Genomic DNA, 72,089 nt, shown 5'->3' with positions numbered 1-72,089 from the left:
TCATTAAAATAAAAATAAAAAGTAGCCTAGTGTGTAGAATCTGAATCATGAATTAACCATGACAACAAAAAAACTATTGCAACTACTTTTTCTTCATAAGCCATAAAGCTTTTCTCTTTCTTCCTCTTTTCTTATTTTCCCTTTCAAGTGCATATGCGCGGCTCATTCAGGAAAAATACACAGCTATAAATTTGCAGTTATCATATCAGGCTGAGCATGAAAAGGACGTCAGACTCACTGTACCTGTGGTAATTAGGCTATAGATTTTATTTACTATATTTTTGTTATTGTTCCCTCATGTCCGTGTTGTTCTTGCAGTAATAAATACATTTAAATTCTGTTTTTCTGTCACATTCAGTAACGCCTGTTGTGAAAATTACCTTGAACACACAACATAATGCACAAAACACTCATGGGTTGAAGGACAAATATAATGTATACAGTATATTGGAGACCAGACCTTCACCGAGGAGTCAGAAAGTTTCTTTTATACCACTTGAAGGACGAGAAACCACACGATTATACCATGCCTAAGGATGTGCTACACATGTATATACATGTAAATGCATACAAAATAACAGAATACATGAATAAATGATAAACTTATATGCGTCATGTCAGTTTTCTTTCACACACCCTGATGCCACAATAGATCCATAATCAGTATTGAGTAGGGGCCATGATGCATACAATTCTGTAGATTCACGACTAAAACTAAGACATAAATATGCATACACATTTTTTTTTGTCAGATTTATAAAGCTGCACGTACGCCTGATTCTGTTTTATAACTTTCAGTCATTGTGGAATTAGACGCACATGCATGAGCCTCATTTCCACTCCCACAGTTAGACATAAATGGATGTAGAAACGCCCTTAAACAGCCGTTTTGCATATCAATACCTGTGCCCGCTCCAGCACTCATTAGACCTGTCAATGAGTATATAGTAAAGATAGTGTAACTTCACCGACTGTGTTGCAGCAGAACAGCCGTCATTACGCAAGGCTGTAGCTTTTTATAGCGTCCTACCACTAATTCATCACATGTATCTGTAAACCATCAACGTGGCATTATCTCAATCATCGTTATTAAACGTCAGAAGGATGATCAATGATTCATTCACAGCGCTCATATTACTTTACATTGTCTCCACAATTCAAGATAAAATTAGACGATCATTAACAGGGAGATGACGGCTAAAATGTATATACAAAGAATGGTGAAATTAATCACTCATACAACATTTAAAATCAAGTTCATAAATGTGCCTTTTGATTGACATTTTACAGAACGATGTGTGGCCTGCAAAAACAATGACACAATCAGTGAAATTAGCAAACAAAAAACAATGTTTTACTACAGTTGCATCTTATCGTTTTAATTTTTTATTCTCCTCCTTATCGTATCACATGAATTATGTGCCAGGTGCGCACATTCTCACTGCACTTCTTTGCTAAATACTAGTTTATGTGTTGGGGATGACCAACACGTTCTCACTCTCAATTCGTCAAATATGGCAGCTTGGTCAGTCGCCCTATACGCTTCAAACTATTACGCTCTACCCTTCAACGTCAGTTTTGCGCGAGTCATTTTACACTTGTTATGTGCATACACTTTCTTTTTGATTTAAACTTCTGTGTTCACAGTAAACAACTTGGTAAGGTTTAGGCATGTAACTTTACATAACTTAACTTATGTATTTAACTCAAAATAAGTCAATGTTGACTTTTGGTTTCACACGGGACACCAACACCAGTCTCCTGGGTGAAAGTCCTGTGTTTTTTCAAAATAAACTACTGTGTTCGCAGGAAACAACTTGGTTAGGTTTAGGACATAAAAATACTTGGTTAGGTTTAGGAAAAGATTGTGGTTTGAGTTAAAATAAGTATGTTTGTTATGTAGCTAAGTAAGCTACGTACATAATGTACGCAAGGTAAGGTAAGTACCTTGTGTAACTTACTTACGTAACTTAAAAAAGGTCAACGTTGACTTTTAGTTTCACACGGGACATGAACCGCGGTCTACTGGGTGAAAGTCCTGTGTTTTTTGACCCATCCATTCACTCCAACCTCCACCTTTCACGGACTTTATTGCTCTTTCTCATCAGTCACCTCATTTCCGACTTTCCTCCACCCATAATTATGGCCACGACGAGAGTTAGTTTGAAACACTGGCGAAGCTGCCGTATTTGACGACTTGGGAATGGGAACAGGCTGGGATGGCGTGTGCGTGTTTTTTGTGCGTTGTATCGTTCATACATCTGGCCCCAGGTGTGTCTCCCGATCAAATATAGTAAAGTATGTTATGAGAATATTTAAGTGGACCAAAAGGGGGAAGGGTAGTACAGAGCTACAGTTTTAGTTGTGTGCAGTCATGACAAAAGTTAAGTTTTGCAAGAAGTACTTGGTATGCAAGTTCAAATTCCACATTAACATCAGGCCTATCTATTTTCTAAAAACTAGCTATCAGCAGCTTCGATTCAAAAGTATGAATATTAGTGTGTGTGCCCATTTGTGTCAAACTCTAATCACAACAGCATTATCAAATTGCTGCATTATGACCCCTATAATTAGGACATGAATGCCATATACTCGTATACATCGCAACTCCAAGGGTTGAAAGCTATCATCTAATCATAATTATATTACAATGTATGTGAATGAGTAATTTAATTTCGATGTAGCAATATTGCATATAATGTGTTTGTTTATGATGCAGTTTCATGTCAGCTGTTTCCTTCTTTGATTAATCACATTGTCACTGTTTGCACTCTCTCCATAGTGACTGAGTAGATGAGGTTTGCCCTTTGGTCTGACGGAGCATTCATAAAGAGAATAAGAAAGAATAGGGCAGAATTAAGTGAGAGAAGAAAGCTTCGGAGCAGAGGGATTAGGATTCAGAGTGTTTGTTGGAGGCAGAGAGCAGTCGTGGCATTGTTTACCTTCTGCTTTATGCTCGGGCTTATTGGCAGGGCTTCAGTCTTAACTAGGCATTGATTCTTATTTAGGAGTGTGGAGTCTCGAGTACGAGGGTTGTTAAAAGAAAAGTGGATTCAACATAGAGGCCTTCTGAAATGGCTGATGTGTGTGTATGGAGACATTGTAAGGTGAAGATGTTAATGCTTCTGGTATGTATGTATTTGAGTGCACGAGTGTATTTTAAATTCTATTTACCTGACCCTAAAACTCAGCCAAAGCTGTTATTATCTTTCTGTCCTTCTTTCTCAAAATTCAGCTTTTAAGGATGTAATCCTTGAGATTTCAGTCCTGTTGATTTAGCAACACCTGTGGTTACCGGTTGTAACAACAAGACAGTTTTACAGGTAACATAGTAGCCAGAGTAGTAACTTGTTGAACTGCAAGCAATGCTTTCACTTCCTTTATTTACATGCTTATGGAATTGCCAATACATATCTTGGATATTTTATATTCAGAAATTCAAAAAAATATCATCAATTGGCAAATCAGTTGTGCTATACATGTTCTGGGACAGTTTTAAATGGGAAAAAAATGGTTTTACACAATTTGAAATTGTTTCTGCTCATATATCCAGAGGTTTACTACACATCACAAATAGCTGTATATGAATAGATAGATCTTTATTCCTGGAAAACAAATATATATATAGTTGTGTTGATGGGACATTGTGTGCCTTACTTCTGTCAAATGCATGTATAATATCTGTGTATGTACATACAGTATGTATTAAAGCATAAGAAAAGTTAGAATTAGCCTTAAATTAATTTTTTTTAATTTGGGATAGATATGTTTTCAGCTTTTGAGTTTTTCCACCGTGCTTCAGGTGGTGAGTTAGCCGGAGTACTGAATCTGTCACATGTTGGGGAGCAAAACTGGCAGGGAGGAGCCAAACGCAGACAATGAAAGGCAAATTGGTGCAGATCAATGATTTAATAAACAAAAGGCTTAAAATCAGGCAAAACAAACTCCAAGAATGACAAAAGACGAACTGAAAGAGAACCAAGGAACTGAGGTGGTGTAGTTGGTGACGGACTAACTGAAGTGAGAACAGGTGAGGTGAGTGCAGGACTAATTAGGGACAGGTGAGGCTGATCAGGGCGGGGCAGACAATCAAAAAGGCGGGAAAACACACAAAGACAGGAAGTAAAAGCAAACATGACATAAGAGGAATGTGACTTTCAAAATAAAACAGGAAACAAACTGAAACCAAAACTCATGACATCAATATTGTTTTTAAGGCATAATCCCTTTTGGCACCATAATGTTGCATTAGTTAATATGTGGCTGCATAGATATACAGATCAATCAACTATTTACATGATTATGAGGTTATGTGGAGTGCATTATTTATATGATTCCTACAAGGATGAATGGACATGATGGAGGTACTGATATCACTGGAATATAAGTTGCACTGATTCCAACAGTGCATTATGTGTAAGACATCCGTGTGTTCTGACACTCGGAGGAAAAAATGAATTTCTGTTAAAAGAAATATGTTAAAAAATGTTTAATACTAAAAAGAGTAAACAATAACGTTCCTTTTTCAAATGCCCAACACCAGCTGTTCTTCTGCACACTTGAAAGGCAGGCTCCACTAGTAACAATGAAAATTTATTTATGAAGCGGAAGTTATAAAATTCCAATACAATAAATAACTACAACTGCCAAAACTCCAGACATATATAGTTTTAAAAATTACATTTTTATATATGGAAACATCAAGGATTATAACTGCAAAAGCTGTTACCTATTAAATTGTTACATATTTATAATAAGTCACTTACAAATGCTTGTTGACCTGTTAGGTCCTAAAAGCCCTAAAATGTAGAAATTACACTATCCATCTTTCCTTTTCTCTGTCTGGCTGTGCGGGGATGAAAGGGAGGTGGAGGGAGGAGGAGGAGGAGGAGGAGAGTGGAAAGAGAGGGAAGATATTAATTAAGCAGGGATTGTGCATTGACTCTGCCTTGTGCATAAGACAGAAGGTTAAGCAAATGCCAGGGCAGCGGTGTCACTTCAAACAATGACTATTAGCTTTGGAATCAGCCTTGTGTCTGCCGAGGAAACACAGTCCATTCAGACTCCTGATTGCCACCCGGCGGTGTGTGTGCGTGTGTGTGTGTGTGTGTGTGTGGTGGAGGTAGCGGGGCGTGGTGGTGGTGGTGAGGAGGGGGGGGGTCATTCCATTTCAATCTGTGGTTAAATTAGCCGAAGGCGGCAGAGGTTGAAAACACACAATTATTGGTGCGAGTCGGGCCGATGGGGACCAGCGAGGCAGGGGCAGCATTTAAAAAAAAAAAAAAAAAGAGATAGTGATAGATAGAGACGTTATTGAAAGGGGTGATGGTGGACAGTAGGTGGGGGGGATGCAGGTTGGAGAGTTTTGGAAAGAGAGCTTGTGGTCGCAGTACATAGGTAACTTCAGAAAATCACTTATTTCTAGTTTAGCTTTGATGTATCACACTGCCCATACACCCAGATGGAATGAGTAAACATACATTTAGAAGTGATGCAGATCAACACAAAGTCAATCAAGGAACGTAATAGCGTAAAATGGATGCAACTTCACTCTGTGCCGTCTTCATTTTGGCAAAACTGTTCTTATAGCAGTGAGAAATTGCCTGACGCAGTAGCATGAAAGCTAGTTTCATCCCTCTGATTTTATTTTAAAGAGACTATATAAGTGGAATTAGATATAACACATTGCCCCTGCTACAAATGAAACGTATTCATAAGCAATACAGTGTGAGGCTCAATTTAACACACTGCTACAGCCTTACATGGTCTGGTATAGGGCTGCACAATATCATGTTTCAACATTAACATTGTGCATGACGTGCGGTGTCGGCAAATTAACTGAAGCACGTCATGCTACAACTTTTTTGCTGCTTGATACAAAAGGAAAACTCCCATGGTTCTTATTTGCCATGACTAATCCAGTTTTTCACATTATTCCATACAGTCCCAACAGTTTCATAATGTATACATGTATATCGGGACGGACTGTGCTCAGTGTGAGAAGTCTGCGGCGATGTGGGCAGCCCACCCAACCCGTCTTTAAACACGTAGCCCGTCTCGTTTACCATGCTTTGTGGGTGTAACTATTTTCGCCGTGTCATCACCATTCATATATAACCAATGTGTTTATGATTCAATTGTTTACTAGAGCACAACATTGTTTACAAGAGTACAATGTAGCCTCTACATTTTGCACCACATTGATGCATTTAACTTTAAAATGTAACCTGCAAAATTTGGAATTTGTGAATATTCCTGTATTTTTTCATATTGCAATATATATCGCAAAAAACAAAAATTGCAATGTCAGTTTTTGTCAATATCGTGCAGCCCTAGTCTGGTATGATCACTAGCTATCGGTGGCTAATGATAGAGGCAGCTTTATAGACATCACAGTGTAACTGACATTACTAAATCAGCATTCACTAAAATCTGATTGGCTGCTGTACAGAAAAAGTTGCATCAGCTTGAAGTGTAAAAAAAATAAAACAACATCTACACAAAAACGTATAAAAGCTTAAAATAAACAGAAGTAACACTATAATTTACGGGTTTCATAGATTTGTACAAAAAAGGAACTGATATCTAATTGTAAATTGATAACTAAGTGATTTGGTACCTATCAATCAAGTCAAACCAATGAATTGCTGTTAGTTCTAAATGACACTTCTTTGTTAAGTAAAGCTTTATCAAGACATGTACAGTAATCTAACAGCTGGTCCACTTGCATCAAACCTGCCTGCTTGTCATAATGACTCAAGTTATCTTATATCCTGTTTAGACCAAGACATCAAACTTGTTCAAGTAACACGAGACCAACTATTTGTGTCGGAAATGATGGCATTAAAGCAGGACTCTTATTTCATTCTTCACACCTCACATGTACAACCAAGTGCAACACCATGAATGCCTCTTAGGAGAGACTGTGTGCTGTTATCCCCATTTCAACAATTCATCGCAACTCATCCTTTTCTTTGACAGCAGACGTATCGTCCTGCCTTCAAATGTGACCATCCAGACCATATAAACATATGAAAATATGACATACTGTAGCTTTTTTGAAGCATACTGAGAAAGTTATTTTTTTTAATGAAGGGGTTCAGGCAATATCAAGGAATGTTACAAATTAGTCCTAAATATTATTACCTTGTCGTGTCTGCATTTATTGAATAAATCTAATGAGGTATACAAAATACAAAAAAATGTTATGTAAATGCCTTTTCCTCTTTAGTTAAGTGGCATACAGTAAACAAAGAGAAGAACAGTTTCAGGCTATTGAAGCTTTGTAATGTGGAAACCTCATTATGAAAAGGTGATTGGGCCAAAGTGAGATTCCTACACCGATGTCAATCACCTCCAACCTAACATGCTGTCTACACACGTACTTACACACAACCTATAGAGCGGCAGAAGCCGGCACTAAGTTAGAATAAATCGCCACATCAACATGACAAAAAGAGGGTGGAAATAAACAAACCAGCAAAGCGGAGAGAGCCTAATGTTAGGGGCCTCTTTTGTATTGAGAGAAATTACAGGAGCGTTTGATTTGCGCCGAGGTGCCGTCCTGAACATATGGCGTTTTAATTCTTGCCGGTCTCATCTGGATAACTCGGGGCCCGGCGAATCTCGCACCACCATCAGGGAAATATGGGCACAGGCAGAATGCTTAACAGCAAAGGGCTCCAATTTCCCACCTTAATGGGCATTCTCATCCCATTTTCCCCCTCGCTTCTTCTCTCTCTTTTTTTTTTCTTTTCTTAAATCCAGGCCTTTGTTTGTTTTTCATTTTTTTTTCAGCCCTTTTTTGTCATTCTTTTCACTCCTCCCGTCCTCCCCGCTTCCCTTATTTGCATTGATTTCCCCACTTAGAGGAAGAGTGGACTCTGAGGGAAAATAGGCCTCCATCAAAACGCTCACACACACATTTCCCCACCGTCCACACACACACACACAACCATAAACCTCACACCCACACACACACACCTGACACATAGCAGAAGACTAGCAGTGTGCAGAATATGTTTGCGGCTGTTCATTTTTTTAATCGTCTGATGCCTTTTGTGTGGGCTGACAGCTCGAGACGAGTGACTAATAAGTCCAGGCCTGGCGCTGTCCTGCTGGGCTGAGCAGTCTCTTTATACACACTCACACACACACACATATATATACAAAAAGAAAGCCCAGACCCTGAGCTTGGCTTCCTATCCCGTGCACACAAACAGTCACTCACACAAACACACAGACACACACACACAGGCCCCTAATCATCCCGGTGTCTAGCACTCCGCTGGCGATCACCACTCCGCCACACTGCCATCATGGGCCAATTAAGTGGCCATATATCTGTCTAACAGTCTCCTCTGGCTGAATGGACAGTGGTGGAGTAGCAGTAGTAAGCCGCTACATGAGCCCACCCGCGGCTAGCAGTCAATTTGTAGCTTAAAGCCTAGTTGCCACAACACTCCAGCATTATTAGGACTAGTAGCACTATTGAGGATTCTTCTGTGTGTGTGCACGAGAGAGAGAAAAGGCAAGGGTTGTCCACACTTTTGTGTGTGTGTGTGCCCAAGCATGTATGTATGTTTCTGTTTGTTTGAAGGGTTGCCTTTATGCTAGTATGTTTGTGCGTGTACATTTACCCCAAATCATGCATGTTCCAGAATGACTATGAATGCATGCGTGTACACATTTGTGTGTTTGCTTACTTGAGTGTTTACTTTGCATGTGTGTGCGTATAGCCCCACTAAGTGTGCAATTTGTTCGTGTGTGTGTTTTGCCAGTGTCCATTTGTGCCTCCTTGTCCTTGTTGTTCGCTTGCGCGCACATGCACAAGGACCAAACCTCATAAGTCATAAAACAAACATCCACCGGGCTCCTTTTGGGAATGACCCAGTTGTTAAATCGGGCTGCCCTGCTGTCACCTCACAGAGGGGAACGCAGACACATTTTGGCCACAGCCCCATCCAGTCTGTCGAAACTCCGTCGCGAAACTCGGAGCGACCACATCTGGCACCATGTCGGAGGAGTCGGCAGAGGATCGGCGGCGTGCAAATCATGGCTAATGGTGTGTTCATGTGCACGTCATGATGTACTTTTCAAGTGGAACACAACTAGTACGTTCATGTACTAATCCAAATAACCCTGAACATGCAGCCAGTAGAACAAGAAGTAGATGCTACTTCCCAAAGACAAAAGCTATGTTGTAATCATCCATTTTGGTCATTGCAGCTACTTTACAGTTTAGCTAATGGCGTACTGGATTTAGAATATTCTAACTTGAACATCCAACATGGACTCAGATGGTTTTTCTTGATGGGAAGGTCTCATATGAAAAATACAACCCAAACTGAACACACAACTGAAAGAAATGCATGACTGTAGAATCACATCTAACGGTGTGTTCAGACTGAGCGTGGCGCAAATTTTAACCTTGTGAATTTGACCAACGGACCGCTTGTTCAGTTTATTCCAAAACGTCCTCTAAACTAAACTACAATTAAATCATTACAGAAATGCTAATATTAGTATTTTTGATACGGTTTAAGTTCAGAGAGTAGGACCCAAATGCAGGACACCAGACAGGCAGGTAAAATTAACACAAGGTGAGCTTTGATAACAAAAGCTGGAAGCTAAAAACAAAACTGACAGGACACAAAATCTGAGAGAGCTTGCTGAGGCAAAACAAAGTACAAGGAAAGACACCAAAAAACTAAACTGAGGACAAACCGGTATGACACGAGAAACGACACCACTAACGTACGCAGACGACCTGACACTGAAAGGAAAACACACCGACTAAATACACAAGGAACTAATTAACTAATGAAACTCAGGTGTGATCGAAAACAAGTGGAAAAAAAGACAGGCAGGAATTAAAACAAAAACATTACAAAAAAAGAGGAGAGTAAATTTCAAAATAAATCAGGAAACAAACCAAAACCCAGGACCGTGACAGTTTTCTGATCTTCAACCTCTAGGATTATGGTTTGGTTTAGAAACTAAATCACTATAAGGTTTGGGAAAGATTGTGGTTGAAAGAAACCAACGTTGACTTTTGGAAACAAGTAGCAGTCTCTGCAGGTTTCATCCAACCAATAGTCCAAAATCCAAAGATGTACAATTTGCAAAGACATACAAGCAAAGACGAGTAGCAATGGAGAAGGTGGAGGCCGCCAATGATTGTTTCATTTGCTTGATGAATGATGAAATTGTTTCCTGTTGCTTGACTGAAATTGTTTCCTGACATTGTTGACTCACTTTTGGTACAGCCTGCATTTAAAAATAAAGAATCTGTTGTGGTGTAATTTCTCCTGGACAAAGAAAATACAAATTCAATAATATGAATAAAGGGAGATGTTTACTTAGAAAGTAGAAAGAAGGCCATGAGTTGAGATAGAGAGGAGGGGAAACGGAGATAGTAAGACTAAATAATTCTGAGAGAAAAATGAGAAACCAAAAGAGAGTCCTGTGAAACAGCTGAAACAGAGAAAGAGAAACAAAAAATAAAAGAGAGAAAGAAATGAGGTGTGAAGCCCGGAGTGCTCTAGAAGTGATTATTCTAATTTAGCAGCTGATATAAATCTAAATGAAGTCACGTCAGTAGTCGGCGGACGGACACAACACAGTCACCCTGGGACTCTCCATCCGATTCTCTTTCCTCCTCTTCTTTCAATCAAACCCTCTCTATACCTCATCTCTGAGACACTGTTTGAGGCTTCTGAGTGGGTAACCTCAGCAACACCACACGCAGCGGGGACCAACAGAGGTATTACTGTGTTTAGTATTGCTTTTTGGGTTGGGCGAGTGAGTGGGATGGGGTGATGGGAGAACAGGAAGGAAGGAAGGAGGAGGTGCAGGAGGTCAGCGAGCCTATCTGGGCTCGCTGACAAACACCGTCGGACTCATATTCCAATCTGGGTCCCAACAGATCGGGACGCAACGCAGCAGGTTGTCTCGGTCCCAGTTCCCACAGATGACTAAATACAGCATAAACATAGTGTGTATACTGAGTGTGTGTCTGTACATCTCTTATATTCATTAAGTCATAGAGTCAACCATGAATTTAAATGTATACATATATCATTAATGTGGAGTTAAATTGCAGTTGCGTATATTGACTAGGTAAACAAAGGTAAACAACAAAAACAGGACTAAATAAGTAAAATATTTGCACTGCAAATAGTATTTACTGTATATAGTCTGATTGGCAGATTTGTATCATTTATTTTTCTTAACAGATTTCCACGTTTTTATATAATAAAAATCTTTGTAGTGGCCAAACGGCGGTCCTACAACTTCCGTGTCCATCACGTGATGCCATTGGGCCCAATAGCAATAGGCAGGGTTAAAAGAAACGCTGTTGTGCCTGCTTTATGGGCCCAATGAATGCAGAAGATCACCGAAAGAACCGAGTACCTTATCACTCAACAGTCAAGCTATTTTATTTATACATCCATGATCCCTACATAGCGTCCTCTTGAGCCAATTAAAACACCATTTAAAAAATATTCTATCCAGCCACTGACCTTAAATTGTAGAATGATAAATAAAAGAAGCAACTGAGGAGTTTTTATGTCATGCATTAATCCAGAATTATATACATTTCTAGGTTACTCAGTGCCAGCAGGTGGGGCTTTGCCCCAAATGACCTGTCGTCTCTAGCTTTACTGTACAGCTATCTATTGTGTGTGTATGTGTGTGCGTGACTGCAGTGGTGTGGGACCCCAGCCGACAAGCCGGTGCAAGGTTGCAGCTCCTTGCACTAAGTGGTCATTCATCACTGGGAGAGCTCCAGATAACTCCAGCCTTCACCAGCGGGTCAGCAGACGACCGTCTCCTGACCTGGCTGCCAAAACATTTAACCATCACCGCCCACAGCACTGGACCAGGTCGTTTGTGTGTGGCGGTGGAGGAGCGGTGATCCTAACTCAGGCAAAGGTGACCTCTGATCTACCTTTTCTCCCCTGAAACCAGCGTGATCTCTCCTGTCAGCAGCCCCCTTCACCGACCGGCCGACCCGTAAGCCAAAGAGCCATCCCCAACGGCTCTGATCCACTCTTCTTCTTCTGCGTGGGTGCAGATGCGTACATGAAGCTGTCATCACAATGTAACACCTATCACACCGCTGCATCTGCATTCCTACCTCTACTCCTCCCACCTCTGCTGCCGCGTTGGCCGAGCCTCACCCCAAAGGAATCTTGTGGAAAACCGTGCCGCATTTTTTAACTTTCAACCCCGACATACAACCACCTACGGTTTCTGGGCCCACCCCTTCTAGCCCTGAAGTCCCCTGTCTCAATCTGAAGAGGAGGAGCAGCAGGGGGGTGTGGAGGAGAATAGAGGGAAAGAGATTGATGAAGAACCCCTTTTGATACACTGCTGCAGGCAAAGGAAGAGAAAATTGATTGAACCTTGATGAGAATTATATCAAGGGGCGCGTTCATTTGCAGCGATGGACCTGCTGCATGCATCGGGGAGTAAGGAGTCCTGTACATATGTATGATCTGAGCCTGACTGTGATTCTGAGTTAAAGGGAAGCACAGGGGAACAGCTGATTTCCATGATTTTTTTTATTTTAACTCTCTTCTGACATGCCCTCTGATAATACCAGTTTAGACCATACAGGTATGAATAAGTAAAGCGTAAATTTTTTGGAAAAATGAACTTAAATCTGTCTCTCTGTATTTGTATGTATATTTTATGTGTATATATATATATAAATATATTTTATGTATATTTTATGTATATTTTCTATCTCTTTTATCTTGAGGCTGAAATTGCAGTTTGCAGTAATCCTAGAAAATAAAACGCAGTCAGGCGCTGGCCAAATGGGGTGATGGAAAAGAGTCAAAAATGAAGAAGGGACACACCAAAACAAGACTAAAGGTACGTTCAGACAGTCGGCAGTTGCAGAAGTCACCTCCGTTGTTTCTAATGATCAGCTTAGCCGCCGAGGTCGACCATTTGAATGAGTGGATATTATCGACCTGTGGCCTATGGTACAGGTCATTCGTAGGACCCAAGGTAATTCAAAATTCAACCAATTCAAAATACATGACCTCTCAGATGCAGGGCAGCATAAGCAGCAAAACCACTCGCCGTCTGAAAGCACTTTAAGAGTCTGACAGAGGCTTACATGCCATCCATTTTGAATGTTATCAGCTGATTGAATGGCCGTTATCAATGGTCGCTACCATTCTAATGCTGCAGATGGGCCAAACTGCACCTACCACATTGTGAAAGTGAAACTAAACGTTATAAATTGACACAAAACAATTTAACTTGGTTAGGTTTAGGAAAAAAATTTGTTTGTTACGTAACTTGTACACGGCATTAGTTAAGTATGTAGATTACATAACAAAAGAACTGTAAAAGTCAAGATTGACATCTGGTTTCACACGGGACAGTAACAACTGTCTCCTGGGTTAAAGTCCTGTGTTTGTTTGTCCATATGCATCCATCCTGACTTCCTATCTATACGGACTGTCACTCTTTATACTACACAACCTGACTTTGTAACCGTCATAATGACTACAGCTACTAAAGGTCGGCGTCGTCTTTTTGTGTTTGTATTGATGATAAACCATGTAAATAGATGATAACAGCCTTCTGAGGCCTACTAGGAGGTGTAGTAGGCCCCTTTTGACCCATATCTATGAGGCTGATTAGTAATTATAACACCCTTTCAAACGGATGATAACATTTGAAGCAGGTGTATATTGACACAATGTATAAAATATTATATATTTATTGCAAATTTTAAGATAAAAAACTGATCGATTGATTATAATTTTATTTCACTACACATGTATGTATGTGGAGCTTGACATCACGTAATTTGAATTCCTATATCACACCTGTCATTTGTTTGTTTTAATTTAGTATCGTATAGTTAGATCACATACCCTGAAAAACATGACAAAAACACAATGAATAGTGTGTACTGATGTTATGTTTCTTTCCGTAACATGTTTGCATGTAGCAGTTATGTCGTACATGGAGCAGAACCCGGTATAGGACTATCCATTTACACTAAAAAAATTCACCATGATCATACAGCCATCAAACAAACAAAGAGTAATTAATTTTACACTGGTTTCACAGCATGCGTTTGATGTGAAGTATGGCAGGTTGACAGAATCAAGACCATTCCATCAGACCGCTGGTGCGGTCAGATATGTGTGTGTCTGTGTATGTGTGTGTGTGTGTATGCATGGATGTGTGTGCATGAGAGACAGGGTTGGGTATGCAGGATGCCATCTGGTAGTGGCGCCTCACACCCAGCGCTACGCGTCCCTGTGTGTCGGATCAGAACCGCCGGATCACGGATCCAGATCACTGCACACACCAAACATCACCAAAAATAAACACACATACTCATCACATACACCACCAATACACAGATGCTTTGAGAGAACACGCTAATTGCAGTCTGCGGTTGTCAATCAAACTTTTTTTTTCCTCGCCCGTTCGTCTCATCATTATCTTTTTTTTTTTTCTACATGCCGTCTATTCTCCCTCAACCTGCCCCACGGAGACCCCCCTGGGGACAGCTGAGATCAATCTGAAGATGCTCGAAGATATTCATTAAGACTGCAGCAGACGCTGAAGCTGCACGACAACATCATGAACGAAGCCTTAACAGTATGAGGAGTGGTCAAAATGATTATTTAATGGACAGTGATTGCTGTTTGTGTATGAGGGGGCAGTCTTGATCAGTTTCAAGATGTTTCCAAATATCCCCTGAGGCTGCAGAGGTTGATGCTTTGGATGCAAGCTGTGGATACATTCTCCAAGAAATAGTTTTCACAAATGACTATAACCATGTCGTAAACGTTTACCTAAAAAGTAAAACTAAAAGCAACAGACATGGTCTTTTGCCTGAATGACATTGAATTGTTGTCATTATCAATGGGCTGTTCAGAGTTTGCAAACCTGCAAAGTGTTCGCTACACTTTGTGATTCCTTGACAAAGAAAAACACTTTTTTTCTGATTCTTTCTCTGAGAATTTCTTAGCTTTGTTCTTGCAAATTTAACTTTATAATCTCAAAGAATATAACTTTTTTTTTCACGTGAATTTTAAGTTTTTGTTTCATATATTTACCACTCACTAACCAGATATTCTCTCAGAGAAAATCCAAGTTTTTCTTTTCTCATTAATTTACGACTTTAATTATTTTTTGGTTATACCTAAAATGGCCCTAATACGCCGTCGTATGTATGAATTCTGTATTAATGTGGACTTGAAAAAATCTTAACCATCTCTTAGACAAATGAAAAGTATGCAATTTATGTGAAAGCATGAAAGATGGTGGTTATCACCTAAGACTAATATGCTAGAGAGGAGACATTAAAATATGAAGAATGTCCCAAAAATGTAGTCCTATAGGAGTTATTTAACATTATGGTTGGAATACTTTAGGTTGTCAGCAGTGATAGGGAGGAAATTGAATTTCTGGAATCCCAAAAATATTTTGGGTATTTTTCATTTTTTTTATACTGTTTTCTTTTGTACTTGCTGCATGAATAAAAAGTTATTATTACAGTAGGGAGAACATGTTACCACTTTGAATTTAAAACTTCTTTCAACATTTATTTTTCTTGAATGAATAAGTCTACCTTTTCAGAAAGGGACTCACAAAACGTAATGTCAGAAAGACACAGGACTCAAAAGCCAGCAGAAATCAGAAATTCAATAATCACTGAGTTTCAATGTAAATTCAAGGCCAAAAAAAGTTCACTCTAGGTTCTCCTCCAATATGCAATATTTGTTGGAGCAGTGTGTAAGCAATAAGAAAACTGTAAGTAGTCCAAAATACTACTAGAAATGACAGATGTAATTTGTCATTTTTATCCTCATGGAGGTAAAACAACCTGATGATGTAGGAGTGAAAAGAAAAAAATGGAGCTAAATGGAACTTGGAGACTAACTTTTAGGGTTTCTTTTCCTTTAAATCCCCTTCGCTGGCTGTAGTGTCTAGTGTGTAGCACTGTCAAAACAAATTAACAAACCTTAATGCAGAAGGTGCTCTAGTCAAAACAACAACACTCTCTGATGAACAGCTCCCAACTGTCCCCCCAACAGGAAGTTGGTCTTGTTTACTGGAACAGCTGTGAAGCAGCAGAAGACATCTAACTGAACTAACACAGCATCTTTGATCGCTGGGAAATTTTCAGCCTACTGATTTTCCAAGCTGGATTATGCGACAAATAAAAATAAAAGTGTAAACCTGTGGTAGCCCAACATCTGTATAAAGACAGCTGCATAGAGATGTCTTTCACTTTAAGGTCGGCTGCTAGTTATGTGTAAATATATGGACTTACTGAACAGCACCTCGTAAAGATCGACTGTGCCGTTGTGCTGCTCACTTCATCACTATGTCAGCTTGCACAGGGTATGTGTGTGTGTGTGTGTGTGTGTGTGTGGTCACAGTGATGATGGACAGCAGTAAAGTATTCCCAAATTATACATAATATCATGTCCAAACCGCTGCATATTTTTTTAGTATTTTTTCATTGGAATTACGGTTCGGATTAACTCTTATTTCCTTTGGTCACTTCTTTTGTTTCCTTCTTCCTTACTTCTTTTCCTCCAGCTTTCCTGTTTCCCTCTTCAATCCTCGCTTATTGCTTGAGGACATTTTCAATCATCCTTAAAAATAACATTATCGATCACTGATATGCCAAAAGGTTTTATTAAATTGTGCCAAAAATGGTATTATAACAGAAAGGAGGATACCTGAAGGGCTCTTTTGCGTTGTAACCCTTCAAACAGCACGATGCAGCACCTTTGCCATGGTGTAAGCCATAAGACCATATTCTGATACTGTAAAGTCTCTTCAGACGAGAGTGTATACCTTAAAGTATTCACAGAACACCCTCTTCACAGCAGTCTGCTGCTCGAAAGGCTTTCCCTCTCTAACGCTCTGTAAACATTACACACATCAAGACATCAAGAAATTATCGTCAAGCACGGCGGCAGCGGTGGGATGCAGAATCAATTTGGGCTTCTTCAAAAGCCCCACTTGAAGCTGGTGGCGGGCGAGATGGAGCGGAGATGCTAATCGCCAAAAGGTCCGGGTGTAATGCCTTCCCTCCCATTCAGCGCGCCTGCCTCTGAAGCCGCCGTCTTAATTATCACCATAGGACATACATTACCAGACCAAACGCAAATGTCATCAAAACGACAATGGGCTCGCAGTTGCCGTTATCGCCGGGCGTTAATTGATCTTATCGTAATCACATTATCTAGTTCAAATAAGGTGCTTTAATAAGCAGCCCTGGCCATTTAGACCCTCATAAATATCCACTGAGGAGCAAAGCCTCGTTTTATGAAGGGGATATTTGTGCTGCACTGTTGCTGTTGCTGCTGTGCACGTTTGAATTTTTTGCAAGCAGAAAATACAGCAGAAAAATACTTATTTCTTATCTTATTCTGTACATCTTGGGTATTTTAATTTTGCCGACGTTTTTGAGTGAAATTCACTTAAGCCTGACACAAATTTCTGCCAGTGGTGCAAAATTTTGCGTCAATTTTGTGCTGGAGTTGTGATGCTGGAGCGTTCAAACACATTGCACACGTCTGGAAAGCCTTAAAGTGCAAAGAATAGTGTTCTCTGCTGCTAAACTTGGAGTTTTGTTTGAAGAGAAAGAAATTTGAAACTACAGTCATGCTTTCCGAGGAAGGCCACATTATGTTAACCTGACCCGGCAGATGTTTCATTACACAGAACCATCTGAGAAGCCGTCATTGGAAACTGTTTGTAAAAGGGCAGGCTCTTTTAAAAAATACTTGGCAGTTGATTGGATGAACCATCTGTCAAACAAACTTTTGCCGAAGCAAGTCGGGAGAAGAGCAAAAACATATTTTATTCTGTCGAGAAAACAACTTCAGTGCCGTTCTTTGCTCTTCTTTTAATGAAGAATTACTTTCCAGTTCTGATACAACTCTTCAGGCCATTGTTGTTTAGAACAAACAGTCGCCTCTCCGTGTTGTCTCACACACCTAAACCACGCCCGTAGCTACCAGTAGCTTTTCAGAGGACGCTGATTGGTGCGTGCTCTGGCATGCCGGACACAAACGCATTACTTGAAGCCTGACAAGATGAATATGTGTGACATGTGATCCCACGATTCTTGCGTGATCTTGATTGCAATAATCCAGCTGCTGTGCAATGTTAATATTATGAACACTGCAAAAAAATTGCCATACAAAAAATTGTAGTGTATTATTGAGTCTTACTTTCTAAAACCAAGTTAGTTAGTTAGTTCGAAACTTTATAATATGGAAAATTGTCTTTGGCTTCACCATAATTAACATGAATTATAAATAACAAAACCAAGCAAATAAATCTGCCAGTGTAGTGACAGTATCTCAAGCCCGTGTCTGGAATGTCATAGAAATAAGAAAATTAGATATTCATATATAGCTCGATATCACAAAGAAAAATTAGACACATCAAGAAATTATAGTCAAGTATGGCGACATGACTCTGAAGACAGAAACAGAAAAAAATTACACTTTAACGTTGAAAAGTCTCAATTAGAACTGTATCAGATTGACATCACACTACTTTTTCCATTTAATTTTTAAAAAATAATACTTTTATAGTATAGCTTATTTAATTGAATATGGGCATCACATCACTTCAGTCAGACAGGACCCATCGTGAGCCACTGAAAGTCAGGTAAAACATATTGAAGTAGTATCGAAAAGTTCAAATTGTATATCTAAAACTATATGTTATAAGTTGTGTTTCTGCCTTTTTGTTACGTGTTGTTGTGGTGCTGAACGGACAGCTCCTGTAAAGTCACCGTAGACACTTCTAACCTGTTAAGATGTTCTTTACTGATATGACTTTACTGCCAAGTGTTTTCAGTGTCTAAACCACAGAGACTCTCCTTGTTATAGTCCCTCTCCTTTATTGTACACCGTCCTTTGACCATTATTGGATATGTACTGTAGAAAATAACACTTTGTCATCATTTAGTACCATATAATTAAAGTTTTGATCAAATTTAAATGTCAGAGTGCTAAGCAACGTTCTTTAGATCTTACAAAGAACGACACTTTTGATCTCCTAAAAATGACGTTCTCATACAACAAAACGACAATGTCAATTTCAAGGGAAACTTTCTCCCAGATAACGTTTGTATGCGTAAGTCTACATAGGGAGGAGGTCGAGGGTGTGTGAGTCAAACAAACACAGGACTTTCACCCTGGAGCCCAAAAGTCAGCGTTGACTTGTTTTAATTTACGTCTGTAACTTAAATAATGTAATAGACGTACTTATTTTAAGCGAAATCGTTATCTTTTACTAAACCTAACCATGAAGTTTGGTTGCATTTTTGTTGCGTTTCAATTCATAACGTTATCCACATGTTTGAAACTGTGAACGCATTCCGAAAGGAAATACGTTCACATCGATACGTAAATAGGAATGCAGTTTAGTTGTATGGGAATGGGATTTTGTAGAAGACAGGGTTGCCCCTCCATACGATAAAATAAGGTTTATTTTATTTGCGAATGCCACATAACTTCCCGGGTTCGGTTCCGGCCTTGGGACCTTTGCTGCATGTCATAAATCTCTCACTCTCTTTCCCCCATTTCTACTCTGTCATCTGTCAAATAAAGGTGAAAATTCCCAAAAAGATAATCCAACAAAAACTTTGTTCGTTTGTCTTTCGGCTCTTAGGAGTCACCACAGCGGATCATTGATCTGCATATTGATTTAGCATAGGTTTTACACCGGATGCCAATCTTAAAAAACAAAGTGCAACGCTATTTACTGCGAACATAGACTAAATCCAAATGAAGCATGAAAAATATAGCACTAAATACCATATACACCAACATAAATAGGGTGTTTTTTTGTGTGCAGGTGACGGTTAAAATCTCATCATGCTAATTATTTGTTATGCTTAGATATGATAATTCAGTCATGTAACTACCAAATTTCAGCTCACCTTTTCTGATTAACAGATGCACTGAGAACATGCCAACGTCATTCTTTGTTTAAAATTGGACAATGCATTTGGGTTAGGGTTAATGAAATGTTTCTTTTCATATAAAAGCAACGTGTTTTATATATTAAGTGTAATTACATATGTGCTTTCTTAATCTGTAAAACAATAACATTGTGAACCCTCATTTAGCAGCATGTATTTAAAGTTTAAGGCTGAAGTTAGACGTCAAACAATTCTTTGGGCGGATTTCTGCTCCACACGTGCACAAACAGTCCTGGAAATTCTGGTTATATTAGTTTGTTCTCTCTCCTCTCGGTATCACAGGATTTCCAATGAATTCTTCAGAGACGGTATTAAGAACGCAGACAGAAGTTAATAAAAGTCTAATCAAAATAACTTCCAAAGCTTTGGCTTCTTTCACTTTCTAAATGAGATCAAAGCAAGAGTCGAAACCATTTAAGAATTACTAAGATCTGGAAGACACAAACAACAACAACAATAAGAAAGAGAGAAATGTAATGAATGGCCAGGCAACAAACAAATAAAATAATAAGAGGAGGAAAAAAAATACAGCAAAGAGGAGGGATAGGACTATCCACCAGGGACACTTTTCCTTTATTGTCTCTCTTCTTCTTTCATCTTGTGTATTTTTGTTTGTTTTGTTTATTTCTCCATTTGAGAGATTTGGTTTCTCATGTGTTGTACAAAGGGGCGGGATGGGGGGGTAGCCTTCCGGGGGGTCGACTTATTATTGTGTGTGAGAGAGCGTGTGTGTGTCCTTGTTTGTGTAATTATATTCCCCATATTTCCATAGAGGAAATAGGCTGAGCTATAATTGGCTTGACAGTGTGAGTAATTGTTGATTATTCTTTTATTATTATTGTTATAATGTCAGAATCTACACAGGTTTCTTCTAATTCTGACTTGACTTTAAGTTGTACATCACATGCATGAATACAGTTTTTTTTTGTCCTAGTGCAGTGTTATTGACTGTATGGCAAAACTCTAACTGGTATACTTGCTCTTTCTGAAAGGTTCCTTCCAGCCGACAAATCCGTTTTTTTTCTTCTTTTTGGCACTCAAGTCTTTTCTTGTACTTTTGAACCTGCACTATTATGGCTTCTAGTTGCAGATCAAAAGTAGAATTACATCTCTTTTCATATGTAGGAGCTGTTATTCAGAAACTGCCTCAGCACCTTTCCTCGCCGCAGCGAGGCGTCCGCCGCTCCGCAGCCTTTTCAGAGAGGTTGGCCATACAAGAGAGGGTGGCGAGGTCGGCGCGAGAACAGAAATAGAGAGAGAGAGAGAGGGAGAGAAAAGTCGGCGAAGAAATCAATGTCAAGCTCGGTCTTCCTTTTCACCTTGCACTTGGAGAAGGAGGGGGGGCGGAGGGAGGATGCTGAGGCGGTGGATGGGAGGGAGGATGAGGAGCGGTGGCACTGGAGGACACCTTAGGTCAATAAAGAATCAATAGGAGTGGGTGAAACTACACGCTGAGGATAAAAGACTGTGGAGTAGGCCTTGGCTGCTACGTATTGTAGGGAAGGCTCTGGCACTGGCAGAAAAGGAAACATGTCCAGGGGTTACTGTGCAACACTTCACGGTCAAAGGTTTCAGCGCTTAATTGCGCTAAGCTGCTTTCTAACCCGGCAACAGAGAGAGAGAGATGTGAGGCGCGGAGCTGTTTGTCCACCTGTTAATCAAAAATGCTAAATTCCCTGTTAAATGCGAAGGCACACTCACACCAGTTTGGATTCACTCAACAACCTCGTGGTAAACTGTATTCTTCTAGGAACACCATTTTCCATCAGTACAGGCCACAGGATTTTATATTTTTTAACGTCTCCTGCGTTAAAACTCATCATGGTAATTGTTTGTTTGTGCTTGAATATGATAATTCAGTCATGGGAGCTAACGTTTATCAGCGCACCTTGGAAGAAAAACAATGCAGTGAGAAAGACGTCAGTCATTCTTCATTAAAACTGCATCGGATGTGTTGTGACATCCCTGACATGTGGGAAATAACGAGGCGATGTAAGAATGATAGAAAACAGCCCTTTGAAGAGTGGCGTACCTACGCTTTATCCGCCCCGGCGAGGAATAAAGCCACCAAATAAAAGCAAATAAAGATATCAATTAAGTGGCATAATTGAGATTGTGAAGATGTATGAAAATGAATTTCCCAAAGGTGTCTTGGGTAATGAGTTCCACGGAGGTATTAAAGGTAGGCTGGTGTCATAGCCCCCGTGGAAAAAAAATAAATACTGTAGCACATACTCAAAGTGATATTCTTTATCCTCCCTGCTTGTTTATTCAATGGCTGCCTGTCATTCTCCTGCCTTCATCTTTCAGGTATGCAAAGAGTCAAACAAAGAAACTTCTTTACCTCAGCTGTATGAAAGAATGCACTAATCACAATGAGTCAGAGGCGCTCTATAAAAAATGATATTGCAGTCAGAGAGCAGCCAGTTAACATTCAAAGGTTGAACCGCGTGTCTCGTAATTAGCAGAATAGGCAATACAGTTAAAACAACACCATCGATAGGAGGAAAATAACCGTCTGACCTAGCCGAGATGTAGAACGCGGCGAGCTTCAATCCCTGCAGCGCACCTGTGTTTGCAACCCCTCACCCTCTCTGGGTCAGAGGTCGCCGGAGCTGGAGTGGGCGTCAGAGCATCTTCATACAAGAATGCCTCAAGGATAAAGGCCGCCACAGCCTGCGAGGGCACCGTTACATATCAATTATAAATGCAAGCCTGGTCTTAGTTAATGATGTCCTCACATAGATCTCTCTTCAGAGCAATTAATGCAGCTGTTTGTGTTGGAGGATGCCCCCATACGTACAATGTCAGAGCCCCACACCCACACATGTGTGCAGGGAGAGCCTACGTAGGAACACGCACACAGACAACATACAAATACATCTACATGCCCACATTTTCTTGTTTTTTTCATCACGATTATGTGTCTTTAAGCAAGTTTTTCTTCAACTATACCATGGGTCGGGACCTGAAATGGCTAAGGAGCCTATTTCTGAGTCCGTGAGTGCCAGGAATACCAGCTTGTACAGTAAGTACTAGTAGTCATTAGACCAGGTCCTGGAGTAAGACTGGATTTTCTAAATTTGGTTCCTGGACTGAAGAAGTTTAACAACCCCTGTACTATTATGCTGGAGGAGAATGGATAATGAGGACAAGGTTGAGAGATGGAGCGCAGAAAAAAAAAAGACGGGGCTATGTGAGCTCGGAAATCTGGTGAATTGCATCCACACACCCCCACCCCCCACCCACCCAACACAACAAGCACAAAAGATGCACAGCTCTCCATCTCTCAGAGGACGGACTCAGTGTTCTGCATATTGAATGAAACAAGACCAGTTGGAGATCTATTTTCAGTGCAAAACACACACTTTTTCTCTCTTTTTTTTGAGCACAGCATTGCTGAGTGGTTGGTAGTACTGTAGTCGTAACCTGTACCACGAGGTCAAGGTAAGAGTTGGTTGGGAAAAATATGCAAAATGAAAGCATTGACAGACTGAGTGCCCAGTTATATGTTGGCAAGCTCCTACCTTCACCTGTGTGGGTTTCCATGAATGCAGAAGATATCCACAGTATATCAAATGTGTGATTATGAGGTATGGATACCAGTGTGGTATGTGTGGGTCACTCCAAATGTTAATTCATACATTACAGGCTGTTCTCATACACGGTCCGTAGCTATACCTACTAATGTAATCCACTATAATCCATATATAACGTATTTTATCAACATACATGCATACGTGGTCACCATGGAATCGTGCGCCAGGACAGGACACGTAGTGTAACAGCCCATTCTCATTCCAAGGGCATCAAATACTGAGACTTTGTCATGGCCGTCGGCGTTCGGTACCGCCGCACAAGGTACCCTTTTATAGCCGGTATGAAATGCATTGGGCGTTCCATTAACTACAATGTAAACCCATCTGCGGCACTAGTAAACGCTCCAAGAAAGTCAACTGGAAGTGCAACAAACACAAGGCTTTCACCCAGGAGACCGCTGTTCATGTCCAGTGCGTTACGTTAAAATCAGCTGTTCGTCAATGTCCCGTGTTCGTCGATGTCCCGCATTCGAAACGTTCAGTGTTATTTTCACTATATAAACATAGTAGTTTTAAGCCCAACCATGTAGTCATTTCCTAAACCTAACTATAGTGGTTTTGATGCCGAAAATAAAGTAACACAAAGGGGCGCGACAAAGCGGCGGTATGTAACAAGTTGGGATGAGAACGTGTTGAGGGAAGAGGTCGGGGTGGATGGGTGGGTCTAAAAATGCTGGACTTCCATCGAGGAAACCGCTGTTCGTGTCCCATGTGAATCCAGAAGCCAACCGTGACTTATTTGCCACGTAACTTCCATACTTAAGTAAGGCCACTTCCATAGTTATTTTAACCCAAATCACGAAATGTCCCCAATCCTAACTCAGTCGATTTTTTGCCTAATTCATTACCTAGTTGTAAGGAGTCAGATCTGCACACAAATTTGGAGAGAGACTAACTTTTTGTGCTTTCTCAGCAATTGCTGCTGAGGTGCCCTTGAGCATGGCACTGGACCCCAGTAGAACTGTGGCTAAAAGAGCAGATCCCATGAGTAGATGTAAAAATATCTCAGTTGGCTTTCCTTATAAATAAATAAATAAATACATGTTCAGAGCTAACTGCGTTAGTGACGGCCAAATACTCTAGAAGACAGCCTCTGATATGTATTTTAATGGTGTGGGAGTGAGAGATGGACAAGCTGCCCCCCAAAATCATGAAAAGATCAATTTGATCATATTACCCATTGTGGATTCTGTTCCCAGTAAGTGTGGACGATTGGCCGTGAAGTGTCCTCTGGTTATGAAGTGGTCTCTGGGCAGCTCAGACTTTGGCAGGGAGGCCCAGCACCACACAGCTCGGCACAGCTTGCCATAGTTGACCGGCAGCCCAGGCAGATGGCCAGCAAACCAAACAGCCCTATTAGCATTTGGTCTGGATTAAATCAAATGCTCGGTGGAGAGCCATCTCTAGAAGGGCCCTGGAATGGGTGATGGTGGGAGAGGAGCAGTTGGAGCTGGTGTTGGGAGTAAGACTGGACGTGGAGCAGGGAGAGCGGTTGGTGCTGGTTTGGAACTGGCTCAGTGGTTTGAAGTGTGATAGTCAGGGAGGTTGGCTGGACTCCTCAGAGGGACAGCCTCGACTGGCTTAATATGTGATATTTTTAATTTAAGGCATTTAGCTGAAGCTTTGAAATGACTGGGTCAGATCAGGTGATCAGTCTCTTTTTCAACACCTCACCTTGATCATGCCATCAAGACGCAATATCTCTCACTGATAAATATAGCTTTAAATATGAAAGCAATGCACAATTTCTTGAAAATTAACAATCGTTTGATGAGAATGGTTGTATTTAAGATTCATGGTGGAAAACTCTCAAATCAGTGCAACCTGTGAGGTGTATGTGGCTTTACAACATTTTACCCTACTATTACTTGAACTCTTTCTGACTTGGGGCAGCAACTCAAGCAAATCCACTGTTTTCCGTTAGAGAACCACGGCCTCAGACTTGGAGGTGCTGACTCTCACCCTGACCACTTCACAGATGACAACGGCCCCAGTGTGTGCTGAAGGTCACGGTCTGATGAAGCCAACAGAACCACATCATCTGCAAAGAGCAGAGAAGCAGTTCTGAGGTCGTAAAACTGGGACAACATTTACGTGTTTGATTTATTGACAACAATACAGCCACAGCTCTCACTTTGGTTGGCTAGATGTAAAAAGCCTGGTATCCCATACACCCGTAGTACCCCCCACAAGACTCCTCGGGGGACACGGTTATAATCCTTCTCTAAGTGCACAAATCACCAGTGTAGACTGCAATTTATTTCAATAAACTTTGAATAAACAAGCGATAGCGCTCTGTGCGTCAGCGGGGGCGGGGCTTCAGGCCTCTGCGGACTGAGTCCACAGCCCGGGTGCACTAAATGGTATATGAATGACATGGTAAACGAGATAATCAAGTCATTTTGGGTGCAACACCGTTCTTGCTTTTGCCGTGTCATTTGTACACAATGTAGTCTGTACTGACTGCAATGTAAATGCGTCAGCGTAACTATGCTACTCTCAGAGCTAGTGATGTAGAATAAAAAGTGAGAAAGGGTACTTATGGTGGGTGGGGGGATGGGTCCAACAAACATAGGACTTTTAACTTGGAGACCAGTGTTCAGGTCCCAAAGTGTCATTTTGATAAGTTACATTACCGATGTTTGTGAGCTGTTTTTAATGACGTTTGTGAAGTGTTTTCTGTAGTTCTGTTAAGCTGTTTCCATACATGTTTTACTTAGTTTACATAATTATTTTATGCCCAATCATGATGTTCTAAACCTAAGTGACCTAATTTTTTACTATTAATACTGGAGAAAATTGAAAACTATATTTGAACTTGTTAAACTGCATACACTCCTTAAGGCCAAACATAAAAGACAAAATTAAAAGGGGCTTTTATTTTGTGAAAACACAGCGGATTGTTCCTTTAACTTGAGAGAAAGCAGGAGAAAGAGAGAGAGGAGCCGAGAGAGACAAAGTGGGAAAGAGCTGCAGGAGAAAGTCAAAGGCCCGTCATGTTGTAGCTATCCCTTTGCCCCATGCACATGCACAAACACTCACACTCACACACACACACACGCGGGGGCATCGTGCACGTTAATCTGAACTGATTGCATGTCCACTTACATAAATTATGGACTGTGGTGGATGCATTATTTACTCAGTAGAATTAAAAAGGCATGCCAGGTTGCTGGATGCCGTCACAACATCACGACACACACACACACACACACACACTTGAGAGGGAGATTTAGCAGGGATGCAGTTTAAATAGAAAAAGGCACTAAAATAAGCAGATATCCTCAACACACCCTGTCTCCTTGCCTCTCTTTTCTATCTCTTTCCTTTTGTCCGACTTTCACTGCTCTCTTCCTCCTCTCCTTCTTCCTCCCTTCTGCCGTCCTTCCTACCCTCCTTCTCTCCTGCCTCCTTTTCTTACTTCCCCCACCATTCATGCATGCATCCTTCCACTCAGCCATCTTTCCTTCCATCTTTCCTTCACATCCTCTCTATTCACTGATTCTGTTTTTACTATTTCTGCCCCCCAATTCCATCATTTTGTATTCATTTTTTAATCCCCTCTATCCATTCTTACTTACACTCTTCATCCCATTTCACTTCCTTTTCTTCCTCATCCTTTTATTTATCATTGCATATTCCTGTCTTCTCTCTTTGTTTTTTTGTCTTTTCCACGCACTACCACATCCATTCAGTCACTCAGTTTATGCTTGTTCCTTCTTTTTTCTTCCCTTCTACCACTTTTTCTTCTTCCAGTCTTCACTCTTTTGCCTAATCCGGCTTCCTCCCATTCTTCTCTTCTTTCTCCTCTCACGTCTACTGTATCTGCCTCGACTCTCTCCACCTTTTCTTTCTGTCCATCCTTTCGTTCCTTCCTCTGCTGATCACTGGATTCCCCGTGTTCCCAGTCAGGCCCAGTTAGCATGTATAGTTCCTCCTCTATCTCTCTCCTTCCCTCTTTTTCTGTCCCTCTCTGCATTTTACATCAGATGAGATGGGACCTGAAGGGAGGCCAGAAAACAGAGGGAATAGATTGCAACAGTATTTTGACAAGGTACACTCATATGATAAGCAGAGGAATGGAAAAATACACCGTATAGAGACAGAGACCTGCGGGAGGACTAGACATACATATCATAATGTATATGCAGGATGTGAAATAGATAGTTGAGGACTTGCAGTACACTGCATAACATAAAAGTATGTTCCTCTTATAATCAAAAATAGAAATATGTTGCACAATATTACACCATTACATTAAACAAACTATTAACCCTTTGGATATTTATTTTTAATCAGTGCTCAGTTCCTTTATTTCCTGTCTTTTGGCATAGTCATCAGATGTGTTAGCTAGGCACATCTTATAGTAGTTGGACACATGGACAGTTTTTATGAGGGAAAAAACCTGAAACAAATTGGAATTGAATGGATAGAGGTCAATGTCTGTGTTTCAGAAGCATCAGATTGGGCTCAAGCCTATGTTCCCTCAGCCCTATGAGTTTTTTTTCCATCTAAATTAGGCCCTATGTTCCCTCATCATCTACCTTGGCCCATGTGACAATCTGCCTATAAGTTTTTGAGATATCGCGCTAACAATATCCGATAACAGACAGACAGATTGGCAAGTATTTGTCACCTTTGTTGGCTTGATTGGTTCATCCCAACTCATCACATATTGCCGCTTTGTCATGTTCCTTTAAGCATCAAAACTACTGTAGTTACCCTTGGCGTCACTTTAGGATTAGGCAACAAAACCACTATAGTTAGGTTTAGGAAAGAACTATATGGTTGGGCTTAAATCTACTATGTTTGTACAGTGAAAATGACAATAAACGTGAACACAGGACACGAACAAACAGCTGATTGTAACGTGACGCACGGGACATTAAAAGCGGTCTGAAAGCCTTGTTTGTTAGACCCTCAACCTCCACCCCCGCCTGCTCGGTGTGACTCTTTCACTCCTTAAATTACGTCACCACACTCCCGGAGAACTTTCTTGAAGCGTTTACTGTTGCCGCAATGGGTTTACATTGTAGTTAAGGGAACGCCCAAAGCGTTTAGTACCAGCGCTTAAGGGTGCCTTGTGCGGCGGTATCAAATGATGGCCGCAACAACGCCGCGGTATTTGACGCTTTGGGAATGAGAACGGGCTGGTTGGTTAGGTTTAGGCATGAGGATTGAGATTAGTTAGGTTTGAGGTAAGAGTATCAGGGTAAGCCAATCAGACACAGCTTAGGATGGGTCATGCCTTTGCCATATTGAGAAAAAAATATTGTGACCAGGAAGGTCCGGTGACATAATTCTGCATAATAATTAGCCATGTGCTTCTGTTCGTTATATTTTCAGAACAATGGGCCGTTGGAACAATGGCATTTGGACTAAAGGAATAAAGTTAATAAACAAGTTGCAGAGAAGCAACTGAGTCCTTACGTTATCACCACTGTGGCTTTTATTTCTTGACAGAGTGAGCCAAGCACATTAGAGCCCAATTCACAGTAGTCAGGTCTTTCCTCTTTTTTTCCTCCCTTCAAGTCAGCCGTAAAGCTCAAATCAGTATGCAAAGTGTCACAGTGGGGCGGCTCCGCACAGCAAAACATCCCGAGCTTTGCTGGAACTTTTGGACACCAAGCGCCGCCTCCAGATCCAAGAGAAAAGGCCTCTGAAACAGATAGAGAGAGAATAAAAAAAAAAAAGAAGAAACAGAGAGTATATCACCAGAAAAGGAGAAAGTCTGCTTCTCCCCACGCACTTCCATCCAGCAGCCTCAATCTTGGCTACAGCACGGTCGACTTAACACCTAAATATAGAGCATGCCGGCTATTCATGTAGTGTTATTGCAACGCTAATGCCCACAATCGCGGATTTTGGAGGGCTAGCCGGCCTTATAGCGCGGCCGCCGGCTCCTGAATATGCATGGTGCCGAGCAGTGAGAAGAGAGCGCCAGGCGAGACACAGAGGATTTGATGTTCAATAAAAGAGAAAGCCTTTGACATGGAATACGAGCGGGGCCCAGCCTCAATATAAAAGAACCAGGAGGGGAATTAGATGGATGGAGAATTCCTTCAGAAATACAGACAGAGGAGAGACAGAAAAGAGAGTTATGAGAAAGGAAAGGGGATATTTGAGTGTTTCTGAGTGTGTGTGTTGCCGTACGTGAGCGAGTGACAGAAAAGCAAGCAGAGACGTACACACACACACACACACACACACACACACACTTCCTTTTTTGTGGAAACATTCCTCTCCGCGTCCTCTTTGACAGAGTATGGATAATACAAACCTATGATACATCATACCAAAGTCATTGAAAAGTCTCACTGCAGCTACTCTTCTCTAACTCTTTAAAAGCACTCTCCCACTCCTCCCGCCAACTTTCTCCAAGCTTTACGTGGCTTTTAAAGATTACCTTTAAAATCACTGAGTCACTTAACGGGCTCTTTAAATTAGACAAGGCCTACGGGTCAGCCTCATTACAGATGCCATTAGCAACCATGCTCCAAGGCTGTACAAGGAAATAGTTGTTTAAGGGCCGCTAAGTGATAGTGGGTAATCCTCATAAAGATGAACGCTAACCAAATGGCCCAAATGAGACATTTCTTAGTGGTGTTGCATAGAGTATGAGGACAGTTTCGTTTAGCAGGAGGCAATATTAATCGTATCAATTTTAGCTGTAACTGTAGGTTGCTTTACGGCACCAATTGGGTCTTTCTCTGTATCCATCTTTATGCATTCCTGTTTCATCTAAGTCATGCAATGCAAATCTAAAACAGAAAAAAATACAAAGGCTGGGTGAAGACTGAATAGAGACATGAATAATGAACTTAATTGATCAGTAAAATGGTTGACTAAGAGTCTTATTGTGAAAGAGTCTTCACATCCCAAGTTTTTTCTGCTGTAAAACAAGAATCAAAATCGAGTATATGTCTGGACTGTGTCTTGTCAGTCTGTGAATTTGTGGCTAAATTGTTATGCAAATAGTCAGTGGTCATGTGTATAATGTTAAATCCAGCGCTACATGTCCACCAGGTCCGGCGAGAACACTAGGGGACACGCTGTTCCACTCAAATGGTTCAATCGGTGACGCACCTGATTGGTCCCTGATTTTCAAAAATGAAACAACATGGCGACCTGCTCGTAAACTTCCTTTTCCGTCAAAACAATCCTCCGAAAACTACTCTACATAACAGATATATTGATGAGTAAAATGCTACATGTCACACAGGAAAAACGCCAAGGATTCAAAAGCCTACAAAGATAGAAAAAAGCTGCAGTTGCATGTTTGAATGGGGGGGGGAGGGATGATGGTTCATGTTAGGATGAGACTGTTGCTGAATAATGCACATGTGGCAACATATAACTTAGTCACACAAGTTGATGCAGGACCAGCACTGACATTCATGCTCAGATTTACATACACACTGTGTAGTTCACAGTCACGGATGCAGAAAGAGAGACATCTTTCCCCGGCCTGTTGGGGATGCCGTGCGTGTGCTTTGGTCGGGGCAAGTTCCATATTAAGTGTGTTTTCCATTGCAATTAAGGCTTTGGCCTGATCCCTTCTGACACGGTAATTGTTATTTCAAACACAGATTAATAAATCATGGACATCTAGTTAAGAATTAAAATAGGTCTCTACCACCGCTGCAGCCCGGGCTAACCTCCAAAGCCCAGTCTCTGCACACACACACACACACACACACACACACACACACACTATATGCTCTCATATGCACCTTTACATGGACAAACAAATACATACTGCACATAATTGGAGTGTATACACATTTACAGTACATGCATACATGCTATACAGACATACAAATGTACATTTTTATTCATGAAATGTAAATTTGTGAGTATGTTTCCTCGTAAGAAAAGAATATTCCTGACACCACATTCATCAGTATGTTTTCATTTGTGTGTCTGTCAATTCCCATTCTAAATGGGAAGTATGTTCACCTGATGCTAATTATCAAAGATTTGCATAATGGCATCACCCTTGAATGATATATAAGGCAACAGAGGACATCTACAATACTAAATTATGGACCCAATTCCATTGAAAGTAATCATTTAACGTAGTTTTAATTCTCAACACAGTCACAGTTTTAAACACGTAGTTTATTTTGGGAATTCAAACAAAACTACTTGGTTAGGTTTAGGAAAACATTTTAGTCCCAATTTTCCCATGTTTTTTAACTGACCAATAGGGACTGCAATTTCTGAAACAACCAGGTCTCACGGGAAGGCGTATAAATAGCACGATATTCCACGGACATTCTCAGTGTCATGAGTCATTTGTACATCATGCAACGAAACTACGGTAAAGTCCCCAGTTAGGTTTATGCAACAAAACCACTCAATTAGGTTTAGGAAAAATATCATGGTTGGGCTTAAAATAAGTACGTAAACTAAGTAAAATATGTACCGAAACAACGTAAAATAAAGGTAAAAATAAAAAAAAAAGCATGCAGCAAATGTCATTGACGTAACTTACACAACAAAAAAACGTTATCGAACACAGGTCTCCTTGTTTTAAAAGTGTCCAAAAGTGTGTTTGTTGGACCAAAACACCTCCCCACCCGCCCGCCATAAGCGGCCTTTCTTGCTTTTTATTTTACGACACTAGCTCCGATCGTGGCATATTTACGCGGATGCCTTTACATTGCAGTCAGTACAGAGTACAAGGTGTATAAATGACAAACGACAAAAGCAAGAAAGACGTTCTCATTGCACGCTAAATGCCTTACGCATTATCCTGGCATTCATATGCCTTTTCGTGTGACCGGTGTGGCTGCAATCTAATCCTTTCGGGGGCAAACTGGCACCGTCATTTACGTCCACTAAAAGTGCTTGCTTTGGCCATGACAGGTGACTTTTGGTCAGGTGAATGTTGTTTAATCTGTAGAGAAGAAGTTTAAAAAATGTGGTTTGATTTAAAACAGATTTGTAAAAAAGTGCACAGCAGCCAACCAAAGATGCATTAAGGTCACATAGGGAGACCTGCAAACAGCTGATGTGCACATCAGTGCCGTGTCACTGAAGATGTGTCGGTCTCTGGATTTATTCCAGATGAACATCACGGCTGAAAATGTTCAGAGAGCCAGACGGAACAGACCTCATCAGTTGACCAGGAGGCAAACACAAAAGACTAATCTAGTCTCTCCCACAGCAGAAAAAGATCATGTTGATTAGTCAGTACTTAAAATAGCATCTGCAAAGAGTTTACACTTCAGCCATAACAACTAATTAGAGCTACAAAAACAGATACAATATCGGAGTGTTTAAATTTAGCATTTTACAACCAAGAGTTTTGCTCACAATTTTATGAATGAGACAAATGCACACATAGCCTACAGTATACCTCCACACACACGCTTCCACATAGTGTCTATAGCACATAAAATACTGTATCTATACTGATTTGAACGTTTAAACTATTCTTTCATTAGGTTTGATATATTTTGACAAAAAGTTCCACTTACTAAATTTTCCTTAAGCTTTCAACCACAACACATGGTTTTCCTGCTTAAGGGATCACAATGGAACATATAATAAAGACATATTATAAAGCCCCTTGAGGCAAATTTGTGATTTTTGATATTGGGCTATGTAAATCAAAGAAGTATATTTTGAAAAGACTATATGTATGGAACGAGCGGAAATTGACACGTGTTGCTGGACTTTCGTAGGAAAACTGAGCTTTCCGTAAGATATCATACGAACCGTTGTTTGAGGATACGTTGCTTTGATAAGTTACAAGTTATAAGTTAGTGACTAGAACGTACTAACAACCAATCACATAACAAAAATTAAGTCTTTGTTTAACCAATCATGTAACAGTAAAAAAATGCACTGTAAAAAAATAGGGATTTAAACTGATTAGCTTATCCAAATTATAAGCTCTGGCTTCAAACATTTTACAATGAGGTTTATATAGACAATATTCAAGATTTTCTTCTTTTTTTTTCATTTATTCTGAATCTGATTTTTAATATATATATATACATATTATTATATTATTATTATTTGATATATTCTTAATTTTCTTTTTTTTTTATCATATTCACAAAGTTTAAAATTGTTTCTAAAAACTACAGTAAAACTTTTATTCAAGTTTGTGACTTTAATAGAATTGTGTGTTTGATGGGCTGCATGGCATAAAGAAACTTTAATTTCCTAAATTGCTAAAATAGTGCAACGTGCCAAAATTCTGGATTTATAGAGAAGTGAGGATAAAACCCAGCAAGTGTGTTTCCTGCGTCTATATAGAGTAATATAAACACAGATACACAATGTACACACACATACGCACAGTATGCGCATACAGACGTATATAATACCCTGTGCGGTACACAAGAACAAACTGTAAACATCCCATAGTCACAAGCAAATATACAATACGTATACACATACACTCATCTGTGCAGACACACACACCCTCAGATGGTGTGGCAGTATTTACTATAGGCACTTAAGACACAGTACATCAAAATAAATAGGAGCTGAAAGGAGGAAAAACAAGCAGGAGAGTCTGCATAATAAATGCAGGAGACATGTAAAGGCACATAGAGCTACTCATCCACACACACAATCCATCTCCACCTCCACCTTTAAGTCCTTTATCCTACTTCTTGTCCTGCAAACTCTGTTTTTAAAATGATCCTTTACTTATATTTTACTTTCCTCTTCCTTTCTTCTACTCTTCCATCTATCTTAATCCCTTCCTCTCCCCTCTGTCCATCCTTTGCCCCTCCAACCTCCCTCCATCCGTCCTCCCTTGAACTCTCACTCCCTTCCTCTCTGCCTCCATCCCTCCATTCTTCGTACATGTGAAGACCGGGAGAGTCGTGGCCCAATACAAAATTTATGCTGAATAATGTGTATGATGGCCACATCGGAGACTGTCTTCTCTGTGCTACCCCCCCCTAAAAAAAAACAGGCGCTCACACACACACACACACACACACACACACACACCCACACACACGCACACACACACACAGAGTCTCCTGTGGTCGACACAGAGCACTTTAGCTATCACTGTGGATTAGCCTGAGACCTGTAATGCACCTTTAAGTACGCCAGGGCCCTTTTAAGCCACACACACACACACACACACACATATTCACGAGCACAAGTGCACGTGGGCAAGCTTAAAATACACACCAGCGCATGCACAAAGTTGTGTGTTATTGTGTGGATAAGACACCGATCTACGAGTAGAAATATAGAACCATGCATTACCTTTAGGCACACACACATTTCTGTACACACACTGGCACTGATTTACACTCACACTTTGTTATCTACTAGAAGGCTATAGAATATGGTCAGATTTGAAAAGTCACATGTTAAATGTATATATTTGACACACATGAACATGCATAAATAGAGCATAAATAAACACACAAACTGCATAAGGACATACACTCATATTTCTACATACTGTGAGCACGCTTCTGATGATCTAAATATAAACTCGGATACTTTTTCTAAATGACTCTTCTCTCTCCATTTGCCTGGACACAAGCTTCCCGAGCAGTCAAGGATATGAGATATGACTGGAGGAGGGATATAGATGGGGGGGGGATTGAGGGAAAAGATGAAGGTTCTCAAGTGCACTCTACATGTAATGTACTGTCTTTTAGATTGGATTCAGCAAAGAAAAGTATAGATGATGCTAAAAGAACACGGGAGCTGTGAAGAGGAAGAGGGGTTGTAGATTGAAGAGGCCACAGCTGGTGGTACAGATGAGGTACGTAGAGCTCAACGAGTGGAACAAGACATTCCCAATATGCTGGTGTGGGCTAAACCACTTCGTGGCTCAGATGTTGTTGCTCCTGGATGTTTCCACTTCACAATAACAGCCCAGTTGACCGCAGCACATCTAGCTGGGCATATATTTGACCAACATAATGGAAAGATGGCATCCTATGACAGGGCAAGTTAACGGTGCTAACAGCATTAACAGTGCGAACACAACACTGCTGACAGAGCTAACAGTGTGTAGTGGGAACAGGAGGGTGGGCGCTACGCTTCCGCAACGGCGCTGTCGGTCGATGACAGACGGTGTTATAAGCGCCGTATAAGCGCAGTGCATGTAGCCGTGAACTAGCCAGTAGGGCACGCTCACATGCACGACTATGCACTAAAAGACACGCGTGGCCGTCCCAGCTCGGATTACAACACAAACAGAGGGAGAGTGACTTCATACTCTGCTCAGGTAGACATCACTCCTCTATATCTCTACATAGCAAATTGTTGTTTGATGCTATATGAATGCTCGTATAGAGAACCACATTTGTGTGAAATTAGCATATGAGTTATCGCCAAAAACGTGTTTTGTGAGGTCACAGTAACATTGACCTTTGACCCCCAAAATCTTATCAGTTCATCCTTGAGACTGAGCGGACGTTTATGTCAAACTTGAAGAAATTCCCTCCATGCGTTCCTGAGATATCGCGTTCATAAAGACCAAACACAATGCCTCTGGCCACAGCTGTCGCCCGGTGCGGAAGCATAATAACATGGATTTGTTTGAATTCAAGGTCTTCACAGGTCTTCTCGGTTTCTACCGTTGGGGACCTGACCGACCCTTGCATTCGAGTTAGGTCAGGTTCAAATTACATTCAGTCTAATCTGGTCCTCTAAGGGTCCCATTGTAACTGGTACAGTGCAGGATAATACTGACATGTGTTGCTCCTCTTTTCAACTGTGGCTGCATTTTGATGGTTGGAGCATCATGCAGCTGCCAGTGTCAGTGTTCTGTCTTAGTCAGGGTTTGTTCCAGTGGACCACATTTTGGATCTGGTCTAATTATTCTTGAGTATTCAATCAATCCCTTTTTGATATTGTGGATTTCCCTTTAGGTCAACATTCGGGAAGAATGAATCGACCATTGGGTCCAAAGATTTACCATGAACACTATGCGTAGATTTAGATCTATTCTTCTATTATTAGCTTCCTTAAAAGTGGTTTTGATTTGTCCTCTCTTTCTCAAAATAAAAAAAAAAACATGTTGCATAACTCTTCTCCAGTATTTTCCATCAACCTGAAGACTTGAAACACACTCTGGTCTCCACCGTGCTGTGTGAAAAGTGTTGTCCTCTCTTTCTGCCAGGAAGATTTGGTCTATACTTCTTCTTTACATCCCGTATATGCCTGTGCTTGTGCTCTGCTTCCTTTTAGGAAATGCTCGTCTGTACACAGGAGCTCCCACAGGAGTCTCAACGATGGCATTTCTTCATCTAGTAGAGTTTTGAAAGTACTTCTTCAGAGGAATACAATGGGTACACTGTCTGATGGTGTCCTGGGATTGTCTTCCAGAACTCCAGCTAACCCTATTAAAAAGTTTGCGTGAATGTGCTTGTACATGCATATGTGGTGTGCGTGAGTGTGTTGCCTGTGGTGAGTGTTGGGGTGGATCAAAAGGGCCTTGAAATGTGTTTTGGCTGGCCATGACAGATCAGTGGGCGACAATCCACAAAGCGGCCCCCCGAGGACCCCCACGGATGACCTCGCATATAAACTGAATGCAACCCCCTAATCCAGTGTGTCACCTCACACACCCGGGCCCTTCACCTACCGATGGAGAGATGAATCAAAGAGAAAGGGCCTCTCGCTGCCCTCGCTCCATTGGAAAATATAGTAGTGGAGAGTGGAGAGATGACCTTGTAAGAAGGGGCAGATGAGATCAGATGGTGAGATGACAGGTCAAAGAAAGAGGACGAGGTATAGAAGTAAAAAAAAAGAGGGAGAGAGAGAGAGAAAGGGAGAGATTAGGAGAGGGAAAGAAGTGGGGCAGAGAAGAGGCAGTGAGGGCAAACAGTGAGTGCAGAGCGATGTAGTGTGGAGAGTGGGGACTGAGAAGGATTAAGTGGTCATGCTGGGCTTCTGTGTGTGTGTGTGTGTGTGTGTGTGTGTGTGTGTGTGTGTCTAGTTGAGCAATAGAGAGGCTACAATGGAGTTATTTTGATGTCACCAAACACAGTTCATGCACTCTGCAGGAGCTGACTATGAACACACAAACATGTATTTGTATTCAAATAGGTCACAGGAACCTACCATTAATTATATCATTTTCAAACTCTTCACTTTCACACTTTAATTTTCACCGGTCTTTACCAAAATAAAACTCTTACCAAACCCTAATGATATTACAGCCATAAAGATTTGCAGCTTTTTTTTTTTTTTTTTTTTTTTACATATGATTGCAATTATCAATGTGGCAAAGTATAAATGTTGCGTTTGCGCCAAGAACAGTAGGCAGAACCATTTAATTTTCAGACTGCAAGCCACAGGTCTTGACCGACAAGGTGCAGAGGCCTTCCTCAAAACTTCAGACAAGGAATCTAAACGTGACAGAGAGAAACCTTATTTGGGATTTAATATGCGATGATCACTGGAAAATCTGGGCGTGTCACCCCTTAAAAATTCACTTCAGTTACCACCAACTCTCTGAAGACGCTAATAATTTCACTGTAACTGTGTGTGGCTATTAGCACTGATCTTTGTGAATTGGACTGCTTTTGCAATGTGGTTCATTTACATAGAAAAGGGGCCAATTTTGCGCAACATGTCTGCATATTTCCTCATTTAAATACTTGCGAATAGCACAGGAGAACCGATATGCTATTTGCTTGGCAGCGCAGTTAGGGGTGCACACACTCTTTGCAGATACTTTGAAAATAACACGGTTTCTTTTTGTCTTATTTGTGCAGGTTTAGCAGCCGCAAAAGCCACGCAGTCGCATTGTCTTTGAATTGAATTGAGTTATCTTGCATGTACAAGCTATTGCCGTTCTTCACTTGTGCAAAGCATACTCCATTATTATTCCTCCGACACCTTAACATGTAATTCATTTTTTACAGGATTTACAAGTTTATTCTCAAACAATCCAGAAACAGTACGTCCATCCTTCTATCCATCTATTTTCTGACACTTGAAGGTCCAGGTTGGGGTTGGGCAGCAGGCCAAGCAAAGTAGTCCAGGCACCCTGGATCCTAGCTACTTTCTCCAGCTCCTCATGGAGACAATCTTAAGATATTGCCAGGTCAGACAAGTTCTTTAATCCCTCCAGCGTTTTCTGGGCTTAGTCCATTGAAAACCTCCAGAACAAACACAACACAAAGGAACATCAGTTCTACTCGAAACTTCCAGATATCAGCACTCCATGTCCTGTCTCTAAAGCTACTCCGAGAACATAACGCTTACTAATCAGCTCAACTTCATGGCCAAGTTCACCAGCAGCTTTCTGATGGGCGACACTAGGCAACATGTGAGTACTTACTTAGTCATAGCAAAACTGGTATCTGATGGTAACAAAAGGAAATGGTAAGATTTGCATCTGACAAAAAGTATAGATGGAGATCACGTATTTGTTTCTGTTTGTGGTGGTGATTTTGTTTCTTTTACATCTTCTCCAGTTAGTTGAAAAATATTATTTTCCCATCCAAGTGAAAGCACCAAGAGCCTCGCTTTCCAGTAAAGACAGTCTCAACAGACATACACCTTGACTTATTGGACTCAGTGTGAATGGGCACACTCTGACAAAAGAAACATATACAGACACTCCATGCTGCCTACAGTGGGAAGCACTTGACCTAGCAAGACCTTAAATCGTCTGGTTTCCATCAGTTACTGACCAAGGTTTGTTTGAGCAAATGTTGCCATTCAAAAGGCTTTGAGACGTAAGTCAACAGCAAGTATTCACTTTTTCACAGTTTGTTATGTTGCAGCCTTATGCTAAAATCATTTAAATTATTTTTCTCTCTTCAATCTACGCTCGATACCTCACAATGGCAAAGCATTTTTGCAAATGTATTAAAAAGAAAAATTAAATTAAAGATAACATTGACATATTCAGACCCTTTGCTATGACACTTGAAATGTAGCTCATTTAACATGAATACTGGGCTTCCATAGGAATACTCACCCTAATTTCCCCTCATTTTACAGTGTATTGATAACTACTGGGGCTCCTAAAACCCCCTGAATGACCTCCTCAAGGACCTCACACTGCTAGATTCCCATAATGCCCCAGTATAAGACAGTGCTTGTGTTGTGAACATACAACATGGAGAAAACAAAATGTTTACCCATCATGGCCTTGGGGGAGATCCTATTTGAACTGTTAATTTACAGAGGTCGGGTTTCCTTGAACTAACATGTTGAACGAGCTATACAATCTGCAATCATGAATTGTGGTAAATAGACTGTTTGTTCTATTCTGACTGTTAAAAATGAAGAGGTGATCTGTGTCCACAAGGTTAAACACATCCTGTATATACACATACCAACAACAACAACAACAACATGAATGTAACAAATAAAAAAATCATTTTTGACATGCAGCTCTGGTTCTGTGTGTGATAATGTTTGAATCTTTCACTGAAGGACAAAGTTATTTTGGCCATTGCTACAAGATTGTTGTGGAATTGGGATTCCAGTTTTTTTTTTATGTTAAATGCACTTTTTTATAGCACCTAATCCCCAACTTTCTCCCCTGCTCACTGATTTTGTCATGTTTATTGACTTTTAAAGTCAACCATTTCACACATTCAAAACAGTTTACTTGTTACGGGCAGTACTACCAAGGCTGGATTACCCAGCAGGCACAGCAGGCCACTGTGTTGTTTGTGGTATTTTGATCAATAGTAACTTTGTTTGGGAATATGCCCTACTTGTGCACAATATCAACTGACATGATGAGAGACTTGGGTCCTGCTTTATTAACTGATCCTGTTTTGAAAAAGGACATTGTGCTGAAATCTAGTTTGAAGATCTTCATTATATCAGCTGATTGTGCTTATTTTGTACATTTCTAAATTAATGTGTTTTGTCAAATTACCACGAAAAGCAATAAACTGGGGCCATCTTATATTACTTTATACCTATACAGTACATGCATAGAAACGTTAATCTGGCCATGGGTGACACTCAGATCTCAACTGTGAGAAGGGTGAATCTGGAAAGCTTTCATCGTATGGAAATGCACTGCTGGCATTCATAATGCACATGATAATACATCCCTTGAATCCTTAGAAGACTTTGACATGAAACAAGCAACCGGGATCTAATGAAACATTTTCTCAGAAATTCATATACAACTAATTTGCAAAAGCAAACATGTTTTGAAGGACAAGCATTTTTTTAAATGAAAAATAATGAGTCACCAGTCTCAAAAATGTTGATAATGAATGTAAAATGTTCTCACAATACACAATGTGTTTATTAACATTAAACCAAAATTGTTTTTTGATGCATACTCTGTTTTTCTGGTGTCAATGTCCCTATAGACAGACGAAGTCCCTCCACTTCTGGTGGACTACCATGGGACCTTATTTTGGAAAAAGAAATACGTACAGGAGTCAACGGCGAGAAACAATTGTTTTATCCCCTTTGAATTGCACTATGCAGCATGACATTGAAAAGATAATTTTTCAAGTCAAGAAAGTCGGTTTTGTCATAAAACTGTTGAAGTATCAGACTGTGAAAATACATAATTAGAAAGACCACACACCCAAAAGTTGCCTAAGTTACATCTCTCTCTCTGAAGCTACGATGCCTGTGTGTTTCGTACTGGGATCTACTCACCCCAGCAACAGGTCTCGCTCGTTCTTTCTCCTCCCGGCTGTTAAAAAGACCAGGAATCGCTGGTAAGATACCATTTCAGTTGTGTGTGGTCATAGCTAAGTTAGAGAGCTAGCTAGTGTTGGTGACGTATATTGTTCGAGACGAAAGATGTAGTTCAATGAGCGGTTTCACACAAAACTAAACGATTCTACGACAAACAGCCCTTGACTTTCTTGACCTGCAGAATTATGTTTTAAATTAACAAACAAATGTGTGATTAATGGTGCTATTCAAATGAGATCAAAAAAAAATATTTCTCTCTCATCATGTATTTTCTTTCTGAAATAAGGTCCCATGGGGTCCCCCAGAGAGGAAGGATTTCTTTAGCTCATTCATCATTCACTCCAAAAGATGTTTCCAGGCATATGTTTAACTGAGAGAACTATTTAGTAACATAGTAATGCAATTTCCATGATAGAGGGTTGAATGAACTTAATGGAAATGAAACTTCATACAAGTGCAATTCTAAATCTCTGAGAATAATAACGGCGTATCATTTCCAGGGCATGTTCAAGTTTATACAATAACTTTAAACAACTATCAAATTCATTCACCTAAAAAGTTTATTTAAGCCTGAAGTGTCTTCCTCAAGTGGAACCAGCAGACTGAATTGTCTCGAACGCACTCAGGGGCAAACTCGAACATAAACCTTTTGAATAGAGCCACCATTTCCATCCTCGGTATCAATGCGGCGCATTCACGTCAGGTGATGAGAAAGAATGTGAAGATTAGTGAGATAAACAGAACTTCTGCAAATGATGTGTTCAATGACAGCGTTTCTTGTCTAACCAGTCTGAAGAAGTTGAAATAAAATAGGGTGAAGCACTGCGAGGCCTTGGGAAGTTCTGCTGCCATTCATTCTTGGGAGATAATATGAACCGTGGCACTGACTGTCATATAATACCAATATTAAAATATATTAAAGAATTATAAAGCCACATCACTGCATGGAATAATTTGCTGTGTTGGCTGCTAGTTGCAAGAGTACAGCCTAGTGGCGCTAGCAGCTGACTGGAGGACGAGTGTGTGTGTCCCTCTAATTCACATGGGCACTGTAATCAATACATTTGATGGGACTGAAGTGTCTGCGGTCTGCAGGAATCTTTAAATGGGTTACCATGGTTACGCTCTACACTCATACAGTATGCACACAAACACTCAGAGATAACCCTATTTTAAAAAGAACATATGCTCAATTTCTGAGCGCAGGCAAAATATATGCACTCATATCATATGCACACACACACACACACACACACACATGCACGCTTCTCCACCTACACAAGAATACACACACACTACATTTCAACTTGTGCACATTATTCCCTTCTCGGACACTGAAATAACTCTCTGCACAAAGGCACACACACACTCATACACACACTGCTGTGACCCCAGAGAGCAGGCCAGCTGTGTGTGTGCTGGAGCAGTAACCCCGGCGTTAATTATAAATCAATGGGCCAACTGCAAACGCACACAGAGTGCATCTCTGGCACACATGACTTCTCCCATGCATGTCAACATCCATAGGGTATATAAGCCGTTTAAAGTGTCGGGGCCTCTGCAATATTCATGGCTGATTATAACAGATGGTAGACACACACAGCGCAACACACTGCACTGATACAGGACAATGATACGAACACAGGCGGAGAGAGGAGTCGAGGGTTAGGGGCCGGGGATTGTAAACCGATAACCACTGCTAGCACGCTGCCTGGAGGATGGATTTCAATGTTACAATTTGAAACGTTGTAAGTTTATCTTGTTTTAACACGTCTTTCAAAGGAAAATCCACTTTCAAACTGTTCAAAACAACATTTCAATGGCCAATAATTGGTCAATAAGTATGTTAAGTGACACAGTTAAGTACTTTACATAGGAGGATAAAAAAAAATTTTTTTTTTATATTGCTTCTCCATTGTAATCTCCATGTTAATATAGTTTACTTAAAATGTATTCATATTCCTTAGCTTCTTACCTTTCAAAAGAGACCATATATATGCATAGTCTTGTGGTTGAGGAGCTAGTCCTGATTCAATTTGGGCATAGTCATTTTAGGCGTTTTTTCTGAGGAATATGGCCAGGGCGCAGAAGGTTAAAACAAGTCGTCGTTGACTTTTGCTTTCACATGGGACATGAACAGCGGTCTCCTGGGTGAAAGTCACGTGTTTGTAGGACCTAACCGTCAACTCCGACCTCCTCCCTATGCCGACTTTGTCGCTCTTTATACTACATCGGCTGAGTTCTGGAGCAAATGCTCTGAGCATTTCATATTACCACTGATGGGTTTACTTTGGAGTTAGTTAAAAGTCTGGTGCGTCTCCTACGGACGCTAAATAGTGCCTTGAACGTTGGTATTAGACGCCGAGGGCGTCTAATACCAACGCAATACCAACGCAATACCAACGCGACAAAACTTCAGAACATTGACGTCCTGGCAATGAGACCAGGCTGAAACCTGTAACCTTAACATCATTTTTAGTTCCCTTTACACACCTGATACTTTCTTATAGAGAATGTTGTAGTTCCATCTTTACAACTAAGTGCTCTCTGCTTTATGGTCTCATTATTGACTCTGTTACAGCCTATTAAAAACACACAAAGGCTCTCTCGAGAGCAAAGCATGTAAAGGACGCCATGAAACCAGTTATTTGAAAAAAAAAGTAGATTTATTATCAAGGGGAAAATAACTGAGTTCAAACAAACAACAAAAAGGGTCGGAGATACCTCAAAAGAAAGGTCAAAAGAATAAAAGATGGGGATGTTACTGGGCCAGCCACTCAGTGGGCCATTGCACCGAGCTCAACCCCTAAACTTAAAAAGTATTTAAACTTAAACAATAACGTGAAAACTGAACTACCAGGGATCTCCAGCCCAAACTAAAGTAACATATGAAATGCTGGAGAAAACAAACAACTTGTCCTGTCCTTCTCCCTGATTAGAAATCAGTTTCAGGTGTGCTCCACTCTATGGAGAAGGGAGGGAGAGCATCAGAAGAGAGAAAGAGAGCTGAGCTAACAAATCACACGCCCACAAACAGTGTGATGCTGGGCCACACGCAACAGACTCATGTTCATTTACAGCTTCATTTTAGGTCAATAAAATGTGTGAATGAATAAAAAAAAAAAATCTATGCATCTTTCTTTTTCTTTTCTTCTTTGTTTTAATATTTTTTTTTCAGATATGTCTACATCCCCCTACACACACAGACTCATTTATCTACAAACTGTACCCATCAGCACTAACACCACATCATCACACAGACCACTGCATCTACTGACAATCTGCACATTCACACAGGTGCTTCCACTTGTAGCTGATTAGACCGTTGATCAGGTTGAATGTAAGAGGAGCAATGCTGGGCATTATGTGAGGTTATTGAACTACAGTACATGCACTAATAGGAATGATAAAGGCTTTGCTGTAGAGTGTAGACACATTATGTACATCACATCGGTAGTGTTGAATAGCAGCAGAAAACATAAAACTGTTTTTTTATGATGTGACTTAACATAACACAACAAACTAGCATCTTTTATTTCATTCTTTGATGCATTCTTTAGATGTTCTGCATTTTTTGCCTTTATGATTTTAGGTTTTATCTGAGTGTATTGTCTGAGTCTGTTCCCGAAAAATATATTAAGGAAATCCCTTAATATTTATTTTCTTTCAAGGAGTTTGGGGTAAATTGCTAGATTTAATTGTTGAACAAATGATATAAAACTGTTTATTATTATTTTCCCTAAACTTTGAGAATGTGTTTACTGTTGTTAATATATATATCTTTGTGTTTTATTATTAATACGACTCAAATATTCCATTAAACTTGCTTTATGTGAATCATTGGTAAGATAATTAAAATATACAGGAGAAAAAAAATTAAAAAGCCATTAAAATATTTTTTCCTCAAACATTTTATTTTTAATTTCTTCTAAATTATTATAGTCCAGGGATCTTTTTTCAACCTTATAAATACTGACAATATATTTACAATACTCAAAAGCAGGGGGGGGAAAAGTGAATATTTCTAAGAATAATTTAAGAGGTTTTTGTGTGTGTGTGTGTGAATCAATCTACATAGAAGTGCTTTAAGCCAACAGGAGCTTCCATTTTTCTGTGATTTATACACCTCCCTATGGATAGTTGGCTAATAAAGTGATACAATGAAGAAACACAAATGCCTCTGCAACATCCATTGGGGTGATTATTACGTGGCACACACACACACGCATAGCAATTCAGGAAAACGACACACTCCAGCACAGAGAAAAGCAGGAAACAGCAATAAATTATGTGCAACTCCTCAGCTGTTTCCAGTCATAAAGTAATATGTGTATTCATTTTTATATGCTGAAAATGAATTGAAGCCCAAGGGAAAACTACATTGTTGCAATGGAGAATAATGTTAGAGAGCTGCTTATGAATACTAATATGTATTTGTACTGCAGTAAAAACTAATGTCTATAATACTCCATCAAAAACAAATAAATCACTGACAGAGGCTAATTTAATCAACAATCAGTGTGTACGTTTTAGTTTTATTTTAATTCTCATATAATAGTATTTTTTATGGTTTGTTATATTTATTTCCTCTTTCTATAATGCCAGTATTTTAAAACAGTTTTTTTAGTAACATCAGGTTCTTCCACAGCTGATTTATTTCCCAACAAATGTAAGATGTGATTGTCATAGTTAAATATAAAGAGGGTCATTTTCAACTACAACTGTCAAAGTATGCAGTATGTCCTCATGTCAACACTTCACACGCATGCCAACACTTACACATCAATCATGCATACGGAAACACGCATGCAACCGCTCTCACTGTAACCTCAGCATATGCAGCATGTCTTTAAAGCAACATTAGACATCAGCAGGGAGAGAGGGAGGGGGAGACGGAGAGATGGAGAGAGTGAGGGATGGAGGTGAAGCGAGGGAGGCCGATCAAGTGGCTCTACAAATTATATATAACTACTTGTACAATTATGGGTCTATATTACTAACTGCAGTCTGTCACAACAGTGAAGGCTCAACAAGAGGATAAGACTGAGGCAAACACCGTGTGGATCACGCAATGATGGAGGAGAAGGAGAAAGAGAGAGAGAGAGAGGCTGAGGAGATACCAGAAAATCCCCTCATTGATGTGTAGAGGTCTTTATAAGATAGGGCAGAATATTCTGAGGCATTTATTGTCATAGAAAAGCTCCTGAGCAGTGCATGCATTAAAGAATAACCATATGTAATCACCTAATTACACTAAAATTAGATCCTGGTGCCCGTCTGTAAGTGCACTTGCAGCGCTAGTTCTTTGCCTGTTTCCGGGGACAACGGAGGCAGTGGGATGTTCGCTCCAATCTACGTCATGGAGTTCTAATTGAGATGTAATTGAGAGTGCACTTTAGTTGTATGGGAACGTCATTTTGTAGGAGAGAGGTTTTAAATTTGCAGATGATCGAGAGAACAACTGATAGTTATAGTAGTAGTTTAAAGAGGCAAATGTGCATCCTCCGTATACCACACGGATGCATCCCCTATCCCGTCAACATCTGTTGATGCCTTAATGATTCTAACTAGTGGTGAAAACAAGTATGACTCTGGACCATCGTCTTGGCTGCAGTAATGTTTGCAGTTATGCTATTAAAATGTGAGAATGTTCCATCAGATGCACATGAGACGGACGGCTGAAATGCATCTGAAGCCGTATCCACAAATCATCTTAAGGCTAAAAACAGCTCCTAACTGGCTGAGTTAGGAGAAACTCTTAAAAGTCCTACCTCAAGGACTGCACTTGCAGGGTAACTTGGACATAATCTCTATCTGAACCTTGTAGCCTCACTACTGGAGTCCCTCAGGGTTCTGTACTGGGTCCCCTCCTCTTTACACCAAGTCACTTGTTTCTGTTATTCACTCGAATGGCTTTTTTTTACCCCAGCTATGCAGATGACAAACAACTAAGGGCCCGGACACATGCTGCATTTTTTGCGGCATCAAATTCATTGTTGTCAATGTAGATGGAAGGCACCCTGCATTGGCCACCGGTGGCTGCTCCAATCCCATTCAAGACACCGGTACATGCCTATCGTGCTGTGAATGGCTCAGGCCCATCGTACATCCAGGACATGGTGAAACCGTACACCCAGCCCGTCCACTACGCTCTGCTACTGCCAGGCAGCTTACTCCTCTCCGCGGGAGGCCCAGCTACCATGCAAAAACAGCTCTAAGGTCATTTTTATCTACACACTCACATACAACATAGCATGTATACATGTATTTACACTTCCTTATTCATTTATGTCGTTTTTTTCCCCTCATATAACACCACTGCCCCCAGGCGCTCTACTGTCAGTGATGCACAAATACTTGCATGAGAGAACGTCAACAGATGCTTTCTTATACAGGTTAGATGTACTTATACATGCCTAAAAAACACATAAAGCACTTACACATCCATGCAGAGTCTCTTGCAGATGGAAAGGAAGCACAATGAAGAGGTACTCTGTCACCATGGAGATTCCCCTCGGTTCAAATAGCGTACACTCAAAGGTTCTGCAAAACAGCACATTATGCATATGTGATATGCACATAACAACACATCCTGATGACAACAAAACAAAGATTTTACTGATAACGTTTCAGGTAAATAATGAACAGGTTAAAATTTAGATAAATAGATATGCATGAATATGCATTGCATCTTGTAATCCTTAGGGAGAATTGCTTGTTTACCAGGTGTTTCTCAGCTTCAGAACGTCCTGCCTCAGCATCTCAGGCGAACCAAATCATCTTTTATACCTTCTCCTGAAGCTCACATTTATCTCAAGGTGTCCTTCTAGTTTCATTAAGGCATTTATAACTTTGCATACAATACAATTCAATACAATACAATTACGTACATAAAATTCTTGTTGTTTATATAATTTTCTGTTTATGACTTTCTTTATTATCTTGTTTTTTTACAAGTTTAAATTGTGTCTTAATTACTGTACTCATTTAGGCTAATTTATTTCATTTTAAAGCATTGTGTTTACAAGTCAACGTATTCTCATACAACGGTTCGTGTGATATCTTACGAAAAATGATTCCTTCTTTTTCGTTTGTTTTATGAATGTCCAGCAACATGTGTCAATTTCTGCTCGTTACATGCGTACAGTCTTTTCAAAATGAACTTGCGTTTGCAGAGGAAACAACTTCCTTAGGTTTAGGCAACAAAACTACTTAGTTAGGCTGAAGAAAAGATCAACTTGGTTAGGTTTAGGCAACAAAACTACTTAGTTAGGTTTAGGAAAAGATTGTTGTTTGACTTAAAATAACTCCGGAAGTAGCGTTACTTAAGTACATAAGTTACGTGACAAATAAATGAACATTGACTTCTGGTTTCACACGTTACACAAACGCCGGCCTCCTGAGAGAAAGTCCGGTGTTTTTATACCCACCCATCCACCCCGACCTCCTCCCTACACGGCGTTTGCCGCCTTTTATATTTCCTGGTTCAGGGTTCCGTGAATTACACACAAATTGATTTTGTGGGATATACACAAATTATAGTACATTACTTGTTGTAGGTATAGCTACGAACGGTGTATGAGACCAGCCTGCATGAATTGGGAAGTGTTTGTTTCATTCATCAGTTTTTTTTAAATGTTCTGTGGTGAAAAAGCTTTTTAGGTGCCTGACTGCATTTGTGTAAAATTGAGCTTTGAAACTTAGACATACAGTAAGAGAAACAATGCAAAAAGACATGTATGGGTTTTGTACATGAACGAGTCTTTAACTGCATGAAAACGGACCCAGTGGAGTTCGTCTCTGTGTGTGTGTGCATGTGTGTTTACATCCGTTCCCATTGTAGGTAATTGTAAATCACTAAAAAGGCGGGATGGTAACAGAACGGTGACAGGTGAGGTCACAAAGGTCCAACACATACACACACTTGACACACAACGTTGCTTCAAACCGAGGCATTGGCAGAGGAAACCACTGGCACAGCAGCAGCACGCCTCCTCCACTTCTGCACCTGACCAGGCTTCCTTTGCCCACACACACACACTTCCTGATTCAGCACACACAGACATACACACACACACACACTTAAAGAAGTGAAGTCGACCACAGTGTCAACAGGCAGGAGAGAAAGAGAGGGAGGGAGGAGAGATAAGGAGAGGGAAACACACCCTGTATAAATCACTCTATGTGACAGGGTGAGGGGACGGGGGCGGGTCGGAGAGAGAGAGAGAGAGAGGGAGGGAGAGAGCAGCAGATGAAGTGATAGAGAGTATCTCTTTCCCACATTATTCAGAGTTATGTAACATAGTGTAGCGTACTGGTAGGAGTCATTGTAAACAAATGCAGCCACACATATATTTATGCATTTATGCATCTACAACACAGACGGGCCACAGTGGGCGTCCACACTGAAAATGTATTCTCTGTCTGTGTTCTCCGCACGCACACAAATTCACAGATATATATTGTATACACACATAAATATGCACACAGGTTCCAGGCTTGGAGACATTTCGGGGTGATGAGTTGTATGAAAACAGTATGAGAGCGCATGAAGAAGAAACAGAGGAGAGAGAGAAAGAAAAAGGGGAGGCGATGGTACATGATGCATCAGACTTGCTGTGTGCGGGAAAAAAAGAAAGGAGAGAAAAGAGAGAGAGAGAGGCTGCTGAAGTGAGGGGAGACGTCGGCAGAAAGGGAAGAACTAGAGATGAAATAAAAATAAATATGATAAAGATGAATAAAATGTGGAAAAAGAAGGGGTATTCTAAGAAAGAGAAAGGTGGAGAAGAAATGGAGAAAACAACAACAAAAGAAAGTGGAAGATGCAGAGAAAGAGTAAAGAGCAGAGAGAACACATGACGCTAGAATCTAGAGTAACAGAAGAAGAGAGGAGGAGAGGAAAAAAGATGAGGAAGAGTAGAGACGAAAGGAAAGGGGGAAAAAGAGGAGAGGACACAAGCACTGAGGAAAGGAGATGAGAGGGAAGGAGAGGGGACAAAAGGAGAGGTAAGTAGAGAAGAAGAGACAAGCAGTGAGGAAAGGAAAAGAGAGGAGACAAGCAAGGAGGAAAGGAAATGAGAGGAGAAGAGACGAGCAGCGAGCAAATGAAATGAAAGGGAAGGAGAGAAGAAGAAAGGGGAGGGGAGGAGAAGAGAAAAGTAGTGAGGAAGGTAAATGAGAGGAAAGGAGAGGAGAGGAGACAAAAGGAGAGGGGAGGAAAGGAGAGGAGAAGAGACAAGCAGTGAGGGAAGGAGAGGAGACAAAAGGAGAGGAGAGGAAAGGAGAGTAGAAGGGAAAAACAGTGAGGAAAGGAAATGAGAGGAGAAGAGACAAGTAGTGAGGGAAGGAGAGGAGACAAAAGGAGAGGGGAGGAAAGGAGAGGAGAAGAGACAAGCAGTGAGGAGAGGAAATGAGAGGAAAAAAGTGGAGAGGAAAAGACAGTCAAAGAGACAAGCAGTGAGGAAAGGATGTGAGAGGAAAGAAGAGGAAAAAGAGGAGAGGAGAGCAGATGAGTCAAGCGGCGAGGAAAGGAAATGAGAGGATGAAGAGAGGAGAAGAAAGGAAAGAAGAGAAGGACCGACTCCAAACCCGGCAGACTTGCAGATTAGGCTCTGGTGGACTTTGTCATGGTCATGTATACTGTGACCTGTGTGAAGCCGGCTGCTGAGGGCGCTGAGGGGATATCATGTGCTACGAGACGGGACTTCAGATGACATGGATATGACCGATGTGACCGACGCTGACATCTTGACCCTGTAGTCCATCTCACAGTATTTGTCTCAATGGTTCAGGACACACCTCACTTTGTAATATCAAGCCTCACTGTAGTAATAAACTTATATAAAGAATAGTAATTATATTTTCAATTTTTCTATACTACCACTACTACTCAGAGATGGATCAAAGTCTCAAATCTTGGCAATGAAGTCAAGTCTCAAAAGCAACGTATTCTCATAGGTTCACGATTACGTTGATTACACGTAATCGCCCGCCTGAGTAGAGTCCTACATTTTGTATTCATAGACCTAATAAAGTCATCAAGTCATCCTTTAATATAATAATAAACTATTTAAAATGTGTACTTCAAATAAACTGTACAATATTTAAAAGCAAAAGGATCAGGTATCAGACTGATGTTCTAAAAGGACACTCGAGACCCATGTGTCGACTTGTGGAATATTGATTTTGACAGACTTCTGCACTATGAACATCATGGGTCATGTCCCAGTAAATCTGCAAGTATGTGGAAGTCTAAACACTGTGATTCAACCTAAAAGGAAGAAAATAAAAGCAATAATTTGAGAGAGAGTAGGGACCAGAAAGAGTAACCTCATAGATTTGATTTAAGGTAAAGGAGGAAAGAGAGACAAAAAAAAAGAACGGCAGAAAAGAACAAGAAGAAAGAAAAAAAACTAGTGAGAAAGTGCAGAGAAAGAGCAAGACAGTAAGAAGAGCTGAGTTAAGGTGCAAAAATAAATCTGGGGAGAGAGAAGGTGGAGGAGAGGAGGGATAGAGAAGGAGAGATAGTAACAAAGAGGAGCCTCTCTCTCTGAAGCGTCTTAAAGGCCTCAGACTCTCATGTATATTAATGGAGCTGAGATATGACAATGGTGACACAAAGCCTGTTTACAGGGAGCTGGCTGGCTGCAGCCAGGTTGGAGCTGTTTAGCATGCGACTCTGCTGGGATTTATCACACTGCACCCATGTCGGAGGCTGCTCAACTTAATACAGCGACACAGCTTTTTGTAAGGTGCATTTACATTTTACTTCTTTTTTTTCCCCTTTTTTTTTCAGGCACTTAGCTGATGCGCTTATGCAGAGCGACTTACAATGAAAGCAACATTAGAAAAACACTCCCGGATCATCCTAAAATATTACAAGCAGGCAGAATAAGAGAGGTCAAAGGTCAGGGGGTCCAGAGGTTTTTTATATCAGTGCTGTAACTACAGAAGCATCATGTAAGAGCGAAGAGACTAGGAACAGTAGCAGTAGTAGTAGTGGTAACACTTGTCTTTTCAACATGATTTTTTTCCTCCGATCATGTCAGGGCACATTAACTGTCAAGTCTGTACGCTCAGAGATCGAGTCCTTGCTCGCGTTTAGATCCGATCAGCCAGACCACATGCCGAGCTCACAGTGAATTTGGATCTCAGTGAGGTGTGGACAGCATGTGGGCACAATCCGGACAATATGTCAAACGTAGATCTCTCATCATCTTCGCCCACCACATGGGAGTTTGTCTCTCAAGCGAGAGCAAAGGGAAGAGAGGATGAAAACTCAGGCTAAAACCAAACATTTCCTGATTTTTGCTGCTTCAAAATGAAAGCTTTTGAACTACAAAATAACGGGGGACTTTTATTGTGAAGAACTTATAGGAAATGAAACGTGTTTATCCACTGATGGAGCTTTGTTAGTTAGTCTACTAATACTGTAGGGAGGAGGAGCAGGCTGCAAAAATAACGAGGGCTTTTATGAAGAAGAATGTATAGGAAATTAAATGCGTTTATTCCCCATTTTACAGCTATATCCGATCACTATCCGATCAAGCGGGTCGCATTGAAGTGTCACACATATGGGCTCTGGATCTACTTAACGTACAAAAATTAAAGTGGTATCTTGATCTTGATCTTCTTATCCGGCTATGACCAAGAAAGCCAATAAGTGTATTTCCCAAACTGTCAAACTATTCCTTTAAGACGCGTTGCCAAAATGCTAAATTAACACACCGGTGTGTCGCTATATTCTTTTACTCCTGGGTTGAAAGTGAGTCCCACTCCGCCCGGCACAATCTCTCATACCTAAAATTTACATCATGTCTGTAACAAGTAACATCTTCTTGATATCGTATTAACTGCAGTGACGCATATTGTGAGCAATATTTTATTAGACTCGACGAATCTGCCAAATCGATGCGATTGCAAAGTGCTGTTTGCCTCCAGCTCCTCCTCCACCTGCCTGGTGAGAACGAGACGGAGCTGACTCTCTCACCCTCCCCCGTCCACAGCGATGCCCCGGCAGGGAGGAAGGGAGGGAGGGAGGGAAGGTCTGGGCGAGACAGATTCAAGTCTTTATTGAAAGATCATATGGGATGACTGAGGAATCCCATTACTTGTTGATTAAGTATTGATCCCCGAGCCGTCCAAGTATTAACAAGTAAGCTAATATGGGCTGACCCACGGGACCAGTGGCTTGGAGTGTGTGTGCGTGTGCGCTCGCGTCTGTGTACATCTGTGTTTGTGTGTGTGTGTGTGACTGAATGAGAAATAGAGAAAGATGGAGCGAGAGAGAAAGAAGGGAGTGTGCCTGAAAAGTGTGACAGGTTGAGAGAGCGAGAGAGAGAAAGAAATTATCACAATAAAGGCAGACGGAGAGAGAAAGCGATTAAAGTTGGAGGCGACGGAGAGCCCAAAGTGTGGAAAGAGTTGAGTGCGTGAAGGAAAAAGTGGAGCGAAGTTGAGTGTTAACGAGTCAAAGGAAGAAAGAAAGAGGAGGGGAGAGAGGTATTTAAGCGGGGGGAGGAGGGAAGGGGGGGTGTGCAGCGGGAGGTTAGGTGCTCTAGGCTTTGGTTGAAATGTCAAGCGCTTACTGCCGAGTGGAGATCAATTCCTTCATTACTCTCTGCTCCTACCATTACCATCATCGCATGGCATTTCTGCAGGGAATTGATGGTCGTCCCCATTACACACATGCATCCACACACAACCTCACGTACACACTCTGATGGTCAAGTGGAATTTCTTTACAAAGCACTTTCAACTAGACACATTCGCTGCAGAGTAGAATGCAATATATGGAATACGTTACTATAAATAAGGGTAGATAATTTGATGGATTTGAGTTTCATGTAAACTGAAGAAAACCTGTTTTTGTGCATACCAGAGAACAAATATTTACATTTAAATCATCATAATTTGTATTTAAGAAGAGAATTATGGAAGCTTTCGGGAACTAAAATAATAACTTTGTTTTAATTATTGTATCAGCTCAATAGGGCAGTGATTTACCTTGCAGCTAATTGTTTTGTGATCAAGTTTAATGAAGTCCAGGTGTAGAGCTGTGAGCGGTCTGACCTGAACTGAGCTATAGGGGCTCTCTGGTTTAAAAAAAAAAAAATGGAGTGGTGTGAACATGCTATTGAACTTGAAGTTCATCCTCCCCCCTCCTCATTCAGCCCTCCGGACCACACACTGTGAGTCACTCGTAAACCTCCATCCTTCATCTCCCCTCGTGGTTCCCCCCCTTTTGAACCTCGGGCCTGAGGAACCAAAGCCTGTGAACCGGAATACAGATCAGATCTTGAGCCCTGACCCAGAACAGGCTGCAGGTTAGCCCAGCTGAGCCAATGTAGGAGTGAGGTTGCAAGTTTGAGTCTTAAAAAGTCAAAGGTCAAACAGTTGTTCTTCACTCTCATAATAAAACGCACTGTTGTCAGTAGTCGAGACCTTTTGTGCACAGCTTCAGTAAAGAAGAAAGTAAAGTTTTCTAAAAAATGCAATTTTAAGATGCACAGATTCTGCCCCTTGACCTTGTGTTTTAGTGGCCAAACATTTCTTTGTCTACAACAAAGATCTTTACAAGGAATTTGTTTTGGAGTTATTTCACAACTGAAACTACAGGGCAACACTCCTTACTATCTTAGTAAGGCTTTGTTCAGCACTGGCATTAGCACTGCATCAAACAACGCTTCATTGCAAGGAGACCACTGCATTAAAAAAACGGTGTGTCGTGGGAGTGGACTTCCTGCTTTGTCCGATCAAGTACGTGCAATTCAGGCGGCAACCTCTGGGAAGTGCCTTAAACTTGCATTCTTTCTATTGGCCATCAGGGGGCGACTCCTCTCTAAAGTTCAAATTTGCGCCATGGGTATTTGTTATATTGGAAATCGGTTAAATTTCCTGCTAAACGTGCAACAACAGAAAGTTGTACGCCTAACAATGTAGTCTATACTGCACTTGTGTAATCCTAAAAAGCTGCCAGGCAGCATGAAAAGCTACAGTCCTGCCAGTTTGGATAGACAGGCATTTAACCACCTGGCACCTCATATCACACTGGCAGCACTGGAAGGCTGTACACTACATTCTGAAACCGTCAAAGTCAATCAATAATCTATCGTGTCTTTATAAGTACCTGCTCAGCAGTTAACTTGACTGAAGATTATAGATGAACCTATAAACCAATAACTGTTAAATATCAATTAAAAATGTGTTTTTTTTAATGAAATGTATTGTAATCTACATATAATCTATGCAGTCATCTGCGTATCTAAAATAAACTCTAATAAAGTTGACTGCATTATTTCCACGGCTTTGATATCACCTGCACTTCTCTCGTTTTTATCTCCTGTCCTCCAGCCACTGTAAATAATTCATTTTTCATTAAAGACTCATTACCACTAAAATCCCTGCGTTTATATTATCACAGAGTACGAGAGAAAAGAGAGAGAGGGAGGGAAGGCGTGTGTGTGTGAGTGTGAGTGTGAGTGTGAGGGAGAGAGAATGGAGTTGAAATATGAGGCAAAACCATAAATAGATTGTGTGCTCTAATGTGATTGTCATCCTGCGGTTGCTCTTTGTCTGCAGAGAATGCAGAGTGATGAGTCCAATGAGAGAGAGATCAATGAAAGACAGAGAGAGGAGAGAGGGAGGCTGCTGAAAGATGAGTGAAGACAGAGGGAGTGATGACCAGCTTTTCTGGATGTGTGGATAAGAGAAAGTGTGTATGTGTGTGTGTGTGTGTGTGCGCTTGCTGCATGCTGAGAAAGTGGGAGCTTATGTATTACACTGTTTTCATATGCAGATCAGTTGGTGTTATCGTCCACTGTTCACAAGCTTTGCTGTATGTTTATTTATGTGAATATACAGTCTTGGATTAAAGCTTTCATGTCACATAACACCCTCTCTGGCAGCCATGTTGGAGGCTGGCTCCTGAGCAGGCAGGTTGCGTTTACGAAATTTGTCTTAAGAGCACTGGTTAGACTGGTTGATTTTGTGTCACTACCTAACATATCGGCATTAGGAGTGGTTAGTAGTTGCATAGCTAACTGGCCAGCAAAGCTAGCGTCCCCCTTTTACAGAACAAGGCTGCCAATGCTCTGTATTTCCTTGTATGTGTATCCAAAGCCTGCATTGTTCCTCTGAGCCACAGAGCTCCATTGTTATCCAACAACTATTAAAACACATCAATGAGAAACGTTACTTCATTACCATGAACACTTTCTTTTAAGTCACTGTCCTGCTGCTGAAAATACTCATTAGAGGTCCAAATGTGGATTAATCCGCATCTGAAAATAGTCCCCACAAAATGCACCATTTCCTCTTGTTTAAGTAAAATTACCCGGATTGTCTGGCGATCTTCCGCATCCATTGGGCCCATAAAGCGGGTACATCAGCATGTCCTTTAACCCCGTCTCCCAGCCCTCGATCCAGCCTCAGGGTCTCATTCACATGAACGTAGGAAGGGAAATAACTCTGGATTCGACTATTAGTGCATTTAACAACTATTAGGACCTAATGATTTAAATAAGGGCTATTCAGGTGTTCATATTGGGAAGTTGATTTACCTAAAAAAAAAAATCTAATGATATACAGACGTCTCTTTCCCGATGTAAGTCTATGGGAAAAAGTATTTTTGGACCCAATGGCATCACGTGACGGACACAGAAGTTGTAGTACCACCGTGTGGCCATTATGTAAAATTTGCTTTAAAGCCCGACGTTCTTCCTGGGGGCTTGGGCGCAACTCATGCTTGTGAATTTTGGTTCCACATTACGTGCATCAATCTACATACCATGTATGAATGCATCCATATCCACACTGCATCATCCAGGCTTTGCATCTCTCGTAGTATGTGACTGCGTGACGTCTTATTCACTTCCCTCCGTGTGTGTTTATTGAGGTGTTGGTTCTAATGTTTGCCTTTGTGTCTGTTTGTGTGTGTGTGATTGACCATGCCAGTGTTTGGCATTCGCCTCGACTTGCTGCCAGTCAATAAGGCGGCGTGATTATTCAAATGGGCCTCAGGTTTAACTCTCCCCTCCTCATTGACTTGATGAGGGTTTTAGTCCCGTTAAGAAGCTGACACACTTCATTACAGAGAACATTCCTCTATTGATTAAACCATTCCAAGGTCTGGCCTCTCTTTCTCAGGAAGGATCTCCTCAATAATAGCTGGACCTCTCTCAAACACACACACACACACACTGAGCTTTTACACATGCACACAGGTATATACATACAGTATGTAAAATTAAATGGATGGGGGTGTAAACGTCAAATTATTTCAATGGTATAGGCTTAAGTGAGATATTAGCTCTTTAACACAATATGACACTAACCAAGAAAGTATATTCTGTCTCATTAATAAAACAGAGTTAAAGGTGTGTGTGTTGACCGCCAATAAAGAGACAAAGTGAAACTGGAACTTCCAGTACAAATATACGTTCCGTGTGACTACCCATACAAACGTAAACTGCTCAAACTAAGACAGGCATTTAATATTGTCATACAGATATTAACAACTTTGTATTTAGGATTGTAAAGTGTTGTATATTCACAGGGACTGTTGCAAAAACCAAGCAGCTCATAAATATCAAAGTTAAAAACAAGTAGATGTTTACAAAAAAAAGCCACCAAAGAAACACGTGAGTAAGTTTTATTTTTAGTTGCTCTGTATAGTCTATTGCATATTCTTTTTTATTCTTAATACTATGAACCTTTGCCTATCCCCTAAAATATATCTTTGCACATTCCTTCCAAGCTCTTTCATTTTAAACAGATTTTTTATGTATATTTATGTTTCTTGTTATGCACCAAAACACCAAAGCAAATTCTTTGTATGTGAAAACCTACTTACAATAAACCAGATTCTGATTCAGACTTTTCTGCATAGGCTTAAGCCCTATTTCATGTGGAGTGAATGTAATGAGTCTGCCACCTCACTGCCCACACTGTTACATATGTAGCTTATTATTAGTGCTGAGTATAACAGTTGCTGCTTGATACAAAACCATGTTACAAAACAGTTTCTGTTTCTGAGAGAGAAGGTCGTCCCAAAGCTTTGCCACTATATTTATACTCTACATCTTAAAGAAGTGTGCTTCATTCATGTGAGTGGAGAGGGTCTGGTTTGAGAAACCCCTTACAATATGGATGTTACAGCTGCTGAAGCAGCTCAGGCAGGAAGGACCCAAATGCAAAGGCAGCTAGAAAACAAACAAATGAAACTCCATACAGCAAACAAAGACAAACTGACAAATAACAAAGGAACTGGGTAGTGAGTGACTGATTATGGAAGTGAGATGAGAGAGAGGGCTAACGGGGACAGGTGAAACTAATCAGGGCAGGGCGGACGTCCAAAACTGGCGGGAAAACACACAAAGACAGGAAGTGAAGTGATCTGAAACAAGAGGAGAGGTGAGTAACAAAATAAAACAGGAAACCCTAAACATGAATTACAGGAAGGAAAACATGAAACAGAGCATGGATAGAAAACCCAGAAAACACACATCATTTTTTTCAGAAAGACAATGAAAGAAATACTGAATGAATATTCTATGATGTCATGACTATTGATATTTAACAAGTCTAATAATCAATTAAGGAAATTGTTTTACATTTTCTATGGAATGCCATTTAATTCAATATGAAATAAATAAATACATATTGGTCTGATCCTATTAGACAAGCACGACCCATTCATTTGAATATAACAGATGGAAATGAAAAGAGCTGTGAAATAAATGTGACATTGTGAAATAAAAGTCCCCTTGAAATAAATAGTCCTTTGAAAAACATCTTTTTTAAAATAAAAAATTTTTTTTTTCTTAATTATTGAACTACATTGATTCATTTATTCATTTATATTTACATTTGTTTATATATGAATTGCCTCATTTATGTATTTCAAGATTTATTTCATTGGCATCTTTATTCATTTCATAGGCTTATTTATTATTATTGAATTAAATGGCATTGCATAAGTCAACAGCAAGGTCTCTTTTCAGTTTTCTGTGGGTAGATTTAAACACGTAGACGCACACACACACAAATGCACCCGTACACTTATGAGTTATATTTGCCACATTGGTGCTCTATATAAACCCAAGGCTTCCCCAGTCATCAAAGTTTAAAAGGTGTTGCCTTGTGAAACTAATCACCTGTTTAACAACCTATGAGACAAGCTAAACTAGGATGCTACTTTATAGGAGCCTCTAACACACACACACACACACACACACATGGAAAGATACAGTATGTGGTGCAGCACAAATGTACTTGCCGAGGGCGATATCAAATCATTCCAGAACATTTGACAGCATGTCTCATAATAACAAACATAAACAGGGGAAGTGGGGGGAAGGCATAGAAAATACATGAATAGCATATCATTCTTGCTGCATGGGAAACTTTATCTCGGTATGTAAATGCTCTCTACCTGCTGGAAGCAAGTTTTCCAAAGCAAGATTCAGAGGAATGAAAAAAAAATATATTGTAATTTCATTATTTGATTATTTTTGCCAACCTGCCTCGACACACAGACGAGCATGTAAACCTTTGAACTGAGGCTTTCTTTTTTCTGTGTCAGCAGCTTTTAAAGACCAAATGGAAACTTTATTGGCATTGTCACTGTTATCTGAAAGGTATTTTGTTGCTGATACAGCTTCAGTGAAATCAATAACCATTTAGTGAATTATATGTTCATGCCAAATTTGATGTCTCTTACAGACTTAAATTAGCTCCATCCACCACCGCCCACACCGAGGAGCCTTGTCTTCTCCGGCGAGATGCCAATTAATAATTGCTAAGTAATAATGTATATTACAGTATGCAAATATGCTTTCCGTACAGATACTGTCATTAAATTGTGTGCACTTAAATATCTGTTGGAGGCAGATATTGAGTCTGTATTTGATAGATTCATATTCTAGTCAAAGTAATTAAGCCCCATTTGTAGATGATTAGATGGACTTGCTGTATGCTGAGTAACAACAATTTCCACTATACAGTATATAATGTTTCTTTTTTTCTTGTGGTTTCTTCGAAAGTTTGTTAAACAAAAATGTTTTTGTGCTGCCAAAATTAGGCAGTTATAAAGATTTTGTTGCTGTCTGGCAGAAACATTGTATGGAAAAAAACGTTACTTTTCGGGAAATGAAAAAACAACAAAAAATAATTTTTTATAATAATTGAACACTGCGTTATCAAAGTTGGTATTGTGTCTTTAAATATGTTCAGATACTTGCATGTTTCATTACAGCCCGTTGTCATTCTAAGGGTTTCAAATACCAACGCTTTGTCACGATCGCCGGCGTTCAATACCGCCCCACAAGGCACCCTTTAGCGTCAGTATTAGACACATCAGGCTGCCCATTAAAGGACCCATATTTTGCTCATTTTCAGGTTCATACTTGTATTTTGTGTTTCTACTAGAAACATGTTTACATGATTTAATGTTCAAAAAACACTTTATTTTCCTCATACTGTCAGCCTAAATATGCCTGTATTTACCCTCCTGTCTGAAACGCTCCGTTTTAGCGCATTTTTGCGGAATTGCAACAATATTGCAACAGAATTGCGTTGCTAGGCAACAGCTTAGGTCCATGTGTACTTCCTGTCAGCTGATGACATTCACGTACACTGCAACCAGGAATAAACTGGGATACGTTTAGAATGTTTACATTTAAATCTGTGTAAAGGGTCTAAATATTGTATATTTGTGACATCACAAATGGACAGAAATCCTGACGGCTTGTTTCAAATGCAGAGTTTCTGAATACGGGCTTTGTGTATTTCCCTGTGGATAGAGCGTGTCGATACTTTCACAGTATTTATATAGGACTTAAGCCTGCTTTATTATAAAAAAAAAATTGAAAATCTCACTTTTTTATAATATGGGACCTTTAACTACAATGTAAACCCATTCTCCAATATGGAGATACAGGTTTCCGTCAGACAGCATCAATTTGTTAATGATAATGCCTCCTACTAACATACTGTATATACTGTAACTAAAAAACAAAAACAAAAAAGCTGGTATGAAAAAAGGTGAATTCAGCATAATGTATCTTTCATTAGCACAAAATCAATCAGTACAACAACAAAGTTACGTCACACTCACCACTCTGCTGCCCTGAGTTTCTCTTTTTAACAGAAAAGCTTTTTTCATTCATTCATTCCAATCACACGCACTTTGCCGTCAAACTGTCAGCGAAGCTCAACACTTTCTGCAGATGTTTCACATTAAAAGCCTATCAGAGGAATAGATTATGCCCTTTGAGCCACTGGAAGGCTTTTAATGAGAAACATCTGTGATAAATCATCCTGAATTTATCAAGGCAACAGGTAAACATGAAGAAAGTGTTGAGTTTGCATTAACAGCAAATTGAAATGGGAGCACATCAGAAAGCAGGGAGGTGTCTTACTGAAGTATGATAAATACTCACAAAACAGGAGAGTTAGGAGTAAAGGTTGTGTCTATACACTTCCCTGATTCACCAACCTGGTCGCACTAAAAGGAGTATGAATGACACAGTAAATTGCAAGTCATTTTGCATCCAATAAGAAACTCCGTTCTTGCTTCTGGCGTGTCATTTGTACGCCATGTAGTCTGTATTGACTGCAATGCAAAAGCATCAGAGTAAATATGCTACGATGGAGCCAGGGACGTAGAATAAAAAGGGAGAAAGGCTGCTTCTGGTGAGGTGGATGGGTCCAACAAACACAGGACTTTCGACTTTTGAATAAGACAGAAACAAAACAGTAAAGGTTTGAGCTATAAAACCGAAACAGTGGGCTAAAAGATGCTAAAACACTCTGTAGAGCTGTGACCTTTATCACACTACACATTGCATCCTTTGTTAAGATAAAAAAAAGCATTGATGCAGTTTGGATTGGTGCAGCTTCAAGTATTACATTTTGTATTAACTATTGCATCGCAAATCACCTAATAAATTGTATATGTATACCATTTGTTTTATTTAAAACTTAAATGTATTTACCAAGATAATTTAAAAATTATAGTACTATATGTGTGTTTGCCTGGTTATTGTAAAGACGGTTTGTTAGCATTTTTACCTATAGAAAAACTCAATAACCTTCCGATTTAAAGCAAAGTGAAATATATCTATAGTCATAACTTTGCACAGTACTTGCTTTTGAGCTGGATGTCTTCCACTTCTTCCTTTTAGTAGCTAATCCGGTCATGACTCAAGTTTACGATTAAAAGAAATCCCTTCAAAACTACAAAAGCAAACTAATTTACAGTTGCTGTTGGAGAAGAAAATTAGCACAAAAAGCAACAAGGAATGTATATACAGTATCCTAAACTCAATTCCTGCTTGGAATAAATGATGTGAGAGCACTCACTGTTCCTCCATTACTCAGGACACAGGGTTGTCTCCTTTCACTTTGCAGAGGGCACGTGATTTCAGTTTGAAATACAGCCCTTTAATGACCACATCCAACCACTACCTGTGGTACAGTATTAGCCCAGCGGGACCGCCGCTCGCCTACTTTATCGCTCCGTTCTTCATTTTCTGAGGCTTTTGGCCGGCGTTTCTGTGGAAGCTCCCCAAAATACACACGCAGGCTTGATTGTGTGGGCGCCACCTCGGTGATTGCCTATTTAGTGAGTAATTATCCCTGTCTTTCTCACTCTCAGCCAACACAAGCACTGATTGAGTTCCTCTCATTGTGGGTAATGTCTTATTTATCATAAGAGCCCAGTGTGAGTTTTACAGAAAAGAAAAAAAAAAAAAAAAGTTAGAGCAGGCGTGAAACATAAGAGCTACAAAACAAAACAAAAAACACCAGGTCAATCTAAGCTCGGATGGTATCAGGAAGTGGAACTTACTGCTCTGCGGGAAATTCACAAATATACTCTGATTTTGTCGTATTGTTGATAATTCACGGGTTTAAAGAAGCTTGGGATAGAAAAAGTATAACACAGAAATAGAAAATCAAATGAGTTTCCAGTAGATGCGAAGACCAGTTTATTCCAAGCATGTGTTTTGAGTGTTAAAGCTTCAGTAGACAAAACACTTTTGGCATCATTGGGCAAAGATTCCATAATAACCTTTCAGCATATTGTAATTCAAGTGTTGTGAGAGAAAACTAGACATCTGCACCTCCTCATGGCTCTGTTTTCAGGGTTTAAAAAATCTAGGCCATGACGAAAGACTTTGTCCAATCACAGGTCATTTCAGAGAGAGAGAGCGTTCCTATTGGCTGTGCTCCGGCTGGTGGGCGGTGCTTGGTATTTCCTCAAGAGATCTCGGGTCACAAACTTTCTCATTTTACAGCTAAAACGTGCACTACAAGATGATTCTGAAAACATTTGAGGCGAGAGATAGGCATTACAGTAACAGAATATTGATTCATATTTGATCAGCGCTGCCTGGAGTGATTGACTCGTGGCTCTCATAGACGGAAGCTGGACGGCAGACTCCAGATCAGTTCTGACTGGTTGTTTTCCTCCGGTCTGTGAAATCTTGCAGATGCCATTAGGAGCATCGGAGGACAGATTTTTTTTCAGATTATCTGTCTCATGCACTACTCTCAGTGTATAGTGACTGTTTTATAAAAATAACTTTTCTTAATCATATTTGCTCCATTTCTACCCACTGCAGCTTTAAGGCACCTTTAAATTAAAAGTAGACTATTCTTTTAACTAAGATCAGATAGGTGTGAGTGAGTGTTAAGGCCTCGGCCGGTATTTTCCTATTCTAGACAGCGTGTCTGATGCCGCCTCAGCCTCGCCGCCGCCGCTAATCTGTTTCTTTGTGTTTATTAGTAAATCAAAGGTCTAATCAGCTCTGAAGCTGCAGAAGAGAGGAGGAGAAGAGGAGAGGAGGAGGAGAAGAGGTGTAGGCTATTTTTCAATCTAATGGCCAATTAAGATCAGGCTAAACGAGGAGGCAGGAGAGCATTGTCTAGTGCAGACCTCATTGAGACTCTAATAAAATGTCAAAATACCACCTCTCTCTCTCACACACACACACACACTTTGTCTCTCAATCCGCTCACTTTCTCAACCTCGTTCATTCAATTTGTTTTTTGCTTTCCATGCCCCCTGTCTAATTCCTTGCCTCTCTTTTCTCTTTGTCATTCACGACAAAAATACACAAACATTTGCAGTCATACATGGAAAAGGAAAAAAAAGAAAAATGTGCTACTCCTTCACTCGCAGCGGTTCCTACACACCCACACACACTGGCTTCCCTCTCATGTCGTTTTTTTTTATTTAGAAGGGCAAAGACAGAGAGAGAGGGAGAAGGAGAAGAAGAAGAAAAAAACGGAGCTGTAGATTTGAGCTGCATACTGTATCAATTTTGCCCAGTCTAAATGACCTAAATAAGGAATTCAATACTGCGGGGTCTGAATAGGAGAGCTTAGTCCACATATTTATTGAATCCAGCCTCTTTGTCCAGTACCAGCGCACTCTGTGGTTTTAGACTCCACTCCAGTGATCCAACGTGGAATGGAAATACGATCTCCCTCTCTCTCTCTTTTTTCTCACTCTCTCTTTTTTCTGTTTTTCTTCCACCAAGCTCAGAGCCTGGCACCGGAGAGATGGAGGGAGGATGGTGAAGGGAGAGAGGGAGATACAAAGAGAAAGAAACAGAGGCAAAACGAGAGAAATGTGGTACCACTGAAGTTTATAAGGTTATGTGCGTCTATTCGGGTGATGCCAAGTGAATATATGAAATCGTTTGACATCGGCTCATATTGATTTTATGAAATGTTCTCACTCATTTTTTTTTCTCTTTCCGCTGTTCAGTGCCGGGACATTGGAACATGTTGCAAAGCTGGAAAAGATGTGATGGTCACCAATATTCATGAGTTTGAGCACCCAAAGTGGAATTTTCTCACAATCACCGCTGCCTCTGCTGGCCTGGGAAGGGTGGAGATGCCAGCTGCTTCTTTTTATTCATTCATTTATTTATTCATTTACCAGGAGAGTATAACATGCCACCCTTCTATATATAGACTTTTGGAGCCCAGACCAACCAATATAGAGTTGCTACTGGAACAAAGGCATGACCCCTCACGGACAGAAGTTGTCTGATACACCTATAAACATGTCCAGTACAAACTGTTGACATTAGTGTCTTTAAATCACAATCACGATCTTCCCTTGACCCCAGCCATGTAGTATTTGCTGCCAAAAGTTAACCAAACGTTAACCAAAGAGGGGTCAGATAGGAAAATACTAATATGAGTTGTTTTAGAAACCAATGTAAAACATATATTGTCATTAAGTTTGGAGAAAGTTTTGAATCAAGACTAGGAGTCTCTATGAGGCTGTTCCTTGCTCAACACATTCTCACTCCCAGTTTGCTAAATACCGATGCTTGTTCATTGCACTATGATGCTATAGGTACCCCTCTAGCATCAGTTTTGGATGTGTCAGGGACGGCGTGTTAGTTTGGTCAGTTTCTGCTCATTACATGCATATTGTCTCTTTTCAAAATAAACTTCCAACATTACAAAAACGTATTTAGTTTTTAGGTTAACTTACGCAACAAAAGTACTTGGTTAGGTTTAGGAAAAGATCGTGGTTTGGGTAACTATGTTTGTTACGTAAAATAACTATGTTTGTAACTGGCGTCAGCAAAGTACGGAATTTTCTTAACAAAACTTCGATAAAATAAGTGTTTCGCACGGGACACAAACAGCAGTTCTCAAGGGTGAAAGCCAGGACTTTCTCACTCTAATAATGACGCTGATGGGTTTACATTGGAGTTAGTTGAAAGCCTGGTGTGTCTCATACAGATGCTAAAGGGTGCCCTGCACTGACCAAGCGGCGGCATTTGGCGAGTTGGGAGTGAGAACGGGATGCCTTGTTACTGCGGTGCTTTGAGCGAAATGCAAATGTGCTCATGACAATGTAAACCATCTCCTCTATATTAGTTTAGCATGTAAGCATGCTAATATTTGCCAATTATGATCACTACACACAAAGTAGAGCAGAGGCTGATGGGAATCTTCGTAAGTATTTGGTCATAAAAAAAAAGTATTGGACATGAAACGTTGAACTAATTTCATGAGAAGAAAAGTCAGAGGATCAGTAAGTTGCACTGTTTGCGCCAAAAAATTTGGACAAAATAAAGTAGTGATTTTTGGCCGAGTACCACGGCTGTGTTACCTAAATCCCTACTTAATATGCAACCCCGGTCGACTTGTAGCTTCAAATTGTTAACATTTTGGAAAGAACATGAGGGAAAAAAGTGAGGTTTTATGTTTCTAATTTTTGTGTGTGCAAGAATGCATTTTTGTGTTGATCCTGTGGGTTTTGAAAAGCTTTCATAAGCTCCAGGGGTCATACATTTTTCTCAACCAGCGGACCAATCATCTAATCCTTCAATTTTAGTCAAATCACCAGAATTTGAGGTACAACGTTTTTCCCATGACACCAGCAATTTTGACAGTTGCAGTAGAAATGCTCAAGGATTTGTGTTTACCTTTGTAAAGTGATAGGGCAGTTTGAATAATACACTCGTGTTAGAAGTAACCGTAACACTGGATAACTGTACAAAGCTCCAGCATTTAACTCTAGATGGAGGTGACAAAGGAGGTCATCCTTGTATGTCCTTTTCTTTATGCGTGTGTGTGTGTGTGTGTGTGTGTGTGTGTGTGCGGGTGGGTGGGTGTGACCTTTTTAAGATCCAGCCAAACTGCTAAACACACTCCCTCTGTGCCTGTCATTTACAGGTTGGCTATCGACATCTTACAGTCTGCGCTCAGGGGATTGACACACACATGCCAGCATCGTACACACGTGCGGTCTGCATCAAGACACACACACACACATGTAGAAGCCAGTTGCTGAGAGCCTATAGACAAAGGAGAAAGCCCTCCGAATCAGTTGATGTAAACACTGCATTAGTCCCACCGCTCCCATGTGGAACTGATTTCTGCTGAAACGCTGTCAAAGATTAGGATGCTACAATATCCTCCTATTGTGTCTGATGGACATGGAATCAGAAGAAAAGCTCTTCTCTGCGTCCACACATCTGCTTTTGTTCATTTTTTGGTTTTGAAAAGGCATGCACCCAATTCAAATCAATAACTGCATTCACCTCATCAAAGCCTGCTCAATATTACGTACTGGCAAGCTCGTGCAATCAAAAAATATGAGGACAGCTGATCCCTGCTGCGCCTACAGGCTACTACATGTCCCCGTGTCAGAAAAACAATGGAAATCACTGCTGTCATGTCCTCAGGCTTTGGCCTCTCCTAGCTTTGTCTTTAGCCCAGGTTCACACGTAAACACCCCCCCTCCCTCCCCTCTCGTGGTCAACGTCTCTGCTTGCCAGCATCACCTTTCCGTGGAAGTGATCGCGAAACGCACGCCCACATACGGCAGACTGTTAGAATAGCTTGAGGGGGTAATTTTGCCGGGGAAACCTCACATAAGCTCCTTATCACAACACATTAGGAAGAGAAGGGGAGGGGAGCGCTAGTGTCAGCTGTCCGGCCCTGTTGGAGAAGGCGAGCCAGGCTCAATGTGACAGGTCAGTGAGCAACACTAGCCAAAGGCTTGGGAACACGAATGGAGACATACGCTGCCTTCATTTGCTCACAACCTTCAACTTTTAAGATTTAACCTTTTTGTTCCCCGTTTAAGAGTTTTTTCGGGGGACTTTTTCTTATCCGAATCGAGGGTCTGTGTACAGATCGTAGGTAAAGTTGTGATTTGTGATTTTGGGCCTTATAATTAAAATTGACTTGACTTTGCAAAGCGTGTTTTGTCATTTGATTCAAGCGTTTCTTTTTGCAAATAATATCAAAGTGCACTCTGTTACATAAAAGAAGCACAAAGTACAGTTGTTAAACTTTCTGGCAGCGAACCACGTCTATCAAAACATCCACGGTTATGTTTTTTTCTATATAAGCACATGAAACACGTTAGGATACACCAGTCCTACTTCATCTTCTGTCTGTAGACGTGATTATCAGAGATTTTATCTTCCAGAAAAAAAACAAAAATGTATGATTATATTTAGCTCCAACTCCAATATAATGATGTACATTAGAGGCACAAATTGGGGCTTGTCAGGTACTGTATGTGCTATGGGCATCAATGTTACACTGTGCGATGCGGCCCATCATATCAAAGATTCAGCCATCTATGGACTTTCTTTCACACCCTCTATAAGAAGACTGATCTTGGACATCAAACAAGCTGCATGAGTTTCATTGTGCGAGTGTCTCTAATTAATTCATTAGGTTTGCAGCAGTTGTCTCATCACCACTAACTTTTGCAGAATATGCACGACTATTGTAGAGTTTGAAGAGTAAAATCAGTCATTTTGCAGACACATTCTCACTTTCCAAATATCACTTTTTTGGGTCATTAATTTGCTTTCAGCTCATATTTTTTCACAAAACCGGATGGACGACCCTGAAAGAACTTTGCGCACATAAATGCGAGAGGTTTAACAACCAAAAACAGACACGACGATTAACTTTCCACTCTGTGCATCCACTGGCCCGGTGAAAACACAAGAGAGGCTCTCTGTCTTTTGTATCCGCACAGCCGCTTTTGGTAGATTTTGGTTGGACAGGCATGCAGGCAATGCAAATCAATAGCTTATGTCTCATTCTACCTAGAATAGCCAGCCTCTTATTCAGTCTAAAGAGTAAAAATACATCTAACCCCTGAAAAACAATCACTCATTTCTATCACATTTCTATAGGAATTCGGATTGTAACTGTGTTAGGGATCTTTTTGTTCTTAATGTTCCTATAGTAACAACACAATACCATTGTGAAAAAGTCATTAAATATAGTTTAAGTAGATTTTCTTCTCAAATTTGCTACGGGATTACTAGGCTTTTTGGAGGAGACTGGGCAATCTGAAGCTCCTGCTCTGTCAATACTAAATGAAGCTAATTAACTGGAGTGCAATGGATAGAACGATAATAAGGTAGCAGGCTTGGAGGTGCCAGGTCCTTCCAGGTGTTGGGTGTGAAGAGGATTGAGCGATCCAGGTTGGGACCTTTCTCCTGGACTTAAAACAATATGAAGACCGGATATTGGACCTAAATGAACTCCTACTGGACTGATTTATTTTGACTTTTTAGTCGAACCATTGCACTTCTTTTCCTGGATTTTTATACACATTAGTTTCTGAGTTATGTCTACACAGTTTGTATTATATTAGCTGTTTGGGGCGAATAAATAGGCACTGCAAAAAATGGTCCAGTGGTCAAATATGCGTGAATAATGCAGGACTTAAAATGTCTGAACACATCTTTAGATAGCCCCTTGCTGTTGCTGACCTCTGAGACATGATATTCAATCAAAACTTTGTATGTACAGAAGCCCAAAATGCTACCAATTCTCTGGTTTCTCCTTGAATCCTGATCCTTTTTGGCATGATCTGTCAGTCTGGTACTGATTAACCTGGTCTGACAGGGGTCAGCAGTCAGTATGGAAGCCTGAGGGTCCAGTCAGAGATAATTCACATTTGTGTGACAATGATGCATCCAAATCAAGCATGTTACAGGCGAGAAGCAGGGCCTATATATGTGTGTATGTAAATCTAGGACTCTGCTTCCATTTCACAGGTTCGTATGGCCCTGTATAGCAGATATGGTAATGTGAGATTAAGGAAAACTGTCTGGGCAAGGATCCAAGATTATGTTGACATGATGTGGGCAGCATTTTAAGCTGAGAGTGTGACTAAGTAAAGCTGTTCCCTCCTTGAACAACTACTGTCATCAAGGTGCCCTTGAGCAACATGTCAATCCCCTGCTGCTGTTCCAGTGGAGCTGCTCACTGCCCCAACAGACTACACAGTGACTGTGACTGGCTTTAAAGGGGTCAGTTAACGCAAATTACAAGTAGCATAATTTCTCACTTTCCTCTAGTGGTATCTAGTCACGCAGATGGTTTTGGTTTAATTTGTCCAGGTTTTGAGATATCTGTCTTTGAGATTTCTGCATCCACACCAATACAACGGAGGTGAATGGAATTTCATTTGTGGTATTAACAGTATTGAAAAATTTTAAATATTTAACAGCGTCATCTGTTTCCAGAACTAATGTCCCTATTGCTGATGCTAATCCAGACCTCACTGTGAGCAAATGTAATTGGAACTAGTGTTGTCACGATACGATGCAAATTTCTAACTTCGATATACCTTGAAAAATAACGATAAGCGATATAATTTTCAATACCATGGGGAAAATTGACACGACATTGAGGACCTTTAGATTTTTATTAAAAGATAATAGCAGTGTGTGTGTGTCAACTCGCTGTCGGAGAGAAGAGAGAGCAGAAAGCACAACTGGTACCCGTGTATCGATACTGTGGAAAATGAGTATTGAAACCGTTCGATCGATATGTATCGATACTTCGATATTTTTTACTCTAATTGGAATTTGTTTTTACTTAAAAATTGAATCGGGAAAGATGCATTTTATTTTGAAAAATGAGGCTTACCTAATGAAAGTATACTGACCATCAAGTGACTGAGTGTTGGATTTCTAGTTTCTTTCTAATAATTGATAACTCCCAATTCAATCAAAACCCACAATTAAATCAAAACCCATACAAATCTAAAGTTAATTAATTGCATGGGGCCTTATTTATACTCTTTGTTTTATCAATTCTCTGAAGATCTAGCAAAGCACAATTTTGCCTAAACTACAGAACAGATGCAACATCTATCTTTATAAATGTTTAGCAAGGAGTGCTGGTCTCTTTTAACTGACAGAGAGGGACACGCTTCTGTACACGCCTGTACAAATCTGAGTCCTTATGCGTCACTCGAATCTGAAGAGCACGATGATACAAATGATTTAATAAAGTGGTGGAACCTGTACATAAATATCTGCATGTATTTGACAAATTCCTAAAAGCGTGATTTAAAATATAATGTATCCCCACGTATATGTGCATTTGTCAGACACTAATGCAATAATCCACACAAAAAAATGTATCGTACACCTCTGTATTAATGCTGCATGTGTGTGTGCATTTAAGTAGATTAGGATGTATCATTCATGTGCACTTAAGTTGCAAGTTTGCTCTTCCATTTCTTCCCACAAATAATGCATTTTATGTCCAGCACAGAGAGGCTAATTGAGATGTGAGATTCACACTACAGAGCAGAAGATGGGTATGCATAATGAAACACGGAGCTGGATCGTATGCTAAATATAATGACAGAGGTGAGGCTGCAGATCACATCGAATATGAGGCAAGCACCGTCTTCATCTGCTTGCCTCCCACACACATGCACATGCACAAGCACGCACACAATATGCAGGTGCACGCGTACGGCGAAACACACATTGAACGCGGGGCAGAAGCGTATGCATGCATGCAGATTCACACACACTAGAAGGGGGCAAACGTACACAGTGTGAACGCATGCAGGACCAGGCGGAGGCTTTCTGTTGTTGAGTTCAGTTGCGCACACGCTATCACACACACACACACACACACACACACACACACACACACACACACACAGACACAAGCGCAGGTCAGAGAGTCCCGGTGGCGTAGAAACTGGCAGGCATCCTTCCACTGTGCTCCAACAATCCAGGAGGCTTTTCTTTACCACACTGCCAACATGCTTTCCCCTTCACACACAAACACACACACAGCCCGTTGCTTTTCCTTTCTCCTCTCCAATCATCCATTATTCTAAGCCCTCACAGGCATTGCAGACAATGAGAAGTTGAATGGGAGAAAGTGAAGCTAATTTGTGGACATGTGCTTTGTTATTGTTTCAATAAAAATTCCCTATGAACATGACAATTACATAAGTACAACAAAGAGGCTTTTGGCGAAGCCTCAATCATGTCTCCCATACTGTAGGCCTAGTC

General features: G+C 40.5%; 1 long non-coding RNA gene across 1 annotated transcript; it reads right to left on the bottom strand.

Annotated features, from left to right (window-relative positions):
* Positions 1-29,038: 29,038 nt before the first annotated feature.
* Positions 29,039-47,781, bottom strand: LOC119495163. Its single transcript, XR_005208373.1, has 2 exons — positions 47,688-47,781; positions 29,039-29,266 (listed from the first exon to the last, which is right to left on the bottom strand). It is a non-coding gene; the product is annotated as an uncharacterized LOC119495163 (long non-coding RNA).
* Between the last annotated feature and the right edge of the window lie 24,308 nt (positions 47,782-72,089).

This window comes from Sebastes umbrosus, chromosome 10, assembly GCF_015220745.1.
Source record: "Sebastes umbrosus isolate fSebUmb1 chromosome 10, fSebUmb1.pri, whole genome shotgun sequence".
Classification (NCBI taxonomy): Eukaryota; Metazoa; Chordata; class Actinopteri; order Perciformes; family Sebastidae; genus Sebastes; species Sebastes umbrosus.
This window is presented reverse-complemented; position numbering and strand designations above follow the sequence as displayed.